General features: G+C 55.6%; 1 protein-coding gene and 1 long non-coding RNA gene across 3 annotated transcripts; one reads left to right on the forward strand and one right to left on the reverse strand.

The window, feature by feature from the left end:
- Positions 1–19084: 19084 nt before the first annotated feature.
- Positions 19085–20778, reverse strand: LOC116572099 (adhesion G-protein coupled receptor D1-like). 2 transcript variants are annotated; one of them, XM_032310831.1, is made up of 4 exons: positions 20763–20778; positions 20690–20695; positions 19800–19953; positions 19085–19524 (listed from the first exon to the last, which is right to left on the reverse strand). In XM_032310831.1, exons 1-4 carry the CDS (start codon positions 20775–20777, stop codon positions 19379–19381), a joined length of 321 nt encoding a protein of 106 aa, XP_032166722.1. In that variant the 5' UTR covers position 20778; the 3' UTR covers positions 19085–19378. The 2 variants fall into 2 exon arrangements, with proteins under 2 accessions (XP_032166722.1, XP_032166721.1); XM_032310830.1 differs by lacking the exons at positions 20690–20695; positions 20763–20778 and adding an exon at positions 20538–20678.
- A 29969-nt stretch (positions 20779–50747) lies between these two features.
- LOC116572164 lies at positions 50748–52572 on the forward strand. The gene is made up of 4 exons (XR_004278145.1): positions 50748–51463; positions 51555–51666; positions 51983–52133; positions 52471–52572. It is a non-coding gene; the product is annotated as an uncharacterized LOC116572164 (long non-coding RNA).
- Positions 52573–63936: the final 11364 nt, after the last annotated feature.

The following is a 63936-nucleotide window of genomic DNA, read 5'->3' on the forward strand; positions in this document are numbered from 1 at the left end:
CCCAGGAGGTGAGGGCTGAGGGTCCCACCCTGACCCCACGTGAACCAGCCGCCTAAGAGCAGAGGGAGTCTAGGTTGGGTTGTCTAGAAAGAGCAGCTCACCACCCTGAATTGATGCCATTCACCTGGAAATGAATCTATTTTCTCCTGCCATTAGGCAGAGTGAAGGCTCTAGGGAGAAACCATGGTTAGAGAGGAATCAAGTTATTTTACACAGCTGAGTTGATGGCTCGGAAATCTGTGTCTCTATACTTCTGAGCAGGCTTTGGGGAAAACAGTTACTTTCCGCTTAACAAATGTCCAATTTGCCTTAAGGTCCAGGAGGAACAAAATCCATTTTTTCTTAACCAGGAAGAAGGGGCTGCCCAGGATCAAGGAGGCGGGTCTGGGTCTGAGAGCTTCTGGAGGGTGGGATAAGGGGACATTCAGTGACTTCAAGGGGGGTCCAAGGGCTACCGAGCCGAGTTCAGGAAGTGCTGGGCTGTGGAAGGTGTGGGAGAAGCCGAGGACACACGGAGGAAAGAGGAGGGCGAGACAGGAAGGAAGGAGAGAACTGGGCTGGGAGAACCACAGGCGGGGAGCTGGCGCTTTCCTCAGCCTCACGGCGTGGAAGCAGCGGCCTCCCACAGTCCGCGAGGGGAGGAAGGGCGCATGCGATGATAAGCAGGAAAAACCCCCAGAATCTCCTCATCAGATTCATGAGCAGTTTCATAAATCCCCGGTTCCTTCGGCCACTCACGGGAGCTTTACTGGTCTCGTACCGTGTTCCTGGCACTGTCCAGTCACTCTGATAAATGGTGATCGGGGCTGACAAGTTTACGTAGGACACAGGCAACAGACAGACAACAAACAACAAAACATGTAACAAAAGAAGATGATTTTACATAGTCATAGCTGCTACAACAGAAATAGTGAAGAAATGGCAAATCACTTGGGGAGGCCACTTTCATAGTGTCAGACAAGTTGTGAAATGACTTTCCCTCTGCGAATGGAAAAGAAAGAAGGAACATCAGAAAGAACATTCTAGGCAGAAGGAAGGCAACTGCACACTTCCAGCAGATGTACCTGGAAACAAACTAAAAACCGGAGTGCAGCTAGAACGAGCGGTGTGAGCGGCAGACACCCTCACATGAGGTCAGGCTGGACAGCGCGGTGGGGCCAGCTCGGGAGCAACACTGTAGGTCCTGGTGAAGAATGCGGACGCGCTCCTCACGGCAGGACACAGGCGCTGCCTTCTTCAGACCAGCACCCCACGGTCATCCCCCAGAAGCTCTTCTGTACCACCTCTTGGTGCATTCCACCTTCCTGGTTCAACTGTCTTCTTCTGGAAAGTGAGACCAGATGCTGCACTCACGGTCCCCTCACACTTCATAGAAGTATTTCCAGCTCTTTGAGACACCTGGGGATTTGCAGTGTCGACAGGATCTCTGGTTTGCAGAAAGTTGACAAGATCTCTGGGTACCAGTAAAGCCTGATGGAGGAATGCCAACCAGATGGCAGCTCAGAAGGGGACACAGGCATGATGGGCCCTGAGGGGAACGTGTAAGGAGCTCCACCTGGATCTGTCCTTGTCAGTGTTCCCACTGACTGGGGCTGTGCCCAGAATGGAGCGTCTATGCCTCAGCACTGCTGCTCTGGGGCTTTGTGACGGGGACAGAGGATGCCCCGTCTCGGAACTCGAGCACTCCTCCTGACTGAATGGGGGCGATATCGTGAAGACTGAGAAGACAGGGCAGGCCGAGGCAGCCAGCCGCCATCAGTGAGCAGTCCTCGCATCCCGCGAGCTTGTGCTCATCCGGACGCACAGCTGTGTGGGAGGCAGACTGCGTTCCCAGCGTCCTCTTCAGCCGTGCACGGCCGAGGATTAGGGTCTGTCCCACAGCCTATGAGGGACGGTAACACATCCGCAAAGAGAAGGGTCATGACCGTTTGGACTCCACGTAGGTTGAAGAACGCTAGAAAGGAAGCCAGCCCCATACCAGCGACAAGAAAAGGCCAGGTGAGAGACAAAAGCAGCTTTGCTGGGACCCACGAGAGAGTCGAGGCTGCAGGAAAACCAACTAACCTGAAATCCTAGGAAGGTGCCTCCGAGGAGAGATGGGGAAGGAGCACAGCTTCCCTGCGTCAGGGTAACAGTGACACGGGGCTGCTTTAAGAGCAAGCAGGAGCCTTTCTTCTAAACTGTTTCAGAGGCTTCTAAAGTCTCAGGATGGGCCGGCCCGTGAGCACAGATCCTAGAAGCCCCAGACATACGGCACGTGTGTAAGCATGTGTGAATGCTCCCCGGATCTTGCTACAGACTCAAGAGAAAGGCTGGATGGAGCACTGGGTATCACACGCAGACAAGGAATCGTGGACACTACATCAAAACTAACGATGTCCAGTATGACGACCAACACAACATAATAACGAATGAAAGAAAAAGGTTGGAGACAGGCCAGGACACGAGAAAGCTGCCCTCTGTTGTGCTGCCTGGGAGAGGGGCACAGTTGTCACTGCGGGAAAGGAACGAAGCCCTTCCCAGATCCTTCTCCCCTGTTCACTCCTATAGCAAAAACCTCCAACAGCTCAGGAGCTCAGCCAACCCTGCCACCTCCGAGTCATGGCTGGAGACACACTCTGGCCAGAGGAAGTGCTCAGAGAAACACCCTGCTTGGGGACAGCTCTAAAAACACCCTGGGCCCAGATCGTAAGGGATGCCTTCTGCTGGTGGAGGGCAGGGAGCTCCCACACACGACACATCAAAACGACAAGGCAGCGTGTGGATGATCCTGGGGGGTCAGGATCACTGCAAGAGCCTCACCCGAGACCTGGTGACATGGAGTCTGCCTAGTCCCGACAATTAGCCAGGACACCAGAGAAGCCCCACTCCCCCACCACGAGGTTAGCAGGCACTGAGTTCAAGTCACAGCGGAGGACCTGGGAGAGGGACAAGTGGGTACAGAGAGGCCCTCTCTGAGGCACAGGGTCACATTTAGAGGATGGTCTAAGGTCACGGAGGAAAATGCTCCAGTAACTTAAGCCAACCACAGGCACAAGGTGGTGCTAGAAGACTCTGGAGGCTGTGTACAGGGACGGTAACTATGAAACCAACACACCCAGATCCAGCTCAACTCCGGCTGCGTTGGGAGCTCAACTCACCCCACAAAACAGGTCTGCACAGAACAAGATGCAAGCTTGTTGCACGTTGCCAGGTGTGAATACTATTATCTCAGCTTCTGCTGTCCTTTCCTGTGTCCAGCTTTCAACTCAGAAGCACAAGACACAAGAAAAGACAAGGGGGAAATATTTATAGTCAAGAGACAAAACAACCAACACAACCCGACTCAGCTACGACACAGATATTGGAAATGTAAGTCAGTGAGTTTAAAACAACTCTGATTAATAAAGCCTCTAACAGAAAATTTGCAGAATACATATGAACTGATGAAAGAGAGATGGAGATTATAATGCTCATGTAAGAGAAAGTAAATCATAGTAACAGACATGCACAATGCTTTCTAGACTCCTCTATAATCTTGACACACAGCCAATAACAGAATAAGTAATTGTGAATGGCTGATAAACATTACACTGAAAAAATGAAAAAAAGGAACTAAAACATCTTTGGCCTAGGCTAGTGTTCAGCAAACTCTGAAATCAAAACTTTACTGTTATTTTCCTTGTACTATGCTACAAAAAATCATGGGCTGAATTTTTCTACTTTTAATTATGAATGGAACAGACCGACAACACGACACAGAAGGAAAAAACACAGACTTCAGATTCGTCCCATCTTATGTAAAAATACTGGCTCTGGCAGGCCCGTCACAGGACCGTCTCTGCAGCTGGCGTCTTGCTGCTCGTCCCGTGGGGTCGAACACTGCCAGCACTTGAATAAATAATGGACAGAGCCTGTTGTCCTGAGCACTGAGGGCACAACACGGCGTGTCAGCTGGAGACGGACACATGTGTGCGAGTGTGTGGGCACAGAACCATCAGACGTGTGTCGGACCATGCCTCGAGTCCCTCCTCTGACCGCATCAGGGAGGCCCCCACACCCACCCCTGGGTGCGCCCTGCAGCGTCTCACACCCAGCCTCGCCTGTCCAGCCACGGACTGCGTGGGGGCAGACGGGGGGCATCTCAGCCGGTACTGCGGGGGGTCCTCCTGCGGGTTCCGAGCAAGGAGCCCAGAGAGAGGCAGGGTGGGGTGGGGGAGGGCAGAGTGAGGCCAAGCAGGGGGGTGGAGCGAGCTCCCACGTCAGGCGGCTGACACGGTCTGCAGCACTGGGCCGCCGGTGCCCCGGCCCACTCGGGCTGTTCACACCGGATTCTCCAGGGAGGAGCCAGGGGCCCCTGTGAGCGTGACAAAGTCTGCATGTGGGGGGAGGGGCTCAACTCCATGAACGTTCCCACATAAGTCGTCTTTCCACGGACATTGCGTGAGGCCTCACAGGCTCCTGAGGCACAGAGGTTGCTCAGGAGGACCGCAGAGAGCGCCTGGCCCGGGTGAGAAAGGGCCCCTTGGGCAGGTAAGCAGCAGCCCTGAGCTGGGACGAGGAGACCTGGGAGCGCACCTGCCTCTCGACAGCCTGAGACACAAACAGCCAGGGTGGGACGGTGGCCTTCCCCAGCCCCGCCACGGGGACTGTGTCTGGATTTGGGGAATTACATAGTCTTGGCTTTATCTGTCCCAAGAGCCCGTCACGGACACACGGGTTGGACGTCATTGCGCAGGATGCTCTCACTTAGGAAACCTTTTCTCCCCAAACCACCGCTTCCCCCCCTTGTCCAGAGGATGTGAAGATCTGACAGTAAAATGCTTGGGTCAAGCAGATTCCAAAGCTGTAGCGAGAACCAGCGCATGGAATACGTTGAGTTCCCAGAGCAGAGCTGGGCTCTGGCTTTGGGGAGCAGAGGACATGAACAAAAGCCTGTCCACCAGCAGATGTGCCGTTGCAGTGTGGCCACTGCTTCCATGTGACTGTGGACAGGCCTTGACCCCAGGTCCCCGGGAAGGATGGCACCTGTCCCTTGCTGTCCCTCAACAGCTCCTTAGCAGCTCTGGCTCTGGCCCCACTGGGCCACATGTGACACAAAGGTGACCCCGTACTGGGGGGCCCCTCTGTTCAATCACAGATGATCCAAGACACCCACGTGCCTGCAGGCATCCTGGGGTACGGAGGAATCCCAGAAGAAACCACCTGAGCCAGGTGGGGAGATTAATGTCGACGTGTCACCACTCACTGACGGGAGGACTCGTGGAAGCAGACGAGGGACCGGAAGGTGCGGCCAGCAGGGCGAGCAAGAACCCCTGCAGGAGGGGGCTCGCAGGGAGTGTGCTGCAGCCGCAGAGCTGTAGATCTGCTGAAGCTGGGGAGGGGGTCGGGGCCAGGAGGAGCAGACAGCCTTCCTGGGAGCCCCTCCCTGTCCACTAAACCCCAGGACACTTTTTCTTGTCCAAGTTTTTTGTGGAGTTTTAGGAGAGCATTTACACGTTCAGCGCAGTCACGTACGCATGTCTGCCCTGTTCCCCCTTCCCATCGTCGAGAGGATTGCGGTGTCGACGGCGCGGCCTCCTCCCCACACACCAACACTTCCCTCTCGGAATGGATTTTCATTCTCGGAACTGAGCTGCCCCATCACGCGGCACTTGCGGATTGAACATCTGATGACTACGTCAGTTCCAGGGTTTGCCTTCAGCCCCGTCCGAAACCCCAGAGGCCCCGGGTTCTGCCGCTGCAGTTCCAGCCGCACCCCAACCCTTCCTGCCCCAGGTGGACTGTGCATGTGACTCGTGAGAAGAGGCTGGTGGCCTTGGAACTGAATCGCTTTGAGCTGCAACAGGGGTCAAGGTGTGTCTGCTCTAGAGCTGCAGCTTCCTGTACGGACCCAAGCAGCCTCAGAAGCTTCCCGCTGCGCCTTCCCGTAGCAGGTGAGACACAGCCTCTTCCTTCAGGGAGTTCCCGCCTCGGGGTCTGACTGCATCTACACATGTACCCGGAGGAGCTTTGCTCAGTATTTTTGTCCTTCATACTCGAAACTATATCCAGTTGTCTTGTCTTCATGTGCTCTCAGACAGCAGGGGCACCGTCCGTATGGAGATCTGGAGGCCTGGCACTGGAAGGCATTTAAATGGTTTGACCTCATTTCCTGTGCTCTGAGAGATTCTTCTTCCTGCTGAACCAATTCTGCAACTTCTGGGAATGGACTTCCTTTTTACTTCTGTCAAAACTCATCAATTAGCGTCAGATCACAAGACTTCTTGTTTTTTCCCTCTGGTCTAGCACCAGCTGGAAATTTCTCCAATCCCGAAGATTCCTCCAGATTAACTCTGTGTAAGTGGGAATCCAGTCCCTCACGCACCCAAGAATGGCGTAAGGGAGCTGCCAAATCCGCGCCTGTGTCCACAGGATGAATAAAGACCTCTGGTGGCCGAACTGGGCCGGCTCCAATGGTGTCGCCTGCAGGGACACTGCTCCCTGCGTGTCCTACACATGCCTGAAGCTCCAGATCGTGGTTCGCTATCCTCTCTTCTGCTGCGGTTCCTCCTGACATGCAGTTCTAGAACAGGACCCCGTGTGACAAAACAGCAGACAAGGCCTTCAATGACACGGTCCATGTCTCTGTCATACCTGGGCTGTTCATTCTGCAATATGACATAGCTCCTTACTTTGATTACATGACACAAGCATATCACATTCCAAAGGAATACAACTGAGCTGTGCATCAAAAGTCTACAGCACAAACAGCTACGTCTGCATTTACGACGTCTACCAATCTACTTCTGAGATAGCAGAAAAAAGATTTAAATGGTATGACTCAGAATCAACCTCAAAGATCTACATTACTGGTTTATTATAAAGGCTACAACTCAGGAACGGCCAGATGAGAGAGACGCACAGGGCAAGGTGTGGAGAAAGGGCCCGGAGTTACCCTCCCCGTTCCAGACAGACCCGCTCCCCAGGTCTCCACCTGTTCACCCACCCAGAAGCTCCCGCCCACCTCTACCTTTTTCCTCCCACTCAGAAGAATTCTTCATCTCCCCCAAGACACCCTCTCGCACTCCCCTTTCCTCCCCTGCTGCCCGCAGAGCCTCCTGCCTGCTCTCCTCCTGCTGCCTCCTCTCGCCTTGGCGTGCGGAAAACCGGATTTCTCTGCCCTGTTCCCCCTGACCTGCAGGCTCCACTGCTCCCACTCATGGAAAATCTTCGAGAGAACCAGGAGCCGCGAGAGAATGCTTTCATGGATCATCTACGTGCTTTTCCCTCCCACTGGCTCCTGTCGCTCTGTGCTCGCCCCCCACCCCGCCCAGGCGGTCTGCGTTCAGGGGCTCAGGGAGCATCACACGTGGTGGTTCCCGTCCACGGGCCCAACCCCTCCTAACAGACCCCACGTGTTCAGGAACACACTGTATGGAACCTGCATAGAGCAGAACTGATCTGTCATTCATCGGGAATCAAAACGTAACTGGCATCGTGTATTTTTGTCCAGGTAACCGCCTGCAATGACACGGGTATGTTCCTACCCCGTTCCCCCGCTGTAGCAGCTGCACGCTGGGATGTGCACTGTGCACCCTGACGTGCGTGGGTGGGGTTCCCCTATAACGAAAAGGACCCTATAATGAGACCTAGCGCTCCCCAGCTGGGATCTCTTCACAGGCCCGGGCGTCTGGGTGGCAAGTGTGCGGGACCCTGCGGTCTGGGGGAGCAGGTGGTGCCAGGGTCGCACTGTCCTGTCCTTCCAGCACGCACCTAAAGAAATGTAGACCCAGGCCCACGGAGACATGGGACGGCGCTTCCCTGAGTGTGTTGTGGTGGCCGGGAGGTGGCGGCCTCCTGGGACAGCGACAGGGAGTGTGAAGATGAGCCTCGAGAACGCTGGGGGCGCGAACAGACGTCCTGTACACTGCGCAGTGGGACCAACGGTGCCGAACATGACCGCTCGTAGGACTGCAAGTCTCGCAAACAGAAGGAAAGACGTAACACGGTGCCGTCCAATGTATTTAAAATATATGCCCACCACACAGCAGCGGACGGCCTGCAAGAACACTTTCAACTACAAAGACAGTCATTACACAGTTCAAGACTTCCCAGGAAGGTCTCAAACATGCTTAAGTAAGAAAAATTTCGACAAAAAGTAAAAAGACACTATTAAACACAGCTTTATGGTTTCCAAATAGGAGGAGTGGAGTAAAGCTTAAGGCCAGTGGCCTGAACATTAAGGCCAGGGGAACACAGCGGCGGGGGCAACTGCGCATGTGCGGACGCTACAGCGTGCTTCCTCCGCCCCTTACCCTTGAGGTCCAGAGAAGGTGACGCCAGAGTCAAGTCAGGAGAACCTCTAAGACCCTCGGAGGCTTTCCTCACTTCTACTATGCCACTCCGCAGGGAAGGACTATGGACCCCGCCCTACTGGCCAGGCCCATCGCGCTGCCCTGCCGGGTCTGCCCTCCGTCCCAGCTCTGCCCTTACCTCTACCCAACCCCGCTGTGGCCCCGCCCATTTCCTAGGACCGCCCCTCCACCCAGGCTTTGACCGGACCCAACTCCGCCTTTCTCTTCTGGCCCACCCGTATCTGGCCTGCTCCCTTTGCTTCAACAGCGCCGTGGTCTGAACCTCCCTCCATCCCCTCTGGGACCACCCCAGTCTATGCCGGCCCCTCTGCCCAGACCCCCTGGCCTGGCCCCTCTCACCTTCCCAACCCCCCTACTTGTCTGGCAGCACCCTGCTGTCTGCCCCACCTCTCTGTCTCACCCGGCGACCTCTCTCACCACCCTCTACCCGGCCTGGCTTCCTGACCCAGGGGCCGCCTCGCCTCCACCACCCCCTCCTCCCTACCCCGCCCTCCTGTCCTCCGGCCTCCTCATCAGTCACCCAGTACCTAGGGGAAAGCAACTCTTAGAACAGTCATCCATTTTTTGTTCTTTTTCAGACTTTTTTTTCTTTTAATTCTTTAAGGGTTTTTTTTGTTCCATTTTAAGAAACACAGACTGGTACAGGGGGAGGTGCGGGGGAAGGTGCGGGGTAGGGGGGGAGGACCTCAAACACACTCTGTGCCCAGTGCCATGCGGATCCAGGGCTCGATCTCACACCCTGAGATCATGACCTCAGCTGACATCAAGAGCCTAGCACTTAACAGAACGCGCCACCCAGATGTCCCTCAGCCAAGATTTTTTAAACGAAATTCTTCTGCGATGAAATCATTGCTACAAAGGGAACTGATTTATTCACAGGCGAAGTATAAATTATGGGGGAAGGTTCGCTCAGAGGTTATTTTGGACGGTGGATGACACCGTGAGACAAACGAAACTTCGCACACAGACAAGCAGTGGCGCCCTCCGAAGCTACCCTCGTGCAGGGATGGCTGTGGTCAGTCTGACCTCTATTCGGATGATTTTTGTGGGCCTGCGGTGCCAGTGGGAGATACCGCACACACATTCCACAAAGGTGGGGACACGCAGGGCTCGTGCTCGCCAAGCCGCGTGCCCAGGGAGGAAGGTGCCAGCAGGCAAAGCCAATCTCTAAAAGCTTCCCGTTAGCTTAGCCGCATGAGCCGCGCATACTACCGGCACGGGAAAGGAGTCCAGAAAGTGCAGGGAGTCGAAGAAGAACTAGGACCACCCACAGTCCCGCCATCAGAAGCCCATCGCCGCTACCAGCTAACGCTGCGCCTTAACCTGACTTTTACTTGGTCTCAGAAAAAAGCGCAGATAGCAAGCCTGGAATGATCCAGAAGCTGGGCATGGCCGGGGCGTCAGGATGACACACATCCGGGCGGTGTCACACAGACGGAAGGCCAGCATCCGGACTCCACTGCAATCACGCCGCGTGGTGACAGAGGGTGACGACGCGCACCGGGGAGCACGAGATCACGCACGGAACTGCTGAGTCACTACGCTGTCCGCGTCACACGGACACAGCGTGTGTGTGAGGGACACGTCACTAGAAGACGGCACACGTATTCTGCGTGCACACACACGACCTTCTGCCTACCGAGCCGGAACCGTACAGTCGATGACACGTCCCCGTCCCCGCTGCACTCCATACACGGCAGAGACCACTGGGTGTCGATGACACAGATCCGCACGGTCACCTGGTCGCTGCAGAGCATGCCATCGAGCACCGACACAGAGTGAACGGGACAGTCGCTTTTGGTCACTCAGGACACCCCAGGGTCTTGCGATCACACGCTGAGATGCAGGCCGTGACCCCGGGACGTACACTTGCCCTCCAGCATGACCCTGGCAGGGGATGTGCGCTGTGCACACGGACACCTACAAGCTTGTCTCCGGGCTGCACCGTGTCCATCACGGGACTGAGAGAGGCTCTGGAACCTTCCATCTACACCCCCCCTGCCACGAACATCTTGACTCAGGGCTGCATATAGGATGGAGTTGGGACTGGGGCCCCACGGAGGGTTCTCAGGCTGCAGGAATGAGACCCCTCCGTCCTCTGACTCCACCCCTACACCAGTGACCTCTCCTCAAAGCAGGGGCAACACAGGACGGGCCTGGGCAGCACCACCTCCTTGGGTTCGAGCACAGGAGGCACAGCACCTCCTGCAGCCCGAGCACCAGACGCCCGACCAGGGTCACGGCTGTAAGCCCCTGGTGCTGGGACTGCGTCACAGAGCTCCCACCACACCCCCTGCACTTTCCTCGGACCTGGGCTGAATTCCCCTAGAATTTACTACACTACGGGTGCCTGGGTGGCTCAGTCATTAAGCCTCTGCCTTCGGCTCAGGTCATCATCCCAGGGTCCTGGGATCAAGCCCCACATCGGGCTCCCTGCTCGGCATGGAGCCTGCTTCTCCCTCTCCCACTCCTCCTGCTTGTGTTCCTCTGTGTCTCTACCAAACAAAATCTTAAAGCAAAAATAAGAATTTACTGCACTACATTTACCGCATCGGTCTGAACACTGGCCCCGACACAAGACGAGTCCAGTGATGGGGAGCAGAGAGCGAGCATCTGGGCGCACCCGAGGCTGTGGACGGAGAGACCGGGCCGCCTGGCACACTGTGGTTCTTCTGTCAACTGGGCCACTCCGTTTCCTTGTCCTTCCCCAGATGTGTTTCCTTGCGGGCACCCCCGTGCATCTGCACCCAGAGTGGGGCGTCGTCCTGAAGCACCTGATCCTGGGGTTGGGCCTGTGAGGATAATTCTGTCCAAGGACAAGACACACAAGGCCTTGTGGGTCGGCCGCTCAGGCCCGTTAATTTGGGGAACAGACTCACTCGGGCCTCCTGCTGCATCCCCTGGGCCACCCCCTGTCGTCTGACCGAGCCAGCCTGGCTGTGGCCCCTGCCTCAGGCTGAAGTCCCGGGCCACCCCCCATGTCAGTCAAGCCACCCAGATAATGTGGGGTGTGAGCTCAAAGGGACACGGGACTAGGGTACCCGTCGGGCAGAGACTACTCAAATGAGCCCCAAAAGGAGTCCTCTCTTCCCGCTCTGTGCGGGGCTCGAGGCTGGTTCTGCGGCCCCAGAATCCTCTGTAAATCCCCTCTTCCCTGTCACCTCCGCTCCCTCGGGGCAGATGCCATGACCCCCTCTCCCTCACACTGTCCTTCCTGCCCTCCGGCCACCCCCAGTGCGCTCTTCTTTGTGGGTGAAAATACGTCTGTCCTCCAGGTAGTAGCAGCTGAGACTGAGAAGGAAGGACACCCGACCTGTGACCTTCCACAATGTAAAGGGAAAATAATGTTTTTTCTGGCGAAACTGTCCAGGATGAATGTTCAGCCTGACGGGATGCTTCTCCCCCACAGTCAGGCAGGGACCCAGGTTTCTCAGGGCATCTCCCCCTCGCTCAGCATGTGGGCAGGAGCCTCTAGGGCCCAGCCCCGGACAGGGTGACCCTCCCTTCTGCTCACGCATCCACTGGACACAACAGGGTCACCTGAACACGGGAATGCAAGGGAGGCTGGGAAAGGCAGTCCCGCTGCGTGTCGCGGGGAGGGGCTGGATTTCAGTGGACAGCTGGGGGCGTAGCCACGGCTCCTTACAGAAGTCTGCTCTCCAGTCCACACGTGCCACCGCTCTCCCAGGAAACGCACTAGAAACCCTCAAGTGCACGGAACAGCTCTCTGAAAACTCCAGAAGCCCCGCAGCTTGTACGGACGTAGGAAGGCAACCAGAACTGGAAGGATGGTCAACGCCGAAATAAGTTTCCTTCTCGGCCCCCCACCGGCCCCAGTGTCCAGGAGCCACAACATAAACAGGACGTGAAAACGCGAACCGCAAAATACAATGACATTTGGCCATGGAACATGTACAGGGTCTGTGCTCTGAGCACGGAAAATCACTGGTGAGACAAGCCCCAGGTCTAAAGAAAGGGAGGGGCGTTCCACGCTCACGGGTTTATTTTCACCAAATAACCCCTCGTGTAGTGCGGTACAGTACAATTCTCGTGGTTTCCATGCAGAGGGAGTGACAGGCTGACTCCGAAATTCACACAGAAAGGCAAATGAAACAGAAACGTCAGATCAATTTTAAGAAAAGGAAGTGGAGGAACACCCCCCCACTTTTAGTAATTCCTTCCGGGGACAGTAATCCAGAACAGACCCATAATACTAGGGACGCTGACTTTCCACACAGTCGAATAGTCAGTCAGTGCACGAAGTCTAGTTGTCACAGCGAGCGGTGTTGGAAAGATTGGACATTCACGTAAAACAAAAGAAACACCAACCAGAAGCCTCAGACCTTGACCAACAACAGCGCAAACGTAGGGCAGAGACAGAGATCAAAGGCTCCAAAACTGGGCGGTGGTGATGGTGTGTGCTGGAAGTGACGAGAAGTCACTGAACCGTAGGTTCCTACACGTCAGTGTGTGGCTCAGGAGTCATACCCCTTCTGGGTGTCTAAGATCGTAACTGCACACCTATCACGGCGGCCAACATTTCAGACCCGCAGACACAGAGTGCTGCGCAGCGTGTGGGCCGACCAGAACTCTCGTGCCCTGCTAACGTCCAGAGACGTGACAGGATTCCAGAAAACAATATGGTGGCTGCCTACACAGTCCCCACACAGGACCCGGCCAATTCACTCCTAGATTCTGACCCCGGGAAAATGCAAATGCCTAAATAAAACCACGTCCGCGCACGTGCACAGCAGCGCTGTCTGCCATGAGCCAAACTGGAAACAACTGAACGTCCACCCACAGCCGAACGGACGCACACGCCGCAGTCCGTCACACGCCGACCTGCTCAGCCACGGGACGGCCGAACCGCTGACACGCAGCTGCTTGGATGAGGTCAAAACCATGACTTTGAGGAAAAGGAGCCCACGTGGGTGCCCATGGCGGGATCCTCTTTATAAAAAACCCTAGAACGAGGAAACGTGTTGTAGTGACAGCACGCGGAGTCGTGTTCTTTCCCTCTGATGACGATCCAATAGGCATAATGCATTTTTGCCAGGTCCTTCCCACCTGCCACAGGCTCTGCCGCCTCCGGGTCCCCAAACCCGTTCGCAGCAGGGGGGTGAGGATTACACGTGTCTTCATCAGCAGCGGGATGACCACTCACACTGAGACATTCCCAGCTTCATCAGACCAACCCACCGAGGACAGTTTTCCGAGTGTGCCCTGCGTGTGAACGTGAAAGCTCATACAGCCTGATCCCTCACTGTGAGTAAACACCTCACACATTACTGTTCAGGAGGCTTGGCTGGAGACAGTATCCACCCCCACAACTAACTCCTGAGCAGAAATAGATCTTTCCTATAACGCAGCCATAAAACCTTCATAGGCAATAATAACGTGTTTATTGCACGAGTTGTCAATTGCCTGGTAAGCGTCTGGAACGCAGGGTCCACACATGCCTGGTGTCTCCGGAATGCACCAGAAAAGAGGCTCCCCCAGCTTTTCCAGAGTTGCTGTTTCAGTGGGATGAGGGACCCAGGCACTTGTCGGCAGGGACGCCGTGTACTCCTGGGTGCCCAGAGAGGAAAGGGGACAATGTCTGTCAGCTCTCGCTACAGGATATTGTGTAAGGAATCACCCTGGAACAGTGGCCTAAAACAGCAGCCTTGTGTCCTCATGGGTCTTTGGCTCGGCTGAGGGTCGGCTGCTCTGTGGGGTCCTCCCTGGTGCTTCCCCATGTCTGGTGGGACCCACTTGCAGCGGGTCAGCGGTGGTCTGAATTCTGGCCTGGTCTGGGCTGAACCCGCTCCAGAGACTCTGGGCCTCGAAGTCTCGTATCCCCTGGGGTTGGTGGGTGAACCCAGGCATGTCTTCAGGGACACGGGTACGAGGGTCCAGGCGACAGTGGCAGCTCTTCAGTCCGAAGCCGGGCCCTGGCCCCACCCCGTCAGACTCCGTGTACCGGCCCAGGCACCACACCTGTTCCAACCCAGGCCCCGGCCCCGGTGAGGACACGGGAGGGATGAAGATGAGGAGAGCACACAAACCGCCAGGAGAAACAGAAACACGAGAAATCCCGCCCCATTCTGAGCCGGACGCTCACCGTGTTGTGAGTTAGCGTGTGCGCAGGCACAAGTAAAATGCCCGCCGTTATCCTGTGTTTGAATCAACCATATTTCCCTCTACCTCTGAGGGATGAATGAGACTCAGGGGTCACTTGAGGGAAGGAAAGCTTTTTTATTTGTGTGCTCGGGGATCAAGGGAGCACCATTTTTCTCGGACAGACCAGGAATTTCAGATGATAGACACCTCCCGCCCCTTAAGGCCCACCATCAGGGCCCTGAAAGACCAACAGCAAGCTGTTCCAGATGTCCTAAGAGATGCTCAGGGCACTCAGCTGGGACAGTCTACCCAGCTGAAGGACCACCCCCTGGGTCATCAGGACTGTGCTTCAGGTGGCCGACGTCAGGAGGGGACCGCAGCAGAGCTGTGAGCTGCTGAGGAGACGCACTAGAAGGAGCTTCCTGAGGAGGTGAACCAGAAAGGAGCCTGAAGGAGGGTGGGTTGGAAAAGGCCTGGGGTTGGGAGGTGGCATTCTGGAGACAGCCAGGTGAGGAGGGAACCCTAGGGCAGAGGGCCAGGGCTCTCCACGGAGAGCAGGGGTGTGCCCCTACTCAGGAGGACCTCGGGGAGAACTGCCGAGGGTGAGCACGGGTCCTGTATCTCACCACCGGGGCAACATGAGGGGAGTCTCGTAACCGCTCTGCGCCTCAACTGTTCATTCGAATGGGGATGGCAACGACACGACCTTATGCACCAGTGAGGCTGACAAAGGGAAAATACACTGAAAGCTCACAGAGCAGTGGCAGCTGGGACGGTGCTGGTGATGATGCCAACTCGGATGAGGAAGACGGTGGTAACAGTAATGACGGGGACTGTGATCTCGATGATGACGGCAAGAGGACAGTAACGGCGATGAAAGCAAAGGGTGCAGGCCAGACGTCATGTCCTTCCAGACGCGCCCTCCAGAACAAACGCCAAGACTCCCAGAGCGGACTAGCAGGCCCTGACGGCGCTGCTCACTTCCAGAAGCCACAGGAGGAAACAAAAATGCTCTCAACAAGACAGACGCCTTTATAGAAACAATATTCCTCCTAAAAGCAGCAGGAAATGTAATTAAATAACCAAAATTCAATTTGTTTTAGTCTAGACATAAACAATGAAATTTCACAGGATTATGATGTGAAGCGCGATGTGCTACACAGGGACTTCCTCTCGAATCTGATTTCCTTCCCTTGTAATTGGTTCATGGCATGGACGTGCCCGCGTATAAACAGTATTTCCAGCTGATGATGACCAAAGCTAATGCCCCCACTACGTCAGAACCCCAGCCGATGCCCAAGTAACAGCCCGATCACAAACCTACGGTCACAGCACAGGGCAGCCCACTCTGCCCTGAGGACAAAGGTGCCCACTGCTGGCACACAGTGCCCCGCGCTCGATGCTGGTCACCAGCAGGCCCAGCTATGGGTCAGCCACCAGCGTGTGATCCTTACTGCTCTGCGCCGTGGGGAGCTGCGCCCAGTGACCCTCCCAGGCAGACGCAGGAGCCCGGGCATTCCACGGGCCTGGGGCTGCGGCCGCTCGTCACAGCATCCTTCTCCCGAACCCGGCCCCACGGGCTTGCGGAGGGTCGCCATCCGCGGAAGGGTCAGAGGAGGGTGAGGCCCGCGCTTCAGGGGACGCGCGAGAGACCGGGGTGAAGCACCCACCCGAGCCTCCGTGGTTGTGTCCACGGGACAGTGTCCGCCCCCGCGCTCGTGTGGTGCGCGCACGCGGGTCCCAGCGCGCAGGGCCGGCCCGGCCCGGAGCGGCCACGTGCGTGCCGGCGCGCCGCCCAACGAGCCCGGGTCTCCTCCGGACCCCACTGGCCGCCCGGCCGCCGCGCCGCCCCTCCGAGGCCGGCGGCAGGAGGAACCGTCAGCCGACACACGGCCCCTCCCCGAAGCCCCTCCCGCGGGCGGACACGGCCCCACCAGGTGCCCTCCCGGCGGCCGCGCGCCCACCTCACTGCGCCCGGCGACACGCGGAGCCCCACGCAGGTCCGGGCGGTCCGAGCCCGCGCGTGTCCAGCGCGCTCCGGGGCAGGCCGACGCTCGGCCGCAGCTGTGGACGCCGGGACACTCCGGAGCCCGTCGTGGGCAGAGACTCGGCCTCAGTGCCTCGAAGGCCACTCAGCCAGACCCCGGGCTGCGGCCCCGGCCCGTGCCCCGCGGACAGCGCGGCCTCCGACACTCCGGCGGCTCCGTCAGTCCGCGACGCCATCTTCCTCCCGGCTCCCTGCCTGCGCAGAGGCTCACGGGAGGCTTCTGGTTGGTGGGCCCGGGTCACGTGGGCGGGCAGGGCCGGCTGCAAGGGACGCCGGGAAGCGGCGCGTGACTTTGCGGGTGACTCGGCCCCGAGGACGGGTCCGCGTGGGAAGGGGCTGCGGGGACCGGCCGGCCGGGCCTCCTCCTGCCGGGCTTGGCCCAGAGCCCGAGCTCGGGGACGGGACCTGCGGGCCACCCCCTGCCCCCAGCACGCACAGCCCCCTCCGACGGCGGCACACCGCGCCTGGCCCCCACCGGCGTTTCTGGAACGTTCTCTCCCACAGCTCCGTGCAGGCCTGGCTCCCACGGCATCCCCTTAGAGCGGCTCTGACACAGCCTGAGCTGGTGCCTCCACCCCCGCCAGTCCGGGACGCCACGCCAGGCCTTGAGAACTGAGCGCACTGCACACGTGGGGCCCCACTGGCCTCCCTCCTTCAACATAACATCAGAGACGGGACAAGTTGTCAACGCCCCAGACCTCAGGACCCCAGCAGAGCCCTACTGCGGATGCTCTGGGCACCTTCCGAATACTCGAGGGCTCCTCCCAGAAGGACCCTGGGGCATAAACCCAGCCAGTCCGTTAGCAGACTTGCGGCTCCGTGAGGGGTCTGGCAGAAATGCCTTTCGCTCGCAGTTGCTCACCCTTCCCTGACCCAGCTCGGAAGGGTGCAAGGCTGAACTTCACGTACATGGCTTCTTTAAGAGGCCGGTCCTCAATCAGCATGGACCCCTGGAGGATGTCCCAGGATCAGACTCCCTCTGTCTCAGGTTAGACTGTGAGAATGCGGGCTGTGTTCTGGGTGAATCCGGAGAGAAGCCTGCAGGTGGGTGAGGGAAAAGCTGTCCTGCCTGTCCCCAGCAGGTCCTGACCCCACTCCTGACTCCAGAGCATGGCCTCTCAGCTGCAGCCTCCAGAAAGGGGAGGAGCCAGTGGTGCTGGCAGCTGCACCGCGGCCTCTGAGGGCACTAGAGCGACTCTGGAGTCAGCTGGGGGAGCTGGTGATGCCTGTGCTGGTTTGTCCCCAGGAAAGCCTGGGGCAGGGTGGCCTGGGTGGATCCGGCAGGATGTGTCCAATGGGCAAGGAGTCTGCGCCCTCCCCTGTGTGGGTGAGGGATCAGCAAGGGGAGAGGATGGAGAGACACCTGCCTCCCGCGCGCAATGCTGGGACCGACTGAAGCTCTTTACCCAGCTCCGTTCTCACCGTGGGGAGTTCCAGCCTGTTCTAATGATCCCCCGGTTCCCTCCTGAGCTCAGCGCCAACGCAGCATCATCCAATTTCCCAGCCACCTGAGCCACCCGAGGCTAAGCTGCTGTCACTCCGGCAGCCGTAATAAATGAGCCCGTTGGAGGGTGGTTGGAGACAGAGGAAGCCCAAAGCTGGTGAGCACATTGCTGTAAATACTAGTGGTTTCCACAGACCTTGTTTGGAGGGACAGAATTACAATGGTTTTCTGAGCTCTGCACCCAGAAAGTAATAATCTGAATTTACAAAATAACCCTAAGGTGTTACAAAATAACCCTATCGGCATGCCACCTGAAAATGCATGGCTTTATAGAATATCTCATCTATGCAGGGCGTCTGGGTGCCTCCATCAGTGACCGCTCCGACTCTTGGTTTCAGCTCAGGACATGATTTCGTGGGTTGTGAGATCAAGGCCCACCTCAGGCTCCGAGGCCAGCAGGAAGTCGGCTTGAAGATTCTCTCCCTCTGCCCCTCCCCCCACTTGTTCACATGCAGTCTCTGTCTAAAAAAATAAATAAATAAATAAATCTTTAAAAAAAATAGATCTCCTCTATGCATGTCTATTTAAGTTGTGAGGTTTGGAAACCATGGTGTCATTTTATACACACAGGAGTCCGTCACCAAACTGCTGGGGTGCTGAATCCAGATCTCAAAACTGCTTTACTTGGACTCAATAGGGTATGAACTTTTTTTAATTCACATGCTTTCGCGGGGGGGGGGGGGGGGGGGGGTGTCGTCACATGTCGCCCCACCCCCAACAGCCTATTCTCCTACACCCAGCCACTTCACAGGTGTATGTGTCCTGTCTGGTCCTGGTAGACATGTAGGTTCGCAACCACGATTTAGAGTCCTTGAGTAAAGCAACCGTACAGACGGGGAAGTAGAAAGACTTCATCATTAGGACTATGCCCCATCCTGGTTATCACAAACTGGTAAAAACCTGTTGTAGTCCCTTCCTTGTGAGGACCACATCTATTGCAAAAGGGAAGATTCACATTTTCTTTTCGACTTTGCAAATAACGGAGCAGATTTCCTCCTTGCTCTATTTTTTATTCAAGTATAATGAACATACAGTGTTTTGATTTTCAGGTGTACACTGATTCAACAGTTCTATACTTTACTCAGTATGCATCATGATAAGTGTACTTTTATTTTATGTTTTGTAGAGAGAGCATGCGGGGGAGGGAGCAGAGGGAAAGAGAATCTCTAGGAGACTCTCACTGAAAGTGAGAGTCTGAGCCCAGCCTGGGACTCAGTCTCACAACGCTGAGACCAAGACCTGAGCTGACATCAACAGTCTGACTCTTAACCAGCTGAGCCACCCGGGCACTCTTGGTAAGCATACTCTTGATCCCCGTCACCTAGTTCCCCATTCAGTAAAAGATATAAAAGGTTCAGTTCGTACTGCAGGACAGAACAGACAATTTGACTACCAGCATCCCTCCCCCGTCTTCTTGCCATGAGGTGCCCCTCCCTGCTGTGGCCCCTCCTTCAGGACCCCTACTCTCTCCCGGCTCCTTGAAGTCCGGTGTCTCCATCTTCCTCCCTCCAGGGGACTAATGAAGCCATGCACACCTGGAAAACCAGAAGCAGAGAGGTGTATTTTACCTCCATTTCCTCCTCAAAGAAATTTGCCAGCTCAAAGCACAAAACACTTATCTTCAAGTACAATAAACCCATGAAAAGTAAATCTATCCCCACCTGTCCCATCGTATTCCCTTACCCTCACTGGCCCCATCCCATTCCCACCAGCCCCACCCCTTCCCCACCTGCCCCACCTGTGCCATTCTACCCCGCTACCCTCCTCTGCCCCATCCTACCCCTCCCGCCCCCACCCCTTCCCCACCTACCCCATCCTATCCCATAGCAGTAGCGGTGCTTGCTGTCCTCTGAGCCAAAGACCTTGATCACCATGCTGTAGAGATGCAGCCCTTCCACCAGCATCCACGCGAAGGCGCTCAGGAAGAAGTAGTGCAGGAACATGGCCAACACCCGGCAGGGGACCTAGGATCAAAGACGCAGAGGGCCATCTCTCTGGGTGTGAGCCATGGGCGGTTCCTGGCATCCTGGGTCACGTGCCTCACCCCCCCCCAAGGGCCGGGGCCCAAGCTCCCTTTCTAGTCTCCACAGTTCAGGTGGGACCTGCGACTCTGGCATAGTGATTGGCTCAGGAGAGAGCATCAGCATCACGGCTGGGGTCCTTTGCAGCAGGATTGGTTCAGGCTGGCCACCTGAGCAGATTGGCCCGATGGGGTGGGCTCTGGGGAGGCAGAGCCGCCAGGGAGCCAGCCTTCGAGCTGGGGCCTTCACAGACAGGTGGGCCCGGCAGCTGCCAGTAGGTCCCTAAATCCGACCTGTGCCGGGTCTGGCGCTCAGAGCCCGAATCCATGTGGGGCCGGGAAGGGGGCGCCATGATGGGAGGGAGGAAAAATAATAATACGTAATAACACCTTCAAGAATTAAAATGATGAAAAGAGGGAAAAACAAAAGAATTAAAGACCGAGCCCCAGGTACGGCATGATTTCTGTTGGGCACCCCAAGCTCTGTTGTCCCCCCCAAGCTCTGTTGTCCCAGACTCCCCGAGATACCAGCTCATTCTCAGGACAGCATCGTGTCCCTGGCACCTGGTTTCCCAGGTGCAGCTGGAGGTCCCTCATCTGCCCCGGGCGTGTGTCAGAGGCAGGTGTCCCGTGCCCAGTGCTCGTCCCTGCAGCCCCTTCCTAGGGGCGCCACCGCCCACCAGCGGCTCTGGGACCGGCCCCCAGGGCACACGGTGGGACCCCATCCCTCCCAGAGGGGGGTCGGCACTGTACCGGCCGCATCCGCATCCTCCGGAGGCCTGATGGAAATCCGGAATTCCGGCCACACCCAGAGCTACAAACCCAAATCCGTGTTCTAAGGAAACCGGAGGGCGGACGCACCCGGAGAACACGGCTGGCACATGTCCGATCCCTCCACCGCCCATGCCAGGCTCTTTAGATGCCGCCCTGTGCCCCTAAACCAGCGAGGGAGGACCACCCTGCAGCCCAGGAGGGTGGAGCTCTCCCTCCGTAGCGGCCCCAGGGCAGGCAGGTGGGGGCTGAGGACCCTGCTGGGTCCATGTCGCAGGTGTGTGCCCGCACACATGGCACCACAGGCAGGCAGAGGAGAGGAACAGAACTGGGGCTTCCTGGGCCAGGTCCCCAAGAGGCCCGTCCTGTTGGGAGATGCTCCTAGACCTCTGTCTCCGGGAAATCATGACGCCTCAGCTCCAGTCCCATTAGGCAGGAGCTCAGGGCAGCCTGATTTTACCAGAATCCAGGCCCTCTGACCGGCTCTTGTTGGCCACATCTGGTCTTCCCTGCTAACTGTGTTCTGAGAAAATCTCCCAGAGTGAGGCCATCCCACTGCATTTCCCATATACACAATCCCACTGGTGAGGACATGAGGGCGGGTGTGTGGCTGCAGAAATGATTTCATTTGTCTTTCAACTCGACTCCTGAGCCCCTTACTGAAGGTGATTTCAGGCAGCATTCCATTGCTCTCTTTTCCAGCTCAGTGCATCTACATCAGCCAGCAGTTAAGCTTTTCTAGAATCTTCCCTGACTTTTCCATTTAAGGATTTTCATAACTGTCTCCTACCCCGCCTCTCTGTTTTTTGTTTTCCTCCCCTCCTACTGGATTTCCTTTGGGAGAAATGGTAATTCACCCTGGACACAGCCCGAGGTTCTTTCTTCCTGTCCACACTCCAAGCCAAGAGGTGGGCATGTGGCTCAGGCTGTCACTCAGTCACATTACTGTTCATGAAATGTTCATTTTTAGCATGGATAACTTCAAGCCATTTTCAAATCAACCTTTCCTGGCAATGAATAGATGTGATTTGCTCCCACAAAGACACCCACAGACTGTCTAAATCTGGTGTCTTCAACACAGAGTGGTGACAGATTTGGGGGGGAAGATATATTTAATCATAAATACCTCTGTGACTTCGTTTTTTTTAAACTGATGGAGTGAGCTGCCTCCCTTCTCCCCCTCCCATACAGTCACAGACTGAACGACCCCCTCCGCACACGCCCACCACCCAGCAGACTGTCCCATGCCACAGAGGAGGACAGCTACACCCAGATGAGGAAGCTTTGCTCACAGGCCATCCAGGGTCACGGTCACTATCACATAAGGACGTAATATTACCTGCATGTTCAGGAGATAAATGACATCAGGGACCCAGAATATTCTGCAGTCACCAGCACTCCAGATGGGTAGCAGGAATGCTCCAGAATAACAGCTGCAGAACTGTCAGTAGACACTGTTGGTGCTGAGCTCTCACTTACCCGTAGACCCTGGACTGACACTTCCTAGATGCTTCCATCTCACAACGGACATGATAAAGCAGCCTCAGACCCTTTTCTAGAGAGAGGCCCTGGGGAGCTGGGCTCAGCCAGGTCACGACCAGAGATGCCCCCTGGGTGGACCTGCTTGAGCCTTCCCAGGTCTGGTTCCACACATCCCACAACAGCCTGGGAGGCCACACCAGTCACAGCAACGCAGAAATATCTTTCTGATGGGAGTTTCTGGTTAGAGCCTGGGCAGCAGCTCCCTTCAAGCCTGGAGGAGAGGTCATGCAGAGGGGCTCCTCATGGGGACAAGGAGGCAGAACATGTGTGTGTGGGGAGAGCTAAGCCCTGGAAAAGCAGAGGACAAGACCGACCCCCACCCCACCCAGGGGTGTCCTGACAGGCCAGGGAGGAAGCAGCCATGGACCACAGGAATGCTCAGCACAAGTGGGAGGCAAGCACTGTTCCACGTGACCCCGTGCATGCTACGGGGGTCCCCAGACCCCCCACACACTGGGTTACCCTTCTCCAAGGAAAGCCAGGAGCAGAGCTCCCTGGCAGCACCGGGCAGGGTGATAGCCTCGGGGGAGGGGGGGGGGGTCCATGAAGTGACTTTGCTCATGAATTCCTCCAGCCACACTCTGAGGGTCTCCCCGTGACCACCCCCTTGCTCAGACAGGGAGTGAGCTGGAAACAGCTATTAGCCTCTGAAACCGTGTGCAGCGTGAGTGAGTGAGTGTGTGAATGTGTGTGTGTGTGAGTCAGAGACCGTTGGCCTGTCTCTTCCCGCTCCGCGATGCCCCTCCCGGCTGGCCGAGCAGCAGGGACATTAGGAGGGAGAAGGGAGGCGTCCTCCCAGCCCGAGCGGGTAGGAGTGAAGACACAGCTCCGTCGCTCACTGCCCTCCCCTTCCTCGCCCGTGGGGGTGCTCGTGCGGCTCTCCTCCAGGACGAGGCCCTGTTTCCAACACAATGGGCCCTTGACGGAAGCACACCCGGGACACTCATCTCTGCCCTCGAGTCCTGCAGAGGGCAAACCATCCCCACTCGGGGGCTCGGGTGCCACGTGGTGGGACAAGAAAACCCTCTGTCTGACCCACTCAATGCAGCATCACAGCTCTAAAACAGGAAACCCAGAAAATCCCCCAGACTGAACACAGTCACATGTGTGCAGTACGTGAGTGGTGGAGAGCTGGGCAGCATGGGGAAACTGAGGACACACCCGCGTGCTGCACTCACGGTTCACCCCAGGCTGTGTGGGGACCACAGGCGCCCTTGTTCAAGGTGTCAATCAGTCACCTGAGTTCAATCAGTCACCTGAGGACAACCCAAAGGCCCTGACCCAGGCCCTTGCCCTGCCCCCCCTGTCCAAATGCTGCCGGAACGCCCTCCTACCCGGACCCTTCCAGTTGCATGAGGCCCCTTTGAGCTGGACGTGGCTGGACTCTGGTCTGTCCTGTCAAGGGACACGTCCTGACCATATGATGTAGGCGCCCGTGCGATGCCAGCATGAGCTCATTTTTATCTTCAGGTGACAGCCCAACCCCCACAACCTGCCTCTTCCGTGCACCTGCAGTTGAGCACAGCAGGAGGTCAGCATGTGCCAGGGCCACCTGGGACCAGGGTCAGAGATGCCACGGAGCCCTGGGGATCAGGAGCCCGGGGAACAGGGGGCCCGCACATCTCTGAAAACGAGCTTGCCCGTCCTTCCTCTGTCCCTGTGGGATTCTGGGACCCTCAGGAGGGAGCGGCATTCCCAACAGTGCCCTTCCCACATCCTCCGTCCTGAGGACTTGGGACCCTCCCCTGGCAGCTCCGGGTCAGCCCCGCGGGAGAGGACACTGCTGGGACGTCACACGGGGGCTGCCATCAGAACCGACTGCTGCAGCATGCAACCGAGAACATTTTCAAGTCCTCCCCCGGGGCCCAGGTGTCCCCAAGTCCTGAAGTTCTCGGTGAACAAGGCACCAACAGAGCCGGATGGGACCCAGCGTGCAGCACAGAGCTCGCTGTGAGCTCGCTGTGAGCTCGCTCTTATCTTGGGGCATGACCGCCCCAGGGACACCAGCATCTCTGAAGGTGCCGTCAACCTTTCATGGTGACCTCCACCTGCTCCTCCTCCTCCCCAAAATAAACCCCTCGACCATCCTGAACATAGGGGACTCGTCATTTCACGCACAGGTGACCGCCCCTTCTCCTGCTCCCGATGTGATGGGGCCACTGTGATGGGGCCAGGGAACACCGTGAGGGGACCTGCCAGCGGGAGAGAAGCCCGTGGTGTTCTCCACAGGGACAGAGAGAGAGGCCTTACCCACACTCACCTGGCCCCGCCCCTTCTTAAGTTTGGCCCGCCCCCTCATTTGGCCCCGCCTCCTTTCATGGTGACCCCCCACCCATCTGAAGTCACAGGACCCGTCCACTTCAGTTTCTGCTCCTCCCGATGGTGCTGCCCAGCGACCTGCATGCTCCTGCCCTGTCCACAGTCCCCTGCTCAGCCCCAGGCCCACGTGACCCCCGAGCTCTTCACCCACTCCACGTGCTGTCCACAGAGCCTGACTCTCCAGGAAGTCCCCGTCCCAACTCACCATCACCCGTGTGGATTTCTATATGAATTTTAGAATCAGCTTATCTATTTCTGCAAAAAGGCAGCTGGAAGGTCTTGCATTGAATTTGTTGATTGCTTTGGGGATTGTTGCCGTCTTAACAACAGCAGAGTCCCGAGCAAGGCCGCCTTCTCTCTCTGGATACTAATAGCAGAAGGAATGTTCCAGCAGCAGGGATATGGCCCTCACTTACAATAAAGAATGGGCCTTTGGGGAGGCCCGGGGACTCATTTCCAGGAAAGAGTGCTTTATGCAGATGGCGAGGCATCTGGCTCTGAAGAATCTGTAAATTAAGGGAGACTTCAGGACTTAAAATAAACACAGACCTGGTCCGTGCTCCTCGTGTTCCCCAATCTTTCCCGCACTTTTCTCCACACGGACAATCAGTCGGGTCGACAGGGTTCTTAAGTGTGCAGAATCCTTGACCAGAAACGAATAATCAGGAGGGAATGGAGTGCAGGGAAGGGATGGGGTGGGTTTCCACACTAAGGGGGTGGCTCCGTTCTGGGTAGTATTCAGCAGGGCACGGGCCCATCCGAACGGAACAAGGTCAGTCAGGTCATCTCGGGAACTCAGCACAGAACAGGTGAGCATCTGTCCTCCTGCTTCAACCCTACCGATCCCTCCACCCCAAGAAGGTGGGTCAGGAGACACACGTACCCGGAGGCTCTCTGAAGGAGTCAAGACGGACCCCACGTCTGCCTGCAGGACTGGACACCCACTTTGAGCCAGGACGCCATCCTGGGAGAGAACAGGATGGACAGGACAGGACACATGGACAGGAGCCCACGTGTGGGAGCCTCAGAGACCGCAGGCAGCCTCAAGGCTTCGAAGTCAGTGACTGTCCTCTGACTGGGGTTTTCTCCAGGACTCACTGATTCTTACAGCTGTGGAAACCAATGCAGCCGTGTCCAAAAGACCTGATCCTATAAGTTGGGGGGGGGGGGGTTTAATTGTCATTTGATGCTTACTGAAAAGATGATCAGTTCTCACTGTTCATTATGTGCCTCATCCTTGAGATTTGAGGACGAACATCATTTTAGTTACAAATAGTATGAGTTTCCTGAAGACCTTACAGCTCTGTTTCTAAGGTTAGCGTTTGGAGAAATTTCATAGCATTTGCTTGCTGGACCCTGGATGTAGTGGGCTCCTTGTCAGGCTCTGGGTAAAGAACAGAATGGGGGGGGGGGGCCCTGGGGAGCATCCCTTGTGCCCTAAGCTGCTCCCAGGCTGATGTGGGGTTCAAGTCCTGATGCATGTCCCAGGACAGTGCAGCAAGTGGTCAGAGCTCAGCCGCACAGGTGGGGGTCCAAAGCCCGGCACTGATACAAGACCTGTGTGGTCCTGGGGTGTCCCCGCTGCCAGAGCGGTGGCCTTTTTTGTAGAGCAGGTGAACTCCCCGTTCTGGAGGGGTCTATTCTGCCATTCCTCCAGTTCCTGTAACGGACAGAAGCAGTCCCCTCCAACAGGTCTCAGACCACTCAAGTGAGGACCTCCCCAAGCCAACGGCAGATCCCCAGATCCCGTGACCTCGCTCCAGGCAATCAGCACCTGCCCCCTCCCCTGCAGGTGATTGGTTCAGGCACTGGGGTGTGATTCCCTTCGGGCCAATCAGGTGCGAGAACATTTTGCCAAAGGGTCCCTGATGCGTCTGTGACTCCTGATTCTTCTAGCTCCCAGCCTCATCCCTGCTCCCCATCTTTTCCTCCTGCTCCCTCGACCCTCATCCTCGTGAGGCCTCCACCGTCCCCCCAGCATCAGAGCCAGACGGACCCTGCCCTCCCTTCGTGGCCACCAGCCCCTCCGCACACCCACTTCAGCAATCCCATGTCCACTTTCCCACTGTGACCGTCTAATTCAGGGAGCACAGCCCCCAACGCCAGTGACCCGCACACGGCCATGCGCCGGGGAGAGTCCGGGGTCCTTCTCGGCTCCCTTCCCACCAAGCTCTGCTGTGCGGAAGAGAAGAAACGTGCTGCCCAGACCTCGCCACAAGCCGCGAGGTCGCGGATGGGGGCTGTTGGCAGTGCGGGGTGTATGGAACGCGTTGTGCGGCCCTAAGAGACTGAGCCGCCTCTGGGGAGAAAAGAGGGGCCCCTGGGAACAGTCCCTCCGTAGCTCACAACCCACTGGCCGCCACCCCGTGCCTCCCGACCCTCCTGTAGAGGGTCCAGTTTGGAACAGGACACCAGCCTGCATCCCCCAAGTGGTCAGGACCGGGCCCTTCCTGCCTGACTGCCCCCCACTGCTGCAGCTTGGTTCCGGGTCCTGCACCTCTGCCCATCATGGCTTTCCATCCCAGCACAGTTAGAACCCCGGGCCATGACGTTCTACTTTCCCCTGAGTGGCAGATGAAACCTCACGATGACCCTGGGAGTGCTCCCTGCAGTCTACCTGCGCTCATGGAGGGAGTTCCAGACTGTGCTCAGCTCCAGCCGGGCTCCGAACACCTGGGAGATTACCAGAGCACGGGGAGGGGTAGGCTCTCCTGGGGCCCAGGAGCAGGAGACCGGAACGGAGCAGGGAGAGCCCTAGGAGACCTCACAGATTCTCTGGGATGGATGCAGGGAGCCCCTAGGAGGCCACCTGGGGGGGAGCGATCCCCCACTCTCCTCAGGAGATGTGAGTTCATGCCCCAGCATCCACAGCCCTCATTCTGCAAGTAAGGACACTGAGGCACAGAGGATAATTATCCCTCCTGCCCCCGGCAGATGGGCAGAGTCAGGACGTGAGCAGGGGACATCGGCTTCAGGGCTCGCACCCTCCCACTCACCACGTGCAGAGCTCACAGACTAAGTGGAGGGCTGCTCAGAATGGAGGGGGCAGGGTGCAGTCCAGAGGACCAGTGGTGGGGGAGGGGGAAGGGGGAGCAACAGAGCTGCCACCTTGCAGATTATCTGTCCTCTTCGGGGGGCTGCACAACTCCCTTCCCCATTCTTCAGACATTCCTCCTGAGGGTGTGGGAGGGTCACATGGAGTCGCTGAGGCCCAGAGGGGCGGTAATGTGTTTGGTGCTCGGGATGGGCAGAAAGATGGTCACTCTGCAACACTACATACAATGAAATTACACACACAGAACGGTCCTCAGTAGCACACGCACCTGTGCCTACATTTTGGACAGCATGTTACACAGAGCAGGTGGAGGCTCCTGGGGTCTGAGCGGGGAGGGCTCGGGGTGACAGATGCTGGGAAGGGACCCCAGGCTGCTGCGTGGGAAGCTGTGGGCGTCTGTGTGAAAGCAGGAGCCTATGGACCTCGTGCAGGATCCAAGATAGGGCATGAGAGAACTCTAAGGTAAGATTATTATTATCTTAATTGGGTGAATGATCAAATTTAATTTCTTATTTTAATGACGGATTAATTGATGAATCATCTAGGACAGTACATAGATCTCCCTGATGGAGACTTCCGTAATGATCCGTAACCACCTGTGACGGAGCAGTCAGCAGCAGGGATGGAGGGGCGTCGTGAAAGGCATCATGTAATCACATCTCCGGGTAAGTAATTCAGGGACTGGGGCAGAGTTACCTTTGCCCGGTGGGGTGCCTATTTGCTGTCTCTGCGGGAGACAGAGATGAAGCAGAAAAGCAGGAGGCAGGAGGAGAGGTGCAGGAAACTTACCATCCTGCTGTCTGAGCTCTGTCTACCCAGGCCCAACCACAGACCTCTTCCCATCCAGGGAGGACTGGGTGATCTATTTTTTATTTTTTAATTTATATGCCAGAGAGAGAGAGCACACAAGCAGGGGGACTGCAGGCAGAGGGAGAAGTAGGCTCCCCACTGAGCAAGGACCCTGACACGCGACTCAACCGCAGGACCCTAGGATCACGACCCAAACCGAAGGCAGCGGCCTAACCCACTGAGCCACTCAGGCGCCTCTATCCTCTATTTAATCCATTTACAGAATTTTTCCTTTTCTTTTTTTTTAAAGATTTTATTTATTTATTTATTTATTTGACAAAGAGAGAGATCACGAGTAGGCAGAGAGGCAGGCAGAGACAGAGGGGGAAGTAAGCTCCCTGCTGAGCAGAGAGCCCGATGCAGGGCTCGATCCCCAAACCCTGGAATCATGACCTGAGCCGAAGGCAGACGCTTCACCAACCGAGCCACCCAGGCGCCCCAAGGGATGATCTTTTTAGGCAGTTGGGCTCACACAGAGCTGGGAATGCATTCCCTGCACGTCCCCCTTGCTGATCTGGGTGGATGCAATCAAGGCATTTCACTCTTCTTGCTATTACACAAATCCTGGCTGATTAATTAGTTACGGGGGATTCTAGGTGGTTTTGTTTTCAAAAGTAGTCAAACAAAATAAGTATATATTACGCTTGGCCCATGGCGAACTTTCTAATTAAAATAGACTGCAGTGGTATCATCAAACAGAAGCAAATAAATCGATCAATAAATATGCATGTGCACATGTGTTCGTAGGGGGAAAGCAGGAGCTGAGACGGGACCCAGCAGAGTGATTGCCAGCCAGGAAATGAGCCCAGGGCCGAGGGTGCAGGTCCCAGCAGCCAGAAGGATGCAGGAGGTGAGGCTACACTAATACTCCCGCCATGGCCCCCAGAAGGGCGGTGAACAGGGAAAGATGTCTGGAGTCTTATAAAGAGGCAAGTGTGTGTTTGTCTCAGGAATTCTCCGCCCTACATTGGGAGGTAATGTTTCCTTCTCCTCTGTCCTTTTCAGGTCCAGCGCTCGGTGCATAGTTGCACGCCTGTGCCAGGCCCGATAGAGCCTGCGCAGGAGACGGCCAGCAGGGGAGGGGCAGCGGCGCTGAGGAAGTCTGCCCACACGACTCAGCGAGGGTGAGCCCTGGGTAATCGGGCCTGAGCCAGGGATTCCCCCGGTGGTGGCCTTCAGCCGCTCCTCCCCCAGAAGCCTCTCTGTCCTCACAGCTCTTTCCAAAGTTCCTGTCGGTCCCCTGCAGACGTCATTCCTGGGTCCCCCACCATGTCCCCCAATGGAATCTTCCTCAGCACCTCCCTCCAAGACGGAGTAGCTTCTAGGTCCGACCTGGGCATTTGGTCTTGTCCAGGGTGCTGACAGCCTCTGGCACACCAGGCTGGAGGTGGGGCTGCCGACCCACGGGGAACACATGTGGGGGTACACTGGCTGAGCAGGTGTCATTTTAAGGATTTCTCCATGGCCTAAATCCAACAGGAAGGAGCTTGAAAGTACACAATGGAGGGGCGTCTTGGTGGCTCGGGTCACAATCCCGGGGTCCTGGATTGAGTCCCGCACCCAGGCTCCCTGCCCCGTGAGGAGCCTGCTTCTCCCTCTGCCTGCCACTCCTCCTGCTTGTGCTCTCTCTCCCTTTCTTTGTCAAATACATAAAATCCTTTTTTATCTTAAAGAAAAAAAAAGTGTGCGATGCAAGAGATTTTCTGACTAAAAGGATGCTTCTGAGCTGAAGCCTGGGGAGATGGTGCCTTTATCCTGAATGTCCTCAGAGACCGTGCGTACACTGAGACGCAGCGGGTTTCCAGATTCGCACAGTTGTCTGCAGACTCTAAGATCGATGGGGGTGGAAACAATGTTAATGTGATTATCCACCAGCTCAGCAAATGTTTATCAGGCCCTCCCCTTCATAACACTGTGCTGGGCCTTCAGGGACTGGTAAAGACACATGAGGTGAGGTGTTTGGGTCTGGGGGGTTAGAGGTAATAAGGCGTCAGCATTCAATACAGAGTATGAAAGATGGGGAACATGTATTTCAGTGCTGTTCCCATCTAGCGGGTAAATTTAGGGAGTCACGGGTCTTGTCAGGAGCTGGTTTCCTCAGAGCACACTGCTGTCCCTTGTCTAGGCAGAATTTGAGGTTGACAAGCGTGTTAGGCATAGTTTCCTATCACAATCCCACATCTCCGTGAAGTTGGCTCTAAGACTTACTTTTGCTGCTGGAGCTTTGGAAGAGGGTCCTCTGTGAGCGGTATAAACCTCAAGGAAATGAGGAAATTGTGTCCGTACTCAGTAGCACCCAGATTTCTCTGTGTGTGTGTGTCTCTGACTCTGACTGTCTCTGTCCCTCTCTCTCACCGTTTCTGTCACATGCATGCAATCTTCTCTTTCTTTCTGTGTGCACATTTTATTTTTATTTTTTTAAAGATTTTATTTATTTATTTGACAGACAGAGATCACAAGTAGGCAGAGAGGCAGGCAGAGAGAGAGGAGGAAGTAGGTTCCCTGCTGAGCAGAGAGCCCGATGCGGGGCTCGATCCCAAGACCCTGAGATCATGACCTGAGCCGAATGCAGAGTCTCAACCCACTGAGCCACCCAGGCGCCCCTCTGTGTGCAAATTTTAATATCCTCTACCTCACACTGGCTCTTTCCCATGGACCCCAGCCACTGACTTCCGTAGAGACTCATTCTTCTAACATAACACATAAACAATCTTACAGGTAACATCCTTCCCTCCGGATTCGAGTTCGGAGCTCTGCCTGTGGTCTAGTGGTGTCAGCAGCCCTGTTCTAGCCAATTACCATGGTGAGGAAAAGGACTCTACTGAGAAGGCTGAAATTACGTGGGAAGGAGAAGCATCTTCCAGAATGAAATGATGTGGTGCCTCACGGCTCCGGGGACACGGGATGATAAGCAGCAGCTGCATGAGTGAGACATTACAGAGCGCCTACCCGAGGCTCTGTCCCAGCAGTTCTGTGTGAGAGGCTGCTTTGTTCTTAAAACATCACTGCAAAGTGCTTCAGTTTTACAAGTGATTCATACTCAGAGAAGAAGAGCTAATGTGCCATGCTGACTCACCTGCTCGGCGGCGGGACAAAGACTCTCATCCAGACCCTCGTCTTCGAGCCACCTGCCGGCTATGCCACCAGTGACAACAGGCGCGGTTATTAAACTTCTGCTTTTAATGGTCTTCCTAGGACACTTGCAAGTTGTTCCTCTCCATAATGGCTCTTCCTAATCGCACTCAAAGGTCTCCCTTCACATTTTTCTTCTGCTCTCACACGCGCATTGATGGCTTGAAATCCTTTCCCGGGTTTTCATGGGCTCAACCGCCTCGAATGAACAGTGTGTGTTTCTGTCGGTGTGTGACTCCTGACCTTCGGGAGGGAAGACGATCAAACACACACACACAAACACACACGTACACACACAGAAACACACACACTCACACACAAACGCACACGAACACTCACGCCGGTGGGTGCGCCCATGCGCACTCAGACACGCACGCCCATACCCATACGCGTGCACATGTGCACACGTACGCAGCCACATGCATGCACACCCACACACGCATGCACGGGCACCCATACGTAGACGTGCACTCACACGCACACTCACAAACACACACCCACACTCGTGCCTGCCTGCTTACACACATGTGTACACACACGCACACTCACACATGCACCATCAGCTTTCAGAGGCCCCTCAGAATCTAGTTCCCCTTCCTTCTGAACCACGTCCCGTGCAGCCTGGGCTCAGGCACGGTGTCACCTTCCTTCCTGGAGGACAGGAGCCCGTACACTCCCGCACACGGAGCTGGACATGCTGCATGCTTCCTTACGGAGCCGGAACAAGTCAATGCTTAGCTCGAAGCAATACGCTCTGATAACCGAAGGCTACTGGATATGTGAAAACTAGATAATACTGATCAGGAACCAGGTCTTCCTCTGGCCAGCACCACCTACAAGGGTGCTGCCTGTGTGTCCTGTCGAGGGTTGGTCCTGTGTAAGATGACACCTGCAAAGCAGCATGACCTCATGTGCATAATGCGAGTGAGGAGGGACCCCAAGTCCTGCTAGCCCCCAGCTTTCCAGGACCAAGCGGTGGCCACTGCTGGGCTGAGGGCTACGGCACCGTCACACCATCACATCATCCATCCGTCCATCCTGCCATCCTTAGCAACCAAGCTCCCAGTACGTGCAAGGAAATGCTCCACGCTGGTGTGCAAACAGGGAAAAGAACTGGAGGTGTGGTGGTCAGAAGAGGCCGGGCTGCTACCGGAACAACGGATGTTTGAGGTCTCCTTCGGTCCTGTGACATGTCATCCAGGTCACGCACGGGGAGCAGCCGCCATGTCGAATGCCGCCAGCTGGTGTGCCAGAGGAAAGAGGGTCCCTGGGAGTCCCGCGCTGGCAATTAAATGCTTTCATTAGCTATGACATGTGTCATGTCTATTCAAAACTCAGTGACCAGGACCACTGTTCCCACCTGACCCCAGGAGACCTGAAAGTGCAGTCCTTCCATGCCTACAGAAGGTAAGAACCAGGCACAGCTGGCAAACCTCACTACGCTGTCATGGGGGGATGTGGGCTCCTTTACCATGGTGTCTCCCCCGTGCTTTCCAAGACTTGCACATCACTGAGACCTGGAGCGTGGAGGCTCTTCCTTAGCCAATCGTTTGGTCCCAGAGCCCTCTCCATAGAGAAGGGGACCCGAATCGCTACTTCCTTGCACACACAGTCCTCTAAGGACCAGACATGAGTCCTTATTGATGATCTATACCAACAGGCCCTCACTGTGAGGAAGGCTCTGGCCACGCCCCGCCCCGCAGTCCTGCGCTGTACAACTTGCCGTGTCACCCATGAGTCTTGTTCTTCCTGGGGGACGCAGGTGGTACCAGATGAGTCGGACGAACCTACGAGAAGGTCTTCTACGACTGCAGACTTGCCTGAGGCAGGCAGCTCATCTGCAGTGAGAGATTCGAATGTGTAAACCTGAAGACTTTGCAGGATTTACCTTTAATTCAAGTGCTAATACTTGGTTTCTTGGTTCTCTGGAACACTAGGTTGAAATGCATCACTCACTGCTTCGCAAAAGAGGAGGCAGCTTGTGACTGAGTATCATGGGACCACCTTCTGTCCTAATTCTCTCCACTGGGTTGGTGGAGGTCTTTGGTCCTCAGGTTCAGTGTGGGGTCTCCTCCTGGTGGGGGGGGGGACGGCAAAGGGGCTGCTAAGCCCCTTCCCTCTAGAGGATGTCCTTGTCCTCTTGGCTGCACAGTGGCCTCAGTCAATCTTGTCCAGGTTTGGGTATGTGAAAGGCACGAACCACCTCAGGGAACTCTGTGTAGGGTTAATTATTTCATTTTACTCATCATCCCTCGTCCTTCTCTCAACGCTCTCCGTGGCTCACACTACTCACCTCCTTCCGCACTGCGTTGGGAAGAACCACGGTCCTGACAGGCGTGCGCCCCATCTCCAAATCTCACAGACCACAAGCCTTGGCCAAACTGTCTCACACGTCTTGAGACTCAGGGACCTCCTCTGCTCGGTGACATCATAACACCGGCTCTCGGGGCTGAGACGAGGGTCAGAGAGGGTGTCAGCTGATCCGTGGTGGGCGGATTTGCCTTGCGTTGCTCTTCCCTGTGGCTCTGGCCTGAGCACTGCGAGGGCTGTGGAAGCTCAGCGGTCATCCAGACTTCTCCCGCCTTAGCTTCCCCCCGAGGTCAGCTGTTCTTCACTTGCCCAGCGTTAGGAACGTGGGTGGGATGCTTGGGCAGTGGCTCTGGTTGACCTTAACAACATCCTTTCAATCTGCTCAGGAATTGGATGTATCATTTTTCAAACCTTTCGAGACCTTGACCAGGAACCAAGGTCTTAGTAAACCTGCAACATTTGGACAACTTAGAGAAGCTCATTTTTTGTCATAGTCGTGAGAAGGATCAGAAGTGTCCCTCTGGGGGCACCTGGGTGGCTCACTCAGTCAAGTGCCTGGCTCGGGTCATGACCGCAGGGTCATAAGATCGAGCCCTACGTGGGGCTCCAACTTCAGCACATAATCTGCTTGCGTGTCTCCCCTTACCTCCCTCTCCCTTCTCTTCCGCCCCTTCCCTACCTGACGCGCTCTCTCTCTGTCTCTCTCACCCCTCTGAAATAAATAGGTAAATAAATAAATAAATATAATACTTCTTTAAAAAAAAAAAAAAAGAAGCATGGGGCGCCTGGGTGGCTCAGTTGTTAAGCCTCTGCCTTCGGCTCAGGTCATCATCCCGGGGTCCTGGGATCAAGCTCCCCATCGAGTTCCTGTGGAGAGCCATCCAGCAGATGCAAGGAGTCACGTAGACGAAAATGCCTGAAGATTAAGGAAGTGAGAATGATTGGCTAGGTAGGGTATGGGTGCGCTCGTGGCTGATGCATGAACAGCACCAGGAGCCAAGAGAGAAATGCATGATTACTGCTTGAGAACAATAGAGCCCTCTGTGGTTACATAAGGGTTCACAAGGAGACCGAGTGCACAGGGCAGTGACTAGATAACTGGGCTGGACCGCCTACATGTATATATTGCCAGAACTTGCTTGAGAGAGTAGTAGAAGTAGAAGTAATAGTAGAAGTAGAAGTAGTAGTAGTAGTAGTAGTAGAGACGCTAATAGAAACCCTAATAAAGAAGTTTGCTCCTCATCACGTTTGCGGGTCGTTCTTGCTGGCGAGAGCGACAACTGGTGCCGAAACCCGGGAAACTGTCCGCATCGCAAAACGGAGATTGGGATAGAGCAACGATAAGGTAAGGAGTGCACCTATTTCTGTCTAGTGAGTGACAGGGAAAGTTCCTAGGATTAGGACAATACAAGTGAAAGTTTCCTCGGGATGGGGAACGAGCTTAGTAGATGTAGAATGGAAGATCCCCTAAAAGACGTTCTCAAGATGAACGGTACCCCCTTAAAGGCAAAAACAGCCCGAGCCTTCTTGAAAGAAGTGGGAGAAATTGCCCCCTGGTTTATAGAAGAAGGGCTCCTAAATGTGCCACAATGGGAACACCTGGGCGAGGATTTAAAACTCTGTCCCTCTACATCCCCGGGGACTCTCGCCGTGTGGTCCCTGGTGAAAGTATGTTTGCATTCCCCCCGAGAGCCCCTGCAGCAAGCAGTACTACAGGGAGGGGAAGTTTTTGAGCAAGTGAAAGAAGAATCCCGTAAGGGCTCCTCCCGAGACTCGGGCTCCTCCCGAGACTCTGACCTTGAAAGCGAAAGCTCAGAAGGGATGTCAGAAAGCGAGTTGCAGGAGCTAGGAAAGATAGAGGCAAACAACAAGAAGGAGGAATCTCCCGGTCTCCAGACAGATTTGGAAGCCATGAGGCAACGACTTAAGGATAAAGAGGCGGAATTGCAAAAGGTATTAGGAGAGTTAAGGGTGCAGGGAGAAGTAATGGCGCAGCTGAGAGCAGGGGCGGAAGCCGCAGTTGTGGCACAATCGAAATTAAAAACGAAAGTTACACCGCTTCCGCATTCTAACCCCACAGCGCCACCCCATGAGTGGCCCCCGCCTTATAAGCCCAGCTGCACCAAGACGTGCTATTGTTCGGGCTGCGCCGCGGAGAATTGGAGAGAGATCCTTGGCCCGGGAAAAGGCTTTTTTCCAGTGTTAGAAGATCAGAATCAGCAGAGGTACCACCAGCCACTAGATTTTAAGTTGGTAAAGCAGCTGAAGGAGGCAGTTAGCAGCTATGGGCCCCAGGCAGCCTTTACGGTCTCCCTTGTGGAGTCGCTGGGAGCACTCTACCTCGCTCCCGAGGATTGGGCCAACTTGACCAGGGCGGTATTAAGTGGAGGACAATATCTAGAATGGAAAATCCAAAATCAGGACAATTGTCTGGACACGGCACGGAGAAATGCAGCCGCAGGTAACCCGCAATGGAATTTAAAAATGCTGACAGGCACGGGGCCATACCTCGGGGCCCAAGTGCAGAGTACATACCCCCCTGCGGTGTATCAACAGATAGCCACGGCGACCCTCAGGGCTTAAAAGACTCTGAGAGGGGCAGGAGACTTGCAAGGCCAATTATCCAAACCCAACCCGGTGCTTGGGTGGCACCGAGGTTCCCTTTGTGTTTTCCCACAGGATGCGCCTGCTCCACTCTGGGTGCCGGAGTGGAACCTGTGGAGGGTGCTGGTGATGGTGATGATAGCGACGGAGCCAGTTCAACTGTGGTCGAGAACAAGAGACTGCCCAGCTTCAAGCCCTTCTTCAAATGGCTCAGCATAGAGTGCAATCTTCTCACCCTAACTCATGTTTGTTACTGACGCTTAAAGCTTTGTGAGCTCTTTATTCTCTCACTTCCCTTCCCTGACGCACGCATGGTATGTTGTAGTAACAATTATAGGGGTACTAGTGGTAATTGTTCTTTTCATGTGCCTCCTGCCTTATGCACTTAAAATTATATTCGCAGAAGTTTATAAGGTAAAAGCTATTGTACGTAACCACCAGTTAATCACTCGCAATAGGCTCAAAGTACCACCTTGAATGCCACTCAAGTATCTCTTGGCTCCGTCAGCAATTGGGTTAGTATGTCATAACAATCAGTCTCATTCCTCAAAACCTGGGCAGGCATAAGAGCCCTGATCATGTTGATGATTCTGGCTCAAGTACTCCTTCTAAAATGCATCTGTGGAATTGCGCGACAACAGCGGCTATAGCAACGGGCTTTGGTCTAAGCCATGATGGCTCTGGAGGTCGGGACCTCCCCCCAAATATGGCTTAGTATGCTGGATCGGTAGCCAGAGACGGGTAAGACTGATCCCTCACCATAGCAACCTAAGACAGGGGCTCTTCGACCAGGGGGAGTACCCGATGACGGGTAAGCATGTGTGCTGAGGATTGGCAACCTAAGACAGGCACGATCCCTGCCATGTAAACAAATAAAAAAGGGGGAGCTGTGGAGAGCCATCCAGCAGATGCAAGGAGTCACGTAGACGAAAATGCCTGAAGATTAAGGAAGTGAGAATGATTGGCTAGGTAGGGTATGGGTGCGCTCGTGGCTGATGCATGAACAGCACCAGGAGCCAAGAGAGAAATGCATGATTACTGCTTGAGAACAATAGAGCCCTCTGTGGTTACATAAGGGTTCACAAGGAGACCGAGTGCACAGGGCAGTGACTAGATAACTGGGCTGGACCGCCTACATGTATATATTGCCAGAACTTGCTTGAGAGAGTAGTAGAAGTAGAAGTAATAGTAGAAGTAGAAGTAGTAGTAGTAGTAGTAGTAGAGACGCTAATAGAAACCCTAATAAAGAAGTTTGCTCCTCATCACGTTTGCGGGTCGTTCTTGCTGGCGAGAGCGACAGGTTCCCTGCTCAGCGGGAGGCCTGCTTCTCCCTCTCCCACTCCCCCTGCTTGTGTTCCCTCTCTTGCTGTGTCTCTCTGTCAAATAAATAAATATAATCTTAAAAAATAAAGAATAAATAAAATAAATTTTTTAAAAAGAAGCTGTTCCACTGAAGTCAAGCAGCCAGTAAACAGGTCTGATATCCCTATTACAAAGGATATTGGATGGAGATTGTGGAAAACACATGAGACAAGGAAAAATGTGTAGTTGTTGAAAAAAGAGACATAATCATTCGTATTTGCAGAATGTGATTATGTACACAGAAAAGGCAATTACTCAACATCACAAGTCATTAGGACTTAGAGGAAAATTCAAAATACAAAAATAAAAGCTGTCTTCATAATGATCAATAACTAGAAGATTCCACAGAAAAATTAAGTTTCCCCAAACTGAGGGTTGCTGGAGGGGAGAAGAGTGGGAGTGATGGGGCGGCTGGTGACGGACATGGGGGAGGGCATGTGCTACGGTGGGTGCTGTGAATTGTATAAGACTGATGATTCACAGACCTGTACCCCTGAAGCAGATAATACATGACATGTTAATATAAAAAAAATTTAAAAATAAGGGGTGCCTGGGTGGCTCAGTGGGTTAAAGTCTCTGCTTTCGGCTCAGGTCATGATCTCAGGGTCCTGGGATCGAGCCCTGCATCAGGCTCTGCGCTCGGCGGGGAGCCTGCTTCCTCCTCTCTCTCTGCCTGCCTCTCCACTTACTTGTGATCTCTGTCTGTTGAATAAATAAATAAATAAAAATATTTTTTAAAAAAACTAAAAAAAGTAAGTTTCCCTTTATTATAGCAGCAAGACCTTTAACATAAGTGAGCGAGTCTGGTGAAAATGGGAGATTTTTACAAAGGTGCCTATAAAACAGCCCTGACAAAGGGAAGCGAACAGGGGCACCTGGGTGGCTCAGCGGGTTAAAGCCTCTGCCTTCAGCTCGGGTCATGATCCCAGAGTCCTGGGATCAAGCCCCGTGTCGGGCTCTCTGCTGAGCAGGGAGCCTGCTTCCCTTCCTCTCTCTCTCTGCCTGCCTCTCTGCCTACTTGTGATCTCTGTCTGCCAAATAAATAAATAAAATCTTTAAAAAAAAAAAAAGGCAGCGAACATTTGCCGTGTTTGTAAACAGAAAGCCTCGAAATCGTATCACTGACATTCTTCCCGTTTTAATGCGCGTCTCCGCTGCTCCACCAATCAAAGCCTCAGTGCAAAGTTTCGGGGACAATGACAAATCAGTTCTAAATTCATCTCGAAAACATGCAAGAACTGTAAAGAAGGAAAGTGGCAATTCTCTCCCCCATTATGTATATGACAGATGCATTGCGCATAAAGCAGGCACAGACATATCAATAGACAGGCAGGTCAATAGAATATCAAGAAAAGTCCAGAAACAGAGACATTAACCTACATGAGTTTAACAGACCAGAAAGGAAGTACTCTGAATCCATAGGGGAGTGATGGCAATAAACCATGTTGTCATAGTTGTCTATTACTGTGGGAAAATAAAATTAATCTTCAACCTCACCTCATTTCCCAAAGTAATTTAAAATGGATTTAAGACCTAAATATAAAACAAAACTATACAAACAATTGGACAAAAGTATAAGAAAATGTAACCTGGAGTGACAAAAGACCTTGAACAACAACAACAACAAAAATGTAGAAAGAGACTCTTAACTCTAGGAAACAAACTGAGGGTTGCTGGAGGGGTGTGGGGTGGGGGGCTGGGGTAGCTGGTGATGGAGTGAGCGCTGGGTGTGATATGCAACGGAAGAACCACTGAACTCTACCTCTGAAACTAATAATACACTTAATGTCAATTACATTGAAATTAAATTTTAAAAATTTTTTAAATGCAGCAAGGTAAAATAAAGAACACGTAAGCTTGACTACACCAACATTTCTTACTTCTACATGACTAAAGATACAGCTGGAAGATTACCCACAAACTGGGAGAAAACATTCACACAACTTGTAAAGAGGGGTTCACGTGCACGACGGGTAATCGCCTTCACACGGTAATCCGAGAAAGATAAGCAGCGCACAGAAGCTCAGAGGATAGAAGCACACAGTGCACGGGACAGAGACTACAGACAGCCAGCAAACATTCAAAATGGTTGTCTGGCTGCGAATGTGGAACCAGGGTTCTTGTATGGTGGTGGTGAGAACTTCAAGGTTGAATAACCTTTTGTGGAGAGCCATCCGGGCGTGCCTATTAGAACAGAAACCACAGACGCCCTGTGGCTCACCAATTCCTCTTCTCAGAATTGACCCTGGAGGAATGTTCACACGGTGGGGGGGGTGCAGAGACAGTGAGATGTAGGGACCCCACAACAATGTTGACAGAACTAACAATAGCCCGGAGGGAAAAACTGAAATTAAATATCTCCAGGGATTAAGTGCAAGATTTGGTTAAATGATGACCTGTCTGGGTAGTTCTGGTTCACCCTACGGGACTGGATGGTCCTGACGGCTGTGGGTTGACCCCACCACGTGTGGAACAGTGTGGTCATAGGAGGAGGGGCACGGCGGGAACTGCCCCAACTCACTGGGATGCCCGGAAGCTGGATCCGGGTCAGTGAGTCCTTCCAAGCAGTTACTGCCATGTGTGGACGGCTGACGGCCAGGAAAGTATTACACGTCCTCCCCTGGCTGGGCCCGAGCAGCGCAGCGACCTGACATCATTGTGTTTGCAGAGCCCTGAGTCCTGTGGAATTAACATTTAGGGTGCTCTGTCACACTCCACTGGGGAGTGACCAACATCTGGGCATGCACGGAGAAAGGCGGGGCATCCCGTTCAATGTGGTCCTGTCCTTCCCGGTACCATCTGCACCCTGAAGGCGTACGCGTCTCTGCCCACAGTGCCACAGAGGTCCTCTGTCCTCATGCAGGGGCTCCGCATTTTCACATGCCCCTGCTGGAACCCAGATTCTTGCCCCTCTGAAGTTTGAGGCAGAGATTGGGGAGGATTATAGGTTCCCCTCTCTGAGCACATTTGAAATTATAATGAGCAGACTTGGTGATGCATGGTGTGTGTTTGATAACAACAGGAGAAATTACCCCTTTCTAAGCCAGCTCTCTGCTTTCATAACACACATCGAATCAATGTCTGGAAAACAAACAGTCACCAGGTGACTCGGCAACCGTGCAGGGGTGGAGGGCACCACGGGAAGTGCTACAGTAATTAGCTGAAAGAACCGTGCAGCTCTGTCCTCAGGGGTCAACCGAAAGCTCTTCAGCGTGGCCCCTGGATGCTGATGAGTCACAGGATCAAAAAGGAACCTCCCACGCGAGCCTCAGCTGGTGACCCCTACAGGGAAAGAACACAGGAATGTCTGAGCCCCTAAAGTTTTGCATGTGAGCCTGGGGTCTGTGGACCAGCAGCATGAGCTCACAAGGAACTTAGAAATGCAGGCTCCAGGCTCTTTTTTCGACATCTTCCCCTTCTGGGTATTAGAAGCCCACCAGGATCAGGGCACCTGGTTGACCAGAAGAAAGACTTCATTTCCCAGCTGAACTTCATTGCTAGTGACCATGTGACCAGTCCTGGCCAATGCACTGTAAGCAGAGGTCATGGGAGGAACTTCCAGGTCATGGCCTGAAAAGATGGAGGTGAACCCTCCCTCCCATTCCTCCCTGCTGCTGGCCACATGAGGCTGGGTCAGTCTAGGGTCACCACTGCTCATGTTGGTCCAGGAAAACCAAAGGGAAAGGGGGATTTTGTGAGCTTTGGAGCAATTTAATTGCTTTATCATGTGGTGATCACTGAGCTCCCTGTGGCTGGGCTTCTTCAGCTGTGACATAGGAATGATGATGGTGATGATGGTGATGGTGGTGATGGTGGTGGTGATGGTGGTGATCATGGTGGTGATGGTGGTGATGGTGATGATGATGATGATGGTGCTGATGGTGGTGCTGATGGTGGTGATGATGATGATGGTGACGATGGTGGTGATCATGGTGGTGATCGTGGTGGTGATCATGGTGACGATGGTTGTGATGATGGTCATGATGGTGGTGATGATAATGGTGATGATGATGGTGACAATGGTGGTGACAATGGTGGTGATCATGGTGACAGTGGGGATCATGGTGGTGATGATGGTGACGATGGTTGTAATGATGGTCGTGATGGTGGTGATGGTGATGATGATGGTGATGATAATGGTGATGATGATGGTGACAATGGTGGTGACAATGGTGGTGATCATGGTGACAGTGGTGATCATGGTGGTGATGATGGTGACGATGGTTGTAATGATGGTCGTGATGGTGGTGATGATGGTGATGATGATGGTGATGATAATGGTGATGATGATGGTGACGATGGTGGTGACAATGGTGGTGATCATGGTGACAGTGGTGATCATGGTGGTGATGATGGTGACGATGGTTGTAATGATGGTCGTGATGGTGGTGATGATGGTGATGATGATGGTGATGATAATGGTGATGATGATGGTGACGATGATGGTGGTGGCGATGATGGTGCTAGTGACCATGATGGGGATGATGGGATCTCTTGACAGGGAGAGGAGGAGATATGATGGAGTCACGGGAGGGCATGGAGCATAAGGTGTACCTACTATTACTACCATCATTATTATTATCTCACACTCTTGGTGATGTGGAGCTTTCCCTCACCCAGCAGCTGTCCCTCTTGTCCTGGACACCTCTATATAAGACATGAGCTGAGCCCCACCTCTTCTCCCAGCATCTCCTTAACAGAAGTCCACCACAGGGAGCATGAACATCCCTGGGACAAGGTGGGGACACTGGTGGGTCCCTTGACCCAGAACTGAGAACCCAATAGGCCCAGCATCCTGAGAAGACTCACTGATCTACAATCTCTGTGTCCTGGAATAGATGATGATCAGTGTATTCACATCATGCTTGGATAAGAGCAGTCAGGAATCGACATCAGAAGAGAGGTGTTGGATCACTTTGAAATAAGCCACTGATGTGCTCACCTCCTAGGACATTTCTGTGGGGGTCGCAGGAGTTGCCACTGCCCAGGGAGGCAAAAGGACTTGAGGATGGGGTCACTGGGGACTCTTGGGACATGGGTTAGGGACATCTGGACCCTTCCAGGACCCACTCTTTGTGTCAAGGCCTTTGTGGGGCCCCAGGACTACAGGCCTCTAACAGGGTTCCTGCAGGAGGCTGAGGAGGCTCTAGGGGTCCCCTGACCAGGCTGTCCCACCCTCTGCTAACTACTCCTCCTCCCCAACAGCCCTTTAAGTCACGGGCAATGCTGAGCCCAGGTCTGTGGATGCAGGCGAGCAGAGCAGCTGGGAGTCTCTCTGTCCAGGATGGCCCCTTCCTGCCCCATGCTCCATCCTGGCTCTCCTGTCCCCACGATGGCCCCTCAAGGACAAATCGGAATCATCCCCAAGGTTATTCTCGGGAAAGGGCACCCTCCTCCATATTCGTGGTAATCACATAAGTTTTTGAAAACATCCATGAGTTAAAACATTTTGACAAGCTGGAGTAATGCACATGGTGCCTAGAGAATTAAAAGAGAAACAAGAAAAATGGATGCCTTATTTCATTCTGTGTCACAAAAATGAATTTGCTGTTCAGGCTCATAAATTTGGGGAAGGAATTTTTGTGGAAATATTGCGAGCTTCAGAAACGTTCTCTGCCCACACAGCTGGACACAAAATCCCAGCCCTCCTCAGACCCAGACATGCCCACTCGGTCCCCAGACGCAGGGATCTGCACCCTGTGCACTGAGTGTCCCAATGGTCCAGGTGCTGGGACACATGGAATCTGAGAGGTTTCCTGGAATCCCATGATGCCAGGAAGAGCGCGTCCCTTCTGGGAGAAGCCAGAGCAGAAACGGTAGGAAGGGTTATGGATGGGTGACGGAGAGGTATCGCGTTCCAGAGGAGCCGTCCAGAGAGGGACGAAGGTGGGGGCCGAGCCAGTCTTCCTTGTGAGTCCCTCCCACCCACACACACATTCCAGGCCATCCCCTGATTGGGTGAGGCCCACCCACCACAGAGGCAACCTGCTTTACTGATTCTCACTGATGTCACAACCAACCTCATCCAGAAACGCCCTCACAGAAACATCGACCACATACCTGGGACCCACAGCCCAGCTGGGATGACATGCAAATTACTCACCAAGACCCACACTGGGGGTCGCATGGAGCACCACGTCCCATCTCTCTGCTGGGGAGCCCACTCCTCATGTGAAGCACAGGACCGGGAGTCCGGAGGGTACAGGGGGCAGAGCTGTTGCTGGCTCAGGGCGTGGGCAAAGCAAGGTCCTGGCAGAGTCCTGTTCGTGGGCGTCCAGGGGAGGGGCAGAGGTGAAACCACACCCTTGGGACCTCCACCCAGTAGACACAGGCTGGAGCTCTCGGTGGGGAGTCATCTGGACGTCTGCTCCTCCAACACCCCAGCAAGGGGTCCCTGTCCTGGTGCTGTTCTCAGCTCAGGGTGGGCTTGGGTCCTTTGTGTCCACGTAAGCCCATGGGGCTCAGGTGTGAGCCGTCAGGGGGGGCTCATCCTCCTGCCATCAGGGTGGCTTCTGGCATGGCCAGGTGGCCCAGCAGAACCCATCGGACTCAGGCACCCTTCACGTGGACCTGGGGCCCCCGGCCAGGTCTTGTCCCCGCACAGGTACCTGGGAGGCTGTGGGCATCACTGCCGGCCACCACCTCCTCACCTCCGGGATTTCCCAAACTCACGACTTTAGGACAAGTCAATTCTGTTTTCTTTTATGATGAGAATAAATATGAACTCGTTAAAGCCCATTACTAGGGTGTAGACACAATGCCCCGTTGTGGGGGGAAAGATGACAGCTGAGCATTTCTAGAATAAGCAAGCTTGTGTACAAGCAAACATCACTGTGATTTACGCATCACAACGTACAGAGACCATTTCCCGCTCTTGCTGTTCACAGAACAGGGAAAACGTCCCCGAAACCGGCTGTGGACGGGACCCCTACAGACTCTGCCTGAGAATTTACAATGTCATTATCACAACGGCTACCCCACACCGTGGTGCACACCGCGTGAGAATGACAGCCCTGATGCCGCCCTCATTCCCGTGCGATGTGCCCACGAAATATAATCATCTAGCTCGGCATTGCTCGCCTCGGAGAAAGTTTAATCATGTTTAAGTAGGTGTAATTAGGAAGAAATGAGAAATCCCTTCTACCCATTCCCCCTTGCCCTGGTTCAGCCCCACAGCAGCACTGATCCTAGCAATTAAGTCAGTAGCTCCCAGATACACTGAGAATAAAATCCAAACTCCTCCCCGCGACCTGTGGGCCAGGACACGCCTCCTCTCCCAGCTGCCGACTTCCTCCTCCTCCATCCCTCCCACCACACTGGCCACTTGTGTCCCTGAGACACCTGTCTCCCTGCCTCGGGGCCCCCTGGAGTTCTCTTCCTGTGTGGGGACTGAGGACATTGAGTTAATGGCTCATCCTGAGCCTGCTGGGGGCTGGGACGTGTCGCGCCATGATAGAAGCTTCCTGAGGCCGCAGAGGTGCCTGGAAGTGACATTCCCAACTCTGTGTCATCCTGACAGGACACCCACTCCTCCCACCTCTGTGATCCCAGGATGTGGCTCTGGGCAAAGTACAAGTAGGCCCATCCTCAGACACATTACTGCCATCTGCCGGGAGACTGCCCTGTGAGGGCATAACTCCAGGTGGGAACTGTACTGGCAGACTTGGGCAGTGCACAACCTGGCCAACAGCACCTGGCAACCCTGCCTCCTCCTCCTCCTCCTCCCCCTCTGCCCTCCCTGACTCTTCCTTCTGACCCAGACTCTAGTCGCCAGCTGACACTGTGTGTTCCGTGAAATGTCGATCTCACCTAAAGATTTTATTTATTTATTTGACAGACAGAGATCACAAGTAGGCAGAGAGAGAGGAGGAAGCAGGCTCCCCGCTGAGCAGAAAGCCCGATGCGGGGCTCGATCCCAGGACCCTGAGATCATGACCTGAGCCGAAGGCAGCGGCTTAACCCACTGAGCCACCCAGGCGCCCTGGATCTCACCTCTTGACTAGAACGTCTAGGAGGGCTGGGGTTTGGTTGTTTTATTCAAGGCTGTGCTTCCAGGGCAGGAAAAAGCGCCTGGTACAAGGCAGGGACTCAACCAACTCCTGTTGAAGAACAAATGAATGACTGAAGGAATGAGTTCTCCTTCCTCCTTCCCCTGTGCCCGTCCCAGGGTGGGGTCCCTGGATTGTGACCCTCACCAGACCCAGGGCCCTCCGCGTGGTCTGGGGGAGCCGCCAGGCAGGGCAGGCTCTCGGGTTGGCTGCTCTGTGCACTGGGAGCTGCGTCTGGGCTGGGCCGGGCCGCCAGGTGCCCAGGGACCTCAAGCGCAGCCCCAAGGAAAGGAGCCGGATTCTCTCTCATCACGGAAGCGTTTGAACAACCGCACAGGCGCGGAGCAGCCGCCAGTGAAAACGCAAGCTCAGAAAACAGCGGCGGCTTCTGCAAATGAGAGGTTTGCGTTGTGCCCTGGACTTCCGAGCAGGCGTGGCTGGCAGGGCCGGCAAGGGCGGCGGGGTCGCAGGCAGGTTCTCCGGGAGCCGCAAGGGCACGGGTCCCACATGCCAGGAGCAGGTCCTGAGCTGGATCCACACCGGCCCCCCTGATGACTCAGAGCCTCTGGGAGCCGCACGAGGATGTCCTAGTAAAGTTTGTGCCACCGCCAGTCAGGCCGGAGCCCCAGAAGAGCAAAGGCAGTGACTGAGGCCCCACGACCACGAGGCCATGGGACTGGCAGGTGCAGGGGGGAGGGGTGCCGCCTCCAGTCTGCGGGCCCACGGGTGCACAGGGCACCTCTGCTGGTCTGTCCCCCTGTCCCATTCTCTCTGCCCTCCTGTGCTGTCTTCAGGGAGGTGACCTTCCCCTCCCGGTGTGAATGTCCACTCCTGTCCAGGACGCACCTGCCCTCCCCGCCTACCTTCCCAAGTCCCAGATCCTGGAATCTCATCTGCCAGGCCTACTTGGGTGGGTCCCCATCCCGAGCCCATCCTGTGACCAGGACATGGAGCTCAGGGACGCCCCGGGTCTGGGGTCCCCTTGGATCCTGGCTGCAGGCCTAGGGGTGCAGAGTTTACATCCTGCCCACAAGCCTGAAATTGAGGGTGGGGGGTCTTCTCCCAGGGACAAAAGTGGGGGTGTGTGAGGGGGTGGGGGAAGGAGGGGGTCAGCAAATCAGGGGAAGCCTCCTGCCCCCAGCCCCAGGAGAGCAAACAGGACTCTGCATGGGGACTGAGGTGCGCCCGGCCCCACGGCTGGCAGAAAGCCTAGCGAGTGTTCAACAGGGCTGTCTGTCTGCCTGTCTGTCTGCAGGGTCCCTGTCCTCACCCCCTGGCTGTGTGGGCAGCAGCTGCTTCCTATGGGGGCATTGAGATCCTGCTTACTGACATGGAGGTGAAAATCACGTACCACTGTGTGTGCCTGTGATGGTGAGAACATCACAGAGTCAGGAGGAGCCGCGGTCGGCTGCTCAGAGACAGTGACTCAACCTCTGGCCCCGGGGGAGTGGATTCCTGGTGCCTGGGATGGTGTAGGGACGGCGGGGGCCCGTCCCTCTGTCCCAGCTGGGCCCCCACCCCATCCTCTGGGGAGCACGTCTCTGAGGGGGTGCAGGGTAATGGTCAGCTCATTCCCACCAACCAGATGCAGGAAGCTGGGCTGGAGCAGCATCACCTGCCCTTCCCCCTGGTGGCGGCTGGGGAAAGACTATGCTTCTAGTCCAGGAAGGACCAGGAGAAAGCAGGGGCATGGGCAGGGGCAGAGGCAAGGGGCAGTGCCTCGGGGCACAGAAGCTCAGGAAGGCCGGTGCACGAAGAGGATGAGGTCTCTCTACTTTCTGTGGCCACCCTAGACACCCTCTGTGGGGCGACGAGGGGCACGAGCAGGTCCCCATGGGGACAGACACAGAAGTGAGCTCCCACGTCCCGGGGGGAGGGAGCGCGTAGGGTGTGGCCCCGCCGTGGGCACCCGGCCCCGGGCCCTGGGTGCAGGCAGAGAGGAGGGTTAGGAGCCTGGGTGCCCCAGGACGGGATGGAGGACAGACGTAGCCAGAGTCCAGCTCTGCTGACGCCCCTCCAGGGGCGCCTCACGTTCAGTTGCTGGGCGCCGGCTCCATGGGAACAGAGCCTTAGCAACCCCCACACATGCCCCCGTGGCACAGGTGGCATTCAGGAATTCAGCTTAATTTAGGAAAGGAGTCTCCTGGAGAGTCAGAGTCTAAAGCCACGTTGGACGCTGGGGCCTGAGGGTCCAGAATGGGTCATGACAGAGCAAAGTGGGTGAAATCGTGTGTGGGATGGGCAAGGAGCACAGGCCCTGAGCTCCGGCCTCCCCTGTGTGGTCACGGCAGCCTCTGTGGCGGTGGGCAGTGGCCAGGACAGAGGCGTCCTGAGCCGCGACGCGGGTTACACTCACACAGTCCCAGACCGCGGCTGCATGGGGGCCTGGGGCTCAGCACGGCGGGACCGCAGGGACTCCTCCCACCCACGGGTCAGGGTCCTCAGTGCGCACCTCTCTCCCCCTGGCTTATTTGTGCTGTAGCCCCGGCCTTCCTCCTAGACACATGGCCTGTCGTGGACAGTGTGTTGCCCACTTGCATGATGACCCCAGGGCCTGAGGCCTTCTGGGATGGACTCACCACGTGTAAGCTGTGCTTCTGAGCGTTCGCTGCTGAACGTGAGTCACGTGCACTGCACCTCTCCTACGAGGCTGTTGACTTATCTGGCTGAGAACAGCGCTTCTACAAACACGTGGGTTCTAGAGACCATTGAGTGGACATGTTGGCTCTCTGTCCGTCTGTCCTCAGTCCGGGGTCCAGCAAGATGAACGGCAGTGCTCAAATGGGGTTGTTCTTGCTCAGCTGCGGGTGCACGTGCACATGCATGCGTGCGCGCACACACACACACACACGCTCACACTCATGCGCACATATGCACACTGTCCATGTCTGGATTCCACCCAAAGGCAAGGCAGAATGACAGGAGAGTGAGGCCTCATCTGTGCCATGGCTCTGATCCGTTTCAGGCCCCTCCAGCATGCGGGTCCCAGACCTGTGCAGCCCCGCCCTCTGGGCCAAAGCAGGCCCAGGCTCTGGGGTCTGCCCGGGGCATGCCAGGGAGGAGGGGCCAGGGAGGGGCGTCTAGCCTGGACCAGAGTGCTGGGGCCCACAGGTGTGACAATGTCACTACCTGAGCTGTGACCTTCGGTGGGACCTGAAGATTCCAGGGAGACATATTGGCACCCATCACCCCACAGGGACTCAGGCTGAGCTGTGAACCTCAGAGCATGGCCACAGACACATTCCCGCCAGGCTGGAGAGCCCAGCTGGACGATCCCACACCCTCTAAGAACCCTCTTGCTCTGTGAGGCAAACCCACAAATCCAAACGCATGGCTCCAGAAAGCCAGCCCCCAGCTGTATTTTCCGACACTCCTGTTTTCTGACACTCCTCTTCCAGCTCTAGGAGGCAGGTCCTTCTTCGGCTCCCCAGTAGGAGCAGAGGGGAGATGGCGCTGGTGGGTATGCTCTCTGCCCCCAGGGTTCACAACGCCGCAGGGGCTGTCTGGGTGTGACCCGATGCTGGGCGTATTGCTGGGCGGGGCTGTCCTGTGTCCTCACTGGCGTGTGCCCTCCACTTCAGCTGTCTTGGCACATAGCGCACACTCAGTAAACTTGTGTCAGGGACAAGCCAAGTGTGGCTCCGTCCACTTAGGGTGTGCAAAACCCGGGGTCTCTGCCTTCTTCCAGCACCTGCCCTTGATGGATGCAGTGCCGGGGCTCGCTAGACAGACTCTCCTGAGGAGCCAGAGAGCTGGTGCAGGGAGGGGGCGCAGCCGCGGGCACTGAGCGCCAGGCGGCCTTCAGTAAAGGTCACTCTCCAAAGTTGGCACCTGCGGCTTTCCTTTCCCTGGGGGCTGACCCTCTCTGCCACCAGCAGCTCTGGTGTATATAGGGCTCTTGCCTTTTCCTACACGTGAATGCTGTGACCTGGGTCACCCAACAATGCCCAGCGTCCCTGGCCACTGCGTTATTTGGGGTTTGGGCATGCAACCTGATGCGGACCAATCAGAGTCCTATTCGGGCAGTTGCAGGAGCTATTGGACGAGTCGGGGGTCTTTCTGGAGAGCATGCGAGGTTGGAAGGCCTGCAAGGCTGGTGAGGTCACAGCGGGAGGGGACCTTGGGCTGCCGGGGACCGTGCGGGGCCTGAGGTTGAGGCCCACAGGTGACAAGAGGGAGGCAGGGGAAGCTTCCGGATGGCGCACGGCGGGCCGGCCGCAACACGCAGCCCTTCCTTCTGCGCCACAAATGCCCCTCACCCGCCGACCGGGAGCCAGCCGGGCTGTCCCCCAAGCGCAGACCCTCAGCCTCCGGATGGCCGCGCTCCGCACTCCGGCCGTGCTTCCCGCCCCCACGAGGCGCCCCGGGAGTGGGGTCACCGAGCGCAACCCCCCCGGCATGCGTCGTGTGTGAAAAACCCAAAACCTTGGCGACTGGTAAGTAATGGTTGGGGAGACCCCACTTGGGTCGGAGCAGCGGGCGGAGCCCGGTCCGTGTGGGCGGGGCTCCGCAGACGCCCCGCCCCGGCCCGGCCCCGCCCACCCGTCGGAGGCGGCCCGGCCCCACCCCCACGCCCCCGGGAAAGGGCGGGCCAAGCTCTGGGCGGGGCTGTAAGTGACAAGTTCGTGTCCTGAAGCGGGTGGGGAGGGTCTTCCCCGGGAGGGTCCGGTGCCGCCTCCTCCGTGCTGCTGGTGCGCACGAGAACGGAGCCCTCCGCCGCGCGCCCCGGGGGAAGGCCGGTGACGACCTCGCGACACGCACGGGGCTGGGGTCCCGCGCCCTCCCTGCAGGTGGATGCTCGCTTGCTCGAGTGGGCCGTGCCGGGTTCTGGGGCTCCCCCGCGAGGAGCCGGGACCCGCGCCCCCGGGCTTCGCCACCGGGCGCCGAGCCGCGTGGACCGCCGAGGGTCGCTGCGTGAGAACGCCAGCAGCAGCCCGAGTCCTCTGGTTTAGCCAAACCCCGCGAGCCCCAGCCCCTGAAGACGGGCATCCGGAAGGGGGTCCCCTGGCTCCAGGAAGGGAGCACTGGAACGGGGGCGCCCTCCAGGTCCTCGCTGCCTGGTGAGCGCCGAAGCCACGCTCACCTCCAGCGCACTTCAAATTGAAATGTCCCCAATTGGGGAAATATTTATTTGCAAATGTTCAAGGAAATGTCACAGAAAAATCTGTTCAGTTGCGGAAAATGGCCCTGTCCTTGGCGCTGACCCCAGAAGGCAGGAGGAGAGCCGGCCCTGAGCAACGAAGCTGTTGGCGTCTCCATCCTGCCCGCTGGACCGGCAGTGCTTCCTCCCCTGCCTCTCAAGTCCTGTCCTCTGGGGGCTTCCTCCGGGCTTCCGGGAGTCCCTGCCAAGTGATGGCAGAGAGACGTGGTTTTGGAAGACGGGCCGCCGCGCTGCTGTGCCCTGTCCTGCCTCAGGAGAGACAGACCACAGACTAGACGGTGTTCTCGGAGGGACCTGCCAGGTTAGGGTGAAGGGGGGATCTGGGGACAGGCAGGGGATTTGGGGATGGGGGAGAGACACACCTCTAGCTGTCTCCCTCTGCCTGTGCCCAGAGAAGTACCCAGTGAGGAAATGGCCCTAGGTCCTTCCCAAGACAGCTCCTCTCTGGACATGCTGGTGACACCCAGGGCCTGCTTTTTGCCCGTGAAGTCGTCCACCCTCATGGTGAGCTAGCCCATCCCAGGCCCTGTGTCTAGGGACCATGAGGCAGCTCTGGTTAGGAGCCCACAGTTAGAGGAGGCCCCTGCGGGAGGAGTGGGGACTGCAGATCTCCCAGGACCCCAGGGCGGCCCCGGGGGGCTGACAGGACCGGAGGGCATAAAGCAAAGGTGGGAGGTGGAGCCAGGACCCAGGAGGGGACCGGCAGGGAAGACAAACCAGCTGTGCAGGGAGCTCCCAGGAGGGAAAGGTCCCAGCCCCAAATTCAGAGTGTGAGACCTAAGGCACATTGCATCTTCCATAAACTGATCTTCTACTTCAGCCCATGCAGCACGCGGTATCCATGGGCCAGAGTCCTCTGTGACCCATCCTCCCCCGCATTGTCATGGGGCCGTACCCCCACAAACGGCTCTCTGAGCCTGACAGCACTGAGTGCCGCTTCCCTCGAGCGACAGGAAGGAGGGACTCCCGGGGTATGTGTATCCATCACTCCAGGAGGAAGAGCTGATTCCAGGGCTGGGGCAGGAAAAGGGTCAGTGGGGAGGATCCCGTGGGGCCAGAGAGGGATCCCCGGTCCTGGCAGGGCTGGACGCATCCCCAAGCTGACAAGGTGCCCTCCCCCGTTATTTTTGCATATTAGGGTATGTTTTGTTTACTTCCTCCCGAAATGAAGTCCCATGGCTAAATAGAGTGCCAGGGGGACCCAGGGCAGGGACGTGAGCCAGAGCGAGCTGCTGGCCTCAGCAGAGAGAGTCTGCGCACGAACGCGCTTACACACCTACATCTATAACCGCACGTCTTTTTCTACAGATGGTAGCACGCCTCTGGACATTTCAGATACATCTCGAGGATCCTTCCGCGTCCTGAGGCTGCCCTCGCCATGGGGAGACGGCAGAGCCCCGCTGCGCAGACTCCTCACAGTTCAGGCGGGTCCCTAACAACAGACGTTTACTTCAGCCTTTTGTCCCGACAAATAAGCCCACAATGCATGTCCTTGCACAGACGTCCTTGTGCACATTAGAGCATTATTTGTAATGCATGCTTGGAATGCTCGGAGAATATTGCACAATAATTTACTTAATGGAGCCCTATTTTTAAACATTTAGATTGTCTCCAATTTTTCCACCATTATAAACAACACTGCTATGATCATAAATCTTGGCACACACTCCTGATTACTTCCCTGGGATGAATTTCTAGAAGGAAGGCCTGGAGTGCTTTCAACCTTCAAGCTGCTTCAAGCCCATTTTGCAAGGGCTGAGTCAGGGCTGCCCAGGCTGGTGGAGCAGGCTGTGCACTGCTCAGGATGACCAGGAGGGGGCACAAGGGGGCTGAGGAGGAGCCCATGGTGCACAGGCCAGGTAGCTAGGTGTCCCCTGAAGCAGGGCCTTTTCCTGGTCTGCACAAGGGTGCTGTGGTGCCAGCAGGGCCCTGGCCGAGCTGCCAGAGGCAGAGTCTGGGTCACAGAAGCCCTGACTGAACCACCCACCTCAGGGACCAGACAGTCAGGGTGTGGAGTCAGCTCCAAGGACTGTCCAGTCTCATTCAGGTGACTGCATCATCCCCGGTGAGAGGCTGTGTCATCGCTCCTGTCACACCTCATTCAGGTGACCCTGCATCGTCCCCGGTGAGAGACTGTGTCATCGCTCCTGTCATGGTCCCCTGGGACTGTTCACCACCCGCAGGAACGGAGTCGCCCACCCGTCATCAGCTGACCGATGCCCGTCTGCTCCTCAGTGGACACTGTCCCCTAGATGCTCTGGTCCCTGGGCTCGGGAGCAGCCCTGTCCCTTGGGAGCCAGGCCCAGGTTTGTGCAGAGAGGCGCCCCCCACCCCGGCTGACCCCATGGCTCTGGTGCCTCTGCCCCGGGAGTGGGCAAGCCAGCCACATGGTCTGGGGTCCCCGCACTTCACCATTTCACTGCGAAGCTGGGCCCTCAGCAGTGACTGTGGTCATCGCAGAGCAGGGCCTGGCCGATGGAGACGGGCTTTGGGCAGGGTATCTTCGCAGACGATGCTCCAGACCCAGGGGCTGCCCAGTCCGTAGAGACAGAGAGATAGAGACAGACGGAGAGACACAGACTGAGGGACAGACAGAGAAACACACACAGGGACAGAGAGAGAGGAAAGGAGGGACAGAGACCGAGAGACACATAGAGAGGGAGGGACAGAGAGAGACAGAGAGAAGGACAGGGAGAGAGAGGGGTAGAGACAGAAACAGAAACACAGGTGGAGAGACAGAAATTGACAAAAATAGAGAGACAGAGACACAGAAACGGTGACATGAAGCCCTGGGACCACGTGAGGGCATCAGACCCTCTGAGAGGCCAAAATGAGAAGAGGGAGCCGGGGCAGGTGTCAGTGCTGGGGATGCAGTCGTGCGCTGGGGATGCAGTCTGCTGCCTGCCCCCAACACCCAACCCCTGACTCCCCGTCCAGCTTCCCAGGAGGCTTTGAGCTGCCACAATGGCTGGAGCGGGTAGAGACCTGTGCCTCCAGCAGGTGATGACCAGGCACTGTCCCACACTCCCAGAAGACCTTGCAGCTGACCTCTCCCAGGCTACCCACAGACCCCTCAGGAGCAGGGGAGGGGAGGGGGGAGGACTGTGTCCACGGGGACAGCCGCCCCTTGGCCCAGAACAGTGTCTGCAGGCCGGAGCCCTGGCCCAGAAGTCTAGGTAATTCTATTCTTCGAGATAAGTTTCCAAATATTTAAATATTGCTTTGGATTTAAAAAAAAAAAAAATCCTCTGTGGACTTTGACCCATCCCCAGCTGAACACAAAATTCAAGGAAAGAATTTACAGGTAGACATCTGTACTCCAAACCCCACCTGTGTCCGGACCCACAAACCTGCACACCCAGCTCAGGCCTGTCAGATCCCTGAGTCCACTGATCCTCACTTCCGTACGCTCCGTACCAGTGAGGCACCGGGGGTCGGGGGGAGGGGTCTTGGTGGGCTGGGTGGAGCCCGGGCATTCGGGGACATTGACCAGGGAGTGCTGGGGTGGGTTTTGTCCCAGGGTTGCCCAGCCAACCCTAAGGACCCTATGGCAGGGCCCTCAGAGAGATGGGCAGAGGCCCCCAGCCAGCATTTCTATGCTGATCAGCCTCAGGCCTCGCGCCTGGACCACCCCCCACTCTTCTGCGTCTGGGTCCCGTACTGGAACCCCGCGGGCCCTCACCAGTTGAATTTTCCAGGTGCAGCCCACCCCACACCGCCCCCGCAGGCGCCCTGGCTGAGTGCCATCACACCGCCTCTCCACCCCTTCAGCAGGAGGACAATGGTCCTCAGTCACATCGGCCGTGGGTGGGCCACCCCTCCTCCGGGGGAGTGCATCCCGGCGAGGGAGCCCTTCTCAGTGCAGGCCCAGGGACAGGGAGAAGGACCGGCGGCGCTCAGGCTCTCCCTGGAGTCTCTCCACTAGAGCCTCCACTTAGAAACACTATTGTGCAGGTTCAACCCCCTCAAAAGCATTCAGAACGGAGACTGCGAAGTGCTGGCCCGAGGGAAAGTGCTTTATTGGGTCTGCTTTTTCCGACTTAAAAAGGGCGGGCACATAAAGGCCAGACTTTCAGCTTCCCCCAGAGCCCCTGGGCATGGGGGCAAGGGTCCTCAATTCTAGAGAGAGGTGCTCCCAACCCCCCCTTCTAGCACTGAGTGACCTCCTGAGCATCACGTCTGGCCCCTGTAAGCACCTGAGTTTAATACCCGTGGTTGACAGGAAAAGATCATTTTCAGGACTCAAAACACTCAGGTTGCCTCGGGGAGATGGAAGGACAAGGAACTGGTCCACAGCCGGGTTGCCAAAACCGTATCTGCCCTGGTGGAAGCAAATCATGAAGTGTTGGGCTCAGTGTGTCGGGGAAAGACAGCGTGTCACTGCTTTGCTTCCGTCCCTGATCTGGAGAAGAGGTTTGGCTGTGGTGTGGGCTCGGCTGAAGATGTCCCTGAAAGAGCCCTTTGAGGCCACCATTGCCACCTGGTCCTTTGCAGGTTCACTTGACAGAGAGCAAAGGTAACCTGGCAACAGCGGGAACGCCTCAGTGCTACCAGTTACAGACGGAGTCCCCCCCCCAACCCCCCAGGGAAATGGTCGTGGCTCTAAATAAATTCCCAGCCACAGCTGAGGCCACGTGCTTTCTGTGGTGGTGCGGAGCAGAGCCCCGAGCAGATGTTCGCAGAGTCATCTGCACGCCGGCGGACCCTCGGTCTCACCCCATCCCCCGTCCAGGTTTCCAACCTCGACACTCGCCTGTGCCACAGCGACTAGAGGATGACTGTGGTGGCTGCCCTGATAGGAAACAGGGTCACCTGGGAAATGCCCGATGACAGAACCCCCTGGTCCAATCCCCGCCGTGGGAAAATGCCAGGGGAACTGCTCCCCGAAAGGCAGGCATGAGCAGGCTCACAGCAGTGCTGTCTGTAAGACCCCCCAAATGCACACCGCTCCGATGCCCGGAAACAGCACAGCGGATAAATGAATGATGCTGTTACCGCGACCGGATGCTACCCAGCAGTGAGACAGAAGAGCCCGGAGAAGAACCCATAGGAATGACTCGCAGACGTTATCAGGACCAAGACACCAGATGCTACAGCATCCCGTTTATCTACAGTGTAACGACAGGCAAAACTCAGCTACTGTGACACAAAACAGGGGACTAGTTCATTTCAAGAAGGAAGCCAATCAGTATATCCTGATATATGGAAAAACACTGTAATTTTTAAGAGATTTGAGGGGATACTTCACCAGAGAATAGACCTACATGGCTGACAAGTACATGGGAAGATGTTCAGGGGCCGGTTGGTGAAGCGTCTGCCTTCGACTCAGGTCACGATCCCAGGGTCCCAACTTGAGCCCCATGTCTGCTCTCTGCTCAGCGGGGAGTCTGCTTCTCCGTCTGTCCCTCCCCCTACTCACTCGCTCTCCTGTTCTCAAGTAAATAAAATTTTTTAAAAAATAGATGCTCAACCTCATTAGTCACTAGGGAAGTACAAATCCAAACCACAGGGGTTCACGCCTGCTAAAATGGCTCAGACAGACAGGACGGACCACACCGCGGGCTGTAGGCATGCATGTAGTACAGCATTTGTGCAAGACTTTGGCGGTTCCTCGAACAGTTACATATGGGGCTACCACCATATGCATTGATTTCCTGAGGCTGCTGTAACGAACAACCACATATTCAGTGGCTTTAATGCAACACAAATTTATCATCTTGTAGTTCTGGAGACGGGAAGTCCAGAATGAGCCTTCAACGGGCTCCAATCCAGGTGCGGGTGGGGCTGGTTCTGTGGGAGCCTTGGAGGGGAGCGGAATGCTTTCTGCCGCTCCCTTCTAGAGGTTGCCACAGCGCCCAGCCTGCTTGCATTTTCCCGTGGTCTGCTCCCCCGATGTGCCCATGGCCACCTCCTGGTTATAAAGACCCCAGCAATCACATTGCACGTCCCCCCGATAATCCAGGCTCCCCATCTCTAGACCTTCAACTTCATCACCCCTGCAAAGCCCCTCAGCCATCTGAGGCCTCTTCACGGTGCACGTGCATAGGCTGCTGCCCTCCGTGTCTAACGGAACAACTTGGCCGGAGTTCAAGGCAATGGAAGACACGCGACAGCCACGATCAGGGATCCACGGACCACACGAAGGTAACCACACTTCTGTTTCTGAAGGCCTCCGGGGCACCCCAGGCCCAGGGAATGTCTGACCCAACCAGTGAGTTAAAGTACGACCGGGAAGAATTTGGTGAGGAGTAAAACACAGTCTCCTATCTAGTCAGCGAATCGGTGCGATCGGTAAATTAAGGTGACCGAAGCCTGGGGCGTGACACGGCAGAGCTGCACGAGGCTGGCCCGCCTCGGAGCTGAGCACATGCCCCAGCGGGAGCAAAGATGCTTCCCAAAGGGCTGCCCCACGACGGCCCGGAGACTCTCACACCAAAGGGACTGATTGGGGATGACATGGGCCAGAGCAGGGGGGTCAGACGGGGCTGCTTATTTGGGGGGGGGGGTTGTCCTGTGGCGGTTTCTGAGCCTAGCAAACAGCACGGGCCGGGGTGGGCGGTAGATCTGTGCATTTGGAGTTCGGTGTGTTGTTACTGCCCTCGTTTTGAAAGAGTGCTTTTTTCTTCCCTGAGCTTTCGAAGCTTCTGGAAATGACACGGTGGGAAGACAGAGAAATGGTCACTAAGGGCGGAGCATGTGGTCTTTACCATCAAACCTCCCCAGCCGACGCACAGGCTACCGTCTTCGGCACAACCCGGCTTCATCTTCAGACTCGGGTTACAACGTCGGCTTGAGGGGCGTCTGCGTGGCTCAGTCAGTTAAGCCCCTGCCTTCGGCTCAGGTCATGACTCCAGGGTTCTGGGATGGAGCTCCACATTGGGCTCCCTACTTCTTGGGGAGTCTGCTTCTCCCTCTCCCACTCCCCCTGCTTGTGTTCCCTCTCTCGCTGTTTCTGTCAAATAAAAAAAATTCTTAAAAACAAAACCAAAAACACACCAGCTTAAAGGAGACGAGTCTGGGTTACACGGCACCCGAGACGCTGGCTATCACGGACACGATGACAGAGCTGGGCGGACAGAGACTGAATGAGAAAACATCTTGGGACGCCTGGGTGGCTCAGTTGGTTGGACGACTGCCTTCGGCTCAGGTCATGGTCCCGGAGTCCCGGGATCGAGTCCCGCATCGGGCTCCCAGCTCCATGGGGAGTCTGCTTCGCTCTCTGACCTTCTCCTCGCTCATGCTCTCTCTCACTGCCTTTCTCTCAATAAATAAATAAAAATCTTTTAAAAAAATAATTAAAAAAAAGAAAACATCCTAAGAAAACCCTCCCTCTGCTGTGTCCCAGCTGCGCAGGCGTTTCAGATGTGCGCTCCCAGCTCCCAGCCTCTCAGCGACAGGGGCTGTGAGCGCCTCGCGGCCGGCACAGAGCGCCGCCTCCACCGAGGGCAGGAGCGCAGGCTCCGGGAGGTTCCTGCCTGTCTGGATGCAGCCTTGGACGGGCCACGAGCTCTGCACGGCGCCTTCTTCAGGAAGAGGCTGTGAGAAAACAAAATTCAACTCGCCAAACCCTAAAGGTCTTTCTGACTTGATTCAAGGGTTTGAGACTCGGGCGGCACCCGGCCAGCAGAGACAGGAGCTCCGAGTCGCTGAGCGACTTTCACAGGCAGAGGGAGCGGGCACACAGATCAGTGGTTTCTTGGGCACCCAGGAGTCCCAGCCAGTAAAGCGTCCACTCTCGGCTTCCGCTCAGGTCATGATCTCAGGGTCACGGGATCGAGCCCCACGCAGGGCTCTGTGCTCCAGGCTGAGTCGGCTTGGGATTCTCTCTCTCTCTCCAAAATAAATTTCTTAAAATAATAATAAACAAAAATAAAAGCGGTCTGGTTATGGCGACGTTACTCCCTTTCGGGGGAAGGCAGGGGTCTAACAGGACCCAACCAGCGCTGACCAGGCAGTCCTGATGGACCGGCTGAAGAGTCCATTTCTGGGAGGTCTGAAACTGTCATTGTCCTGGTTTGGGGACCTGAGGCTCGGCACACACGACTCCCCCCAAGGCCCACTGCCTTCTTTGTAGCACAGCCTCGTGGGGACTGAGTGGGTGACATAGGTACTCCGGGGTGAGGCAGCCACCAGTCCTCTCGTCAACCACTGCCTCGGGCCCAGTGTTCCAGGGGGCTCAGCCCCCGCTTCCGCCAGGCTCCAGCCGATGGTGGCACCGCGCGGCTGTCGGAGGGCAGGAGGAGGCGGGCAGGCCGTGGGCTTTCTCCATCATCAGATGCGGTTTCTTCCTCAGTTCCTGCCTCCAGCTCCCGCAGGGGCCCCGTCTGGGCTCCAGTGGGGGTCACTGCTGACCTATTCCTCCCTCGGAGCGTGGCGGGGGCTTGGGGCTGCCCGGCCCAGCTGTGTGCAGCTCTCCCTGGGACTCTACTATGTGCTCACTAACTTCCCTCCGTGGAACCGCCTGTTTTCCAGACCGAAACCTGACTGACGAAGCGCTCGGCGACACGCGCTCCTGTTTTCCAGCCAAGCGCTTGCAGATTCACAGACCGGACGCCCCTCTGCAGTAATTACATGTTTACGTGCTCCCCCTCCCACTTGATTACACATTGAGCGGGAATAATGTAAAACGCAGCTGCTGGGGCTGGCTGGGCCTCCCGGCACCCATTCTCTGTTAGCAAGAGAGTCTTCCTTTTATTCAAGAAGACAAAGCACCTCGCTAGAAACACCGCTCTCCGCTCCATCCGGCTCCTGGAGGCCGCCGTGTCATTTGTCACGGAACAAAATTCCCAACCAAGGAGGGGTCATGGATTTTTGTTGCCATTGGGATACAAATCCGTGTTTTCTGACACCCAGTGGGTATGCGGGCAAGGTGGCATGACTGGTTCGCTTTTCATCACCCTGAACCCAAACTGGGACCCAGGGCCCATCACTCTGACTTACTGCCTTCCTCACAGGAGCCCTTCCACGTGTATAGAGATCAGATCCCACTCAGCTGAACAGAGCGTAAATGCAAGACAATGGACTGTCACGAAAATCTAGACATATGGACCCATTTCCTGTGACTGTTGACTTCCAGCCTCTGCCTGTCACCGTGTGTGATCTTAGGACAGGCATTCCCTCTGCCTCCCTCAGACCAGCTGTGACTAGTTAGCATGCGGGGCGGGGGACCCCCGGCCCGCTAGGTTCTTAGTCCCACAGATGAGGAACCTCCGCAGGGGGGAAGGAGCTGCCGTCCTGCCCCAAACCCACCCTCCCTGTGAGACGCCGGCTGCGTCCCCGACCCGCACTCCCCTGTGCGAACGAAGCTCACATAAGCTAGCGACAACGCCCCATCACAGAACAGAAAGGCGCCTTCCAGAGAACACAAGCAGCTTCCAAGTGTTTACAGCAAGCCCCCGTAAGAAGTACGGTTGTGTGTGCGTGGGTGCAGCTGAGATTAAAATATAGAAAGTAGTAACAACTTACAGCCGGGATGTCCTTTTTCCTTTTTAAAGGCGTTAGAGAAAACGGCACTTGACAGTTTTGATCACCCACACAGTGACCCTCCCCCAGCTCGGCAATGCAAACGGGCATCTCGGGGTGACCAGGCATCCTAGGGTGACCGTCTGCCTGCCCTCCCCCGCTGTAACGCCTGTAACTCCACTTTGCTTCTTTTTAACCTCACCAGCCACATACACACCCCTAAACACTACAGGGGGATTCCGCCTGTTTGCCTTTTATGCATGGAATCGTGCATGTACTCCCAACACGGTCTGCACTTTTCTATCTTGCCTCCTTCGTTCAAAATCGTTTGCAGGGCCCACCAACGCTCTTGCCGACAGCGGCAGCCCGTCTCCCTGCGTTATATCCCATCACGTACCTCCACACCCCCCAATTTACTCATCCCTTCTACTCCTGATGGACACGGGCTCTTCCCAGTGTGTGGCCACTCAATGAACGGCACCAGAAACATCTGTGTCCAGGTCTCCTGCTGTGGCTGCAGCAATAAACAAACTAAGGAAACAAATAAACAGAATAAAAATTGAATAAACCAAACAGAGGTTTTATCCACTTACACCCGCGAGGGGCAGATGAAGGTGCGCACTGCCGCCCGCCCCTACGCACGCTTACTCACGCTGGGGCTTACATTTCTGGGGTCCAAACAGTACCCCACTTGCATTTCCCTGACAGAGATTAAGTTCCTTTCCATGTGTCTATTGTCATTTACGTGTCCTTTTTAGAAAAGCCTGTTAATCTTTCACCATTATTATTATTATTATTTAGAGAAACACTGCATGCACCAGTGCGCAGGAGGCAGAGGGAGAGACGGCATCTCAAGGAGATGCCCCGCCGAGCGTGGAGCCCAGTGCAGGGCTCGATCTCACGACCCTGAAATCATGACCTGAGCTGAAACCAGGACTCGGCTGCTTAACAAACTGAGCCACCCAGGTGCCCTCACCCATTTTTTAATTATTTTTCTTACTGATTCATACAAGCTCCTTACATATTCTGCACTTGTCAACTGTAGGTGTTCTCCCCTCTCAACAACAAAAAGTCCTAAACAAAACATTGGCAAATCAAACCCAGCAATGTATATATAGAATAAAATATCATGACCAAGTTGAGATGATTTGGAAAACTCAGGGTTACTTTAACATCAGAAAATCAATGCAGGGCGCCCGGGTGGCTCAATGGGTTGGGCCTCTGCCTTCGGCTCAGGTCATGGTCTCGGGGTCCTGGGATCGGGCCCCACATTGGGCTCTCTGCTCTGCAGGGAGCCTGCTTCCTCTTCTCTCTAACTGCCTCTCTGCCTACTTGTGATCTCTGTCTGTCAAATAAATAAGTAAATAAAATCTTTTTTAAAAAACAAAGAAAATCAATGTAATTCACTTATTAGATTGAAAGAGAAAAATCAAATAATCATCTCACTGCAAAAAGGGCATTTGATAAAATTCTACCATCTTTCATTAAAATACACACACACACACACAACCTAATGAACTAGGAATACAAGGGAATGTTCTTCTGATAAAGGGTGGTCTCCAACAACCCCGACCCTGAGCCACACTCAACAGTAGAGGTGGTAAAACCTTCACACTGAGATCAGGAACAACTGAGCATGTGCACAATGTCCATGTGTCCTCCGTCAGAGCAGAGGCGCTCATGCTACAAGGTGGGGTGGGTAGAGAGAGAATGGAGGAATGACTGGACGGCAAAGAGAGGGTGGGGCCGGGAAGAAGCAAAGTGGGCATCAGTCACAGACCATATGATTGTCCAGCTCAGGAATCCAAACCAAGCTACAGATAAAGAGTAAGAAAAAATGAAGCTGGACAAGGCAGCCAAACACACACTCAGTGTTTTAAGACCGTCTTCTCTGCAACAAGCTATTTGCAAGTGGGACTTAAAAGGGATCGCAGGTTTGCAGAGTAAACACTGACAGAACTTTCAACAGATGCATGCCTAGTAGATTGCAGGAGCAAACATCAAGGTGTCAGCCCTCCCCGGGCAGTCCCAGCAGCAACACGTGGAGGCTTCTGGGAAGAACTGGGCAAGCTAATTCTAAGATTCACTTGGAAATGCAGAGAACCAACGTAGGGACTTTTTCTTCATGTTTTCATGCTGGTTACGAGCCTCTAAATGGATTCCATAGGCAGCAACGGACTGCGGCCCACAGTTCAAACCCCACTGAACCGGTTCAACAGCTAACCTCCTACGTCCCCCAACACACACATGCTTCAGCGCTTTTGTTTGAAAACACACTTGGGTCAAAATGGACATCCCCGGCTATCAGCGCTAAGACCTCCAGCAGCTTTCCAAAGGACAGAGTCCTGTCCTGTCCCCTCTTTACAGAGAAGAGAGGCTCAGAAAGAACGGAACTCAAAATTCCAGTGGAACTGAAATCAGGGTTAGGAGTGCAACCCAGGTCTTCAAAATCCCATGCCAGGCTGGAAAAGCTATCTGCACAGGGTCTGAAGGCTTCCAGAATCCCTACAGGTCAAAGGACCATAGAACTTTGGCTGGGAGCGTTGGGCCTCACCCAGCTCCCTAAACTCCAGGAAAAGCTCGAAGCAGAGCCAGCATCCCACCAGACCTGCAGGCGCCTAGGGCATCCAGTGGGACTTACCGAGCAACTGAGAAAGCTACGATATGCCCCCTCGGTGGTAGCAAAACTGAGAAAGCTATGATAGGCCCCCTCGGTGGTAGCAAGGCAGCCTTGAAGAGCCAGACAGGACCATGGCTCTGTCATGTTCATTCCACAGATAGAAATCCATGCTTGGCCAACTGTGTGCCAGGCCCTAGCCCAGGAACTGGGGATGCTCAGCAGAACCCACAAGACTCCTGCTCTCCTGGGGCCAATACTGGGGGGAGCTATATGTAGGATGTAATGTGAGACGGCGGTTGGTGCTCCAAGGGCAGATCAGCCCGAAGAAGGGAGGACCAGTGCAGGAAATTCTTAGTGTGCACACCTACAGCCAGGCTGAAAAGGGGACAGAGTTGGGACCCGGATGGGAAGCCTGGCCCAGACAAAGCCAGAAGAGTGACACAGCCAAAGAAATCACAAGAGCAAAGGCCTGAGGTAGAAACTGCTCGTGGCTCAATTTTTAAAAACCCTATTACCGTTTATACGCATTACCTTATCTCAACCTTATGAGCAGAAAGAGCTGTATTTCACGGACAAGAGATGTGGGCTGGCGGAAAGAACATCTACTTCACTGCCAGTTGAGGCACAGCTCGGACAGTGCTCGGGGCCCCGAGAAGTGCTTCTGCACTCCAGCCGCTGGGCAGTCTGCCCTG

This window comes from Mustela erminea, chromosome 13 (genome assembly GCF_009829155.1).
Source record: "Mustela erminea isolate mMusErm1 chromosome 13, mMusErm1.Pri, whole genome shotgun sequence".
Classification (NCBI taxonomy): domain Eukaryota; kingdom Metazoa; phylum Chordata; class Mammalia; order Carnivora; family Mustelidae; genus Mustela; species Mustela erminea.

Excerpts from the sequence above, each read along its gene's own strand:
- LOC116572099 (XM_032310830.1), bottom strand. The coding sequence starts at position 20,606 with ATGAGGGACCTCCAGCTGCACCTGGGAAACCAGGTGCCAGGGACACGA. Across the intron at positions 19,954-20,537 it reads GCTGTCCTGAGAATGAGCTG|GTCCCCTGCCGGGTGTTGGC; the intron begins GTATCTCGGGGA and ends CTTTGATCCTAG. Across the intron at positions 19,525-19,799 it reads CTGCTATGGGATAGGATGGG|GTGTGCATGGCTTCATTAGT; the intron begins GTAGGTGGGGAA and ends CTGGTTTTCCAG.